A 72,089-nucleotide genomic window follows, 5' to 3' on the forward strand; every position below is an offset into this window, starting at 1 on the left:
TCCTTCCTGTCAGAGATAGAAGCATCTCTGTCAGAATACAAAACTGTTCTTCATCCCCTGCTTTCATTAAAGGTGGCATCCCTCACGCTTCAATTTTAGCCCCTCTTATTTCCTTTATACATTTTTCCTGTTTGATTCTTTCAGAAACAATGTTCACTGTTGCAGAAGATGCTTAATGTAATCTACTCAATTCACCTGAAAAGGACTTAGTACTTAACAACTTTATTAGACAACCCATAATAAAAACAAGAAAAGTGAAATATTTTGAAATCTGACAAATATAGTTTTAATGCAAATATAAGATTTTCTGTTGGAAATGCCAGTTTATAACTGTAAAATGTGCTTTATTTTGTCTGTTTTCTGTAAAACGTCATGAATAACCACAATAATTAGTTTTTGGCATTAAAATATTTGATTAAAGGGTTTGCACATGCTGGTGTATTAACCTTTACAGAAAAATAAAAATGGATTTTGGTAATATCCAGTACTGTTAATTTAGTGCAGCTGTGGCATAAACCTGAGATTAGGTGCTAGTCAGATGCAGATGTTAAGTACTGTATTTTGACAAAATGAAAACAAAACTTAACCAAATTTCTCCGCTTCCATTCTCTCATTAAGCTAAAAAACTGGTCCTCGGTCCCCTTTCTACATATCCACAAATACAGTCACTGAAAATCTTGGAGTTTGCCTAACATTCAATGAGAAAAAGCTATGTTTTTAAAGAGCAGCTTTTCACCAGCCTGTAAAAAGGAGACAAATTATAGATATTTTCATCTAATAAGTACTCAAAGACAGTTACCCATATGTTTATCACCTCTCAGCTGGACTCCCACAGTTTCCTCACTGAAAGGTTACTCGATTCTACACTTTCTACAGCCTGGTTCACAATGTAGCCATCAGATTTTTTAATCACTCCATGCTTTAGAGCCTGCTGCTCTGAGTCAAGGTGTTATTTGCTATAGAAACAGCATGTTCCCAGCAAGTTTTATAATCATGGTACATTGACTAAAGAGTCATCACATTATTATGGCTAAAACAGATGTGGCATTATTAAACATAATTTCTGCTGCATCAAATCTGGTGCAGTTTAGAACTTAGCCAACACCGAAGTGATTTAAAAAAAAAAAATTAGACCTTTTAAAAGGCCTTAAAGTGTAGAAAGAAAAGACACCACTGACTTAAAAATGCTCCCATGGCTTAGCTCCCACTAAGGTCATCCTGTTACCTGGGTTAATAAGTCTCTGTTTACTATTGTAACACTTTTTTTTTTTTTTTTAAAGGGGTGGTCTGGTCATAATCGCCTCTGAACTCTGGAGCAAATAAGCCTAATGAAACTGCTGAAATTCGTTAAAATAAACAAACAAATATAAAATTACAAAATTAAAACTTAGGAATAGATGCTTTAAAAAGAAACATAAAGCATAGGAAAAAAAATACTTACCCATTGCAGTAGAACAACAGACGACTCTTGTACATCCTCTTTACATCCCACTCAGTCTATACTCTGAATTACCTTCACCCAGGTCAGCACTAGGATTCCCCTCTGCATACAAGAAAAACAACTGACTGAAACAAACTGTACTAGCAGGTGTAAAAATTTAAATGCAGTATATCTCAAATGCCTGCTTCATTCACAGCCCAGTACACTGGAATCATTGAGGAATAACAGCTAGAGGGAATGTCAGCGTCAATCACCTTCAGCTGCCTCCTTCCTCCACCCATTAGCCTCAAGGTGAAATAGCCTTTAAGGTGAGACACCTCACCAAACTCATCTCAGTCCTCCACTCTTGCCTTCAAGCCAGAGACTCTGGAATAGTCTATCATATGAAATAAAGTACAGTCCACTAAAAATTTTTAAATGACGTTTCTTTTATTTTTTCCTCTTATCCTTGCCCTTTACCACTTCCTTTTGTTTTTGTCACTTATTTATGGACGTTTACCTCTCAGTCCTGCCAAAATCACTAGTTATTTATAAGTTAAACTATTATGTTTTATTTGGTGTGAAGACATGCATGTTTGCCAACTACGTTTATGTAGTTTTCATGTTTTGTAGGTATTAGTTTTAGTCAAAAAAGCTACTTTTGATTCATATTCTATTCCTTGAGTTTCTGCCTCCCATTGTGCTCTCTTTCTTTGGACTCTCTCTCTCTCTGCATTTTGTTGCTTCTCATTTTTACTGTGGGAGTCTTTTGTCTCTTTTACTTTGTATTTAGTTCAGCTTCCCTTGTCCTGTTATCCCCAGTTTGTTCCCACTGTGTCCCCCCACTGTTTCCCCTCATTACCTTGTGTATATATTATCTGAGTCTCCCCTTGTCCTTGGTCATGTCATCCTTCATCCCTCATAGTTGTGTATCCTTTTGCCAAATGTTTTCCAGACTTCTGCTAGTAAAATAATCAATTCTCTGCAGTGAGAAGTCCCACCATAAATACAACCTGGTGTAAACGCTAAATCCTATTAAACACTGAACGTGGTTCAAATCCAACAACGAAACAAAAATCTGCCATTACTTTTGCTTTAGTTTCTTATTTTTTCACAACTGTTGGAGAAGTGTTTAGCAGAGAGCGTCACCGGCACTCTCGCCAGCACTCTGACCTGATGTGGCGTTCTGATCCAATACTCAGTGAACTGATTACTATTTCCAACTGCACCAAGGGAAGATGCAGTAGATGACATCTGGACAAAAGAAGCACTGAGAAAGCAGTTGTGAACCCTGTGGAAGCTTGTTGCCATGGATTTGTAGCCTCACGCACCATCAGTTTACTCTGTCAGTTTTAGGATTGCAACTTCTAAAGCACCCAGTAAAACTCTGGATTTAAAGAAAGGACACACAGGTTGGAAAACTTGCAAATACACCTAATGTTAAAAAAAAGTCAAACATTGTGAAACACAAGGGGGAAGTTATCCTGTTTACTGTGTATACACAACTGTGCTTTTCACAACTCACGTTCCCACCTGCCATCTGTTTCAGACTCTGTGAAAGTGTCAAATAAACAGAGTCTCCCAGTAGATGAGTGAAGACTCTATTTTAACACTTGGGTAGTTTCCCAACCTTTCCAGGCTCATGACCTATTTTGTGTCCCCCAAATTCTCTTTGCCCCAGCATTGAGAGTTTCCAAGCTGTCATGTGAACTAAAAGTATGACCAAAATAGATCAAGAGCAGATTGCACGGATGCATTTCATCTGATTTATTCATTTTATAATAAACATAAATCAGTTATGTATGAAAATGCCTGTGATAGAACAGATTTACAGCTAAGCACAATTATAAATAGATACATGTAGGGCCCTGACTCTGAGTAAGAGTATATAAATATGTGGATCGCATATGACAAACACAAATCCCAATGCAATAAATACATTTGATGGTCCATATGTTATAAGAGCATGTGTTAAAGACAGACCAGATGCCAGTTATTGCATTTTATATATAAATAATATTTGACTCATGTGAAAAACTGGCTGTATAATATTTACAATACAACCCCAATAGGAACAAAATATCAGACATTATCCCACTTAAATCACTAATCACACTTTATTAGCAACATTAACTTGATATGGCAAAAGCAGGCAATCATTTTAAAAACATGATTCATTTTTTTTTTCCATAGCTGTTGTGGGAGGTTTCTGTTTTGGTGGACAAAAAAAAAAAACCCTTCCTCTAACACTGGTTAAATAAGGCACCACAATAGGACAGTCACCAGGCAGATGGTTATGTAATTAGCTTTACAAGTGTGTGTGTGATGTTCATTTTCTAAAAAAACGAAAGCCCCCACTGTCACATTAAAGGGGTCTTTTTAAAAGGTTCATAAAGCAAGTATTAAAAAGAAATACTGTTAGTGTTACAACAAGAAGATTAAGCTTATGTCTGAGATGCTGTCACATAGTTTGAAAAGATTAGGGTTTTTTTCCAAATTAAAATAAAGCTGAGACATATTAGATTGAACTCTGTGGGGCGGTATATGTGCTTTGTTACCCCTGTGTGATTGAGATATATGGCCTTTCTTACATAGACAGATGCAAGCTGATGGTGGAAGCTTTCAGTTATGTGAAATAATGAGAAACGGTTGCATGAACGATCCCACAAGGAGCTGCATTTGAAATTTGTCAGTCATGGTGAAGGAGAGTATAGACATACTGGAGCGTTCCCATGCTCATTTTCACATCGTGTTTTCTGACAAAGCAGCAAACACCACAGTAACTGTGTGTTTGTGCATGTGTGAGTGACTGTGCATCATCCAGCTGAGCTGGGAATGGAGGCGATTTGCCTAGCACTGTACCTGCACTGTTGGAGCTCAGCACCAATTGACTTTATTTCTAACTCTGACTGTGATCATTTTCTGTGTGTGACACTTGCAGGAGGTTGAACAACCAGGCAAAGAGATTTTGCTTCTTTTTTTCAGTTTTATCCCAATTACCTACTAATTTGTGGGATTAAAAGTTCCCTGCTGAGTTTTTTTGACCAATAGTAGCACTAATGAGCAATACTTTCCTAATTTTGTTCGAATTAAGCATGTAAACGGAAACTCCTGCTGCCATTCCACTGCATTTTACAAATTGACAGTTGTCTGATGTGACAACAGTTTTAAAGAAGAAAACTTCAGGCTAAAAGCAGAAGAAAAGAAGAACAAACTTTATAAATACTTGTGGGTAAATTATCAAGAAGAGGTAATGGGCCCTAAGTATGCTCTTCTGTTGCTATAGCACATCTGCTTCAATGTTTGATGTGTTGTGCATTCAGATATGCATTCAGATATGCATTCAGATATGTGCATTCAGATATGCTTGACCTTCCGGGGCCCGGCTCTCCGAGGCCGTGTTATCTCAGAAGGGTTCATCCAGTCTCTCCTGCCGACTGGCTTTTCATCCCCTCGGTGAGTGGAATATATGAACGTGAAGGCTCTGATCCCGAGAATTTACGCCCTTTAATTCGAGAAACTCGAGCTTTTCCAACAACAATGTCTTCACCCGCTGTCCATGGCGCTTTTAATGCCCGATCTTTGACGAATAAATCGTTTGTGCTTAACGATTTTATTGTTTCTAAAAATCTGGACTTCCTGTTCTTGACTGAGACCTGGCAACGGGGTCGGATTATTCGCTCTACTATTGAAATGTGCCCAAATGGCTTCTCTGTCATTAGCCAGCCTCGAGGATCTGGTCGTGGAGGAGGCCTCGCGGTGGCATTCGGAGCCGTTTAACTGCCATTCAGTGAAAGTTGGACACTTTCTGTCTTTTGAACTGCAGCTCATCAAAATCGGAAAGAAGGATCCTTTTACTGTGCGTTGGTTTATCGCCTCCTGGCCCAAACAGCTCGTTTTAGCCGAGTTTAGTGATTTTCTGTCCTCTACTATGAGGTTGTCTAAATTGCTTCTTGTGGGAGATTTTAATATACATGTTGATGATGAGTCCGACCTCTTTGCTAGGGTTTTACCAGCATCATGGACTCTTTTATTTTATCCAACATGTATCGGGCCCCACACATAACAAAGGCCATACACTGGACCTTGTTTTTCTTTGGGTCTGAATATTGATTATATTTGTTCTAAGGACATTTTTTATTTCTGACCATTATTGTGTCTTTTTAATATGTCTTTTTATGAGCCTATGTCTCCTGTTCATCGGACAGTTATTTCCGCACTTTAAATTCCTCCACAGCACAGAAGTTCTCTGATGCTTTTAATTTAACATTATCCCCACAAAACGATGTTGATTTTTCTATAGATCTATTCAGTTATCATTGTCTTTCGATCTTAGATGAAATCTGTCCGATTAAAATGAGACCTGTGCCTGCTTCTAAGTCTGTACCCTGGTTAAATGACAACATTCGTCTTATAAAAGCGTAATTGTCGTAAAAGCTGAGCGGTTATGGAGGAAAACCCACTTAAATGTTCATCTCCTTTATTTAAAGGATCTTTTAGCCTCTTTTAACAATGCTATTAGAGTTGCGAGGGCTGCTTACTTTTCTCAGTTGGTTGCAAAGAGCAGAGGTAATCCTAAAGTTTTATTTGATACTATTACTAATATTATTACTCCTGCTCCACCTGCTGCTATTATTTCTTCCGTCGAAGATTGTGAAACTTTTCTTGCTTTCTTTTTAGAAAAAATTAGCAACATAAGGAAAAACCTGTCTTTTTCAGCGTCTGTGCTGTCAGTTCCCACGCCAGCTCGGCCTGTTGTTTTAGAAGGTTTTTCACCTGTCTCACTACCAGAGCTGGGAAAAATAGTTAGTGCAACAAAATTATCCTCTTGCTCTCTTGATTTTTACCCGCATCATTATTCAAAAATGTCTTTTACTCTACTGGTCCCTGTATTCTTACTATAATTAATACCTCCTTGGCCTCGGGCATAGTCCCTGCCTATTTTAAAACTGCTGTTATACATCCCTTGTTAAAAAAGCCTATGCTGGACCCATCTCTCACTAGCAATTATAGACCGATCTCAAAAATTCCGTTAATTGCTAAGATTCTAGAGAAGATTGTGGCTAAGCAGCTTACAGCAGTTTTAGATAAATATAGTATTTTTGACAAATTTCAATCTGGCTTTCGTAAAGTTCATTCCACTGAAACAGCCCTTCTTAGAGTTTCTAATGACATTTTGTTACAAAGCGATGCAGGTAAATGTTCTGTTCTCTTAATGTTGGATCTTACGTCAGCCTTTGATACTGTTGACCACTATATTTTGCTTAACAGGCTGAAATACTGGGTCGGTGTCTCTGGGACTGCATTGAAATGGTTCTCCTCATATCTCTCTGAACGATATTCTACTGTGGCAGTTTCTAAGTATAGATCATCTTCTGCGTCCCTGTCTTTTGGTGTGCCACAAGGCTCTGTGCTAGGGCCATTACTGTTTCTAGTTTATTTACTTCCTCTCCAGCACATTTTGAGCCCTTTTGAGGATATCTGTTACCATTGTTATGCAGACGATATCCAACTCTATATATCTTTTAAACCGGAAGAGGCTTCTAAGCTGCAGCTTTTAAATGTGTGCTTGGAAACCATTAAAGGCTGGATGGCTGAAAACTTCCTCCAACTAAATGAAAATAAAACCGAAGTCCTCTTATGTGCCCCAGATAGACATATACCCAGTATAATAAATGCTCTTGGTCCTCTTTCAACGTTTGTAAAACCATCTGTCAGGAACTTAGGGATTATCCTTGATCCTGCTTTTACGTTAGATAGTCATGTTAAATCTCTTGTTCGGTCTTGCTTTTATCATTTAAGAAATATTTCTAAATTGAGCTCTATAATATCCTATACCGAACTGGAGATTGTTATTCATGCTTTTATCTCTTCACGACTGGACTATTGCAATTCCCTGTTTACTTGTCTAAACAAAGGTTCTTTGGAGGGCCTGCAGATCGTTCAGAATGCTGCAGCAAGACTTTTGACGAAAGCTTCAAAATATTCACATATAACACCTTTGCTTATGCAGTTACATTGGCTTCCCGTCAATTTAGAGTCCATTTTAAGATTTTGGTTTTAACTTTTAAGGCTCTTCAACAACAAGCACCACCATATATTATTGAGCTTTTACAGCCCTATGCCCTAGTAGGTCTCTGAGGTCGAGTAGTCAGGGCCTACTTGTCACTCTGTATACGAGACTGAAAACTAGGGGTGATAGAGCTTTTGCTACTGTGGCCGCCAGACTCTGGAATTCCCTTCCTCAGGACTTACGATCCGCTGATTCATTGATTACTTTTAAAAAACAGCTGAAAACACATCTTTTTAAAATTGCTTTTTGCTAACTTTGTTTGTATTTTGTCTTTTTAATCTGTTATATCTTGTAAAGCACTTTGTGATTTCTATCTAGAAATGTGCTATATAAATAAAATTTTACTTACTTACTTACTTACTTCTTCTGCACACCTTGGTTGTAATAAGGGGGTTATTTGAATAACTGTTGTCTTCCTATTGGCTAAAAGTAGTCAACAATCATCAACACAGCATTTTCACTCAGAGAACTACCACTGGCTGGATTTTCTGTAAACCCTAAAGATGGTTGTGCGGGTAAATCCGAGCAAATCAGCCATTCCTAAAATTCCCAGATGAGCGTATCTGGCACCAAAAAAGATGCCACATTCAAAGTCACTTAATTCACCTTTCTTCCCCATTCTGATGCTTGGTTTGAATTTTAGGTCAACTTGACAATGTCTACATTCCTAAATGCATTGTGTTGCTACCTTTTGACTGGTTGATTAGATACAGTAGTGAAATGAATAGGTGTACCTAATAAAATGGGTGAAAAATTTAGTTGGAGTAGTCTGAGAGTCTGTTTTAATGTCACTATTAGGCTGTAGACAAGGGTTTATTTGAGTTTACTGCTGAAGTCTGACATCAGCATAATAATCTTTACCAGGTACCAGCTATGACCAGCATATATTTAATGTGTAAGCACCCTATTTCTTAACAGTGAACTATTTGAAGTAAATGTTTATCTGCCAGTGGTGCCAGTTAAACAGGGGGAAATAACGTGTTTCAACAAAATACACAAGATCAGTTTATCACTTACATGGATTCATCAGTTTGTGATTTCCTCTCAAGTCCCACAAACCCAGTGAGAACTCTGGAAATTTGAACAGAAAAGGACAAAGGAAATGCATTCTGCATCGGTCTGAGTCTGTTCACAAAGCGCAAGGTGTGAAATCAAGCCGGAGGAAATAATGTGTAAGAAATTCTCAGGGAGGAGTATTTGGTATTGCCACAGGAAAAGAAAAGAAGAACATCTTTCAGTATATTTCTGTTTTTAACTGAAGGCATTTTGCTCCACCACCAGATAAAGGAAAGTGTTGATTCATCTCAATCCCTGTCAGTCCACCCCCGTGCATCCTTTTTACTTCTTTTTCACCATTGTACCAGGAACACCCCAGGAAATATAACAATTGTCATGCACATTACTGCAGAGGCTGCTATGGTGTGAGTCCTAAAGTACTTGATGATTCTCAAGCTTGGCTTTATTTAAATGTTTTCTTCGAGCTGTTAAATTTACTTTCTTGAGGCAGTTATAATGGCTTTGCATTTTTTTGTGTTTTTTTGTTTGTTTTACAAAGCTACTTCCAGCATGTTACCTACAGTACCATACATTACATTATTTCAGTAAGTATATTAAAGTTACAGGTGATACATTAAATGATTCCCATTACCTCAACATGGGTGCAAGTTCTCCTTTCACACATGTATGCTTCTAATCCAGAAACATTCTCTTTTGGTTTAGTTGGTGTCTCCTGGGTAGAGCATACTCTCTGACTACAGATCACCTTGTACCTCCTCTATTCTTACATGCCTGCAACTGGGCATCATACAGACTTGGTACAAGAAACTTGGGAGCAGCTGGTGGAGACCAAGGACACTGATAATAAGGTGAAAATTAGACTTACATTCACCACACCACCACTATATTGCCAAAAGTATTCAGTCCACTCCAAATCACTGCATTCAGGTGTTCCAATTACTTCCATGGCCACAGGTGTATATAATCAAGCACCCTAGGCATGAAGACTGCTTCAAACATTCGCGAAAGAATGGGTTGCTCTCAGGAGCTCTGTGAATTCCAGCGCAGTACCTGTGCAACAACTCCAGCTGTGAAATGTCCTCTCCACTAAATATCCATCCATCCATTCATTCTTTCACGGGGAAAGAAGCAAAGGAGCCCAGACCTCCCTCTCCCCAGCCAACTCCTCTACCTTTTCTGGGATACTAACAAAGGCATTATTTCACAGTTATTGGGATTATAACAAAATGGAAGTGATTGGCTCCCATTTTTGTGGAACACTGTGATGATGGCCCCTTCCAGGGCACACCAGTTCCCAAAGCAAGGTCCATAGTGTCAAGGATGAGTAAATTTGGGGTAGAAGCACTAGACTGGCTTGCACAGAGTCCTAATCTCAACCTGATAAAACACCTTTGGGATGAATTAGAGTGAAGACTGCAAGCCAGGCTTTCTTGCCCAACATCAGTCTTACCTCAGAAATGTGCTTTTGGAAGAATGATCAAAAATTCCCATAAGCACACTCCTAAACTGTGGCTAAACTAGCCTTCCCCCATATGAAACCCTGTGGATTAGGAATGGGAAGTCACTCAAGTTTAAATGTTCAAAAGTTCAAAAAGTTGTAAATGAGACATTGAGTCTCAATGGGACTACCTGTATAAATAAAGGTTAAATAAAAAGAAAATATGGGTTTGAAGACAGACCAGTGAATACTTTTGGCAATAGTGTGTCTAGAAACCAAATTACAATTAGCACTAAGGAGATAACATCATATGTCTGTAGCTATGGTAATATGCAGCCATTTTTTAATTTTCTTTGTTTCTTTATTTATTTACAAATGAATTAATTACAATTAAATATCTTGGTTGAATTCTTTATATATGAATTGATTTAACAAGGCCCCGAATTTATATGCACCGAGGCACTTAGAGGGTGTGACATGTAAAATACTGATGAAAATGTTGTGCATTCATCTTTGTCAGCAGCTATCTTATCTCTTTGGTGCATTTTTGATCAGCTCTCTGACGAGGGATGTCTATCATCTGTTCAACACAGCGTTTGCTGTTATTTTCTTTCTCTGGTTTCTTCGAGTTTTTATTAAAAATACAATCATCACAAAAGACCAGTTCAGCTTGGAAGTTGCCACGTATAGAATAATTAGAAGCATACATGCTTATATGTTCATGTAATGATGCAGGGCATTTGCTGGAAGGGAACAGGCAGAAAGTAATCTTGTTAAATACTTTACATTGCTATTTTTCTTCCGATTGGTTTATAAAAGGTTTTAGTATCGATCAGTTCAGGTCTGTTCCAATCATGATGTTTACACTGTATGGAGCATTTTTATCTTTTTGGGTTTTTTAACTGATTACACTGCGAATGCAAACATTTGTTCTGTTCACTCCTCTGTGGGAAAAAAAAACTGTTATTGATTGTGTAAGTAAAAGAAAGTAAATGCATGCTATAAAAAACATTCATTGCCAGACATTTCGGTCTATTTGACCTTGACTTGTAATAGAGAAACTCTCCGATGTACAGCAACTTAGAGAGAGAAACACAGAGAAGGAGAGAGGGAGATTATTTAGGGGAAAAATGCCTCTGTGGTTTATCCCCTGTTTTATAATTGCATATTACAGTGAAAGATAGAAATGCAGCCGAATGAAAGGGAAACTTTGCATCTGGCACAGAAACACAATTAAGTTATACTATTGTAAACATGGAGAAGAAACAATCCAGATTTATTAAATACAGCTGGTATGTAGCTACATACAGCTGGTATGGAACTACAGAAAATGGTGATCAATGAGTTCCTTGAACTGTTTGGTCTGCAGTGAGTCTGAATGTGCCATGTTCACCATCTCCATTAGGCTGCAACTGCAGTGGCAACTGCTTAGTCGCATGTTGGACAGCAGACATTCAGAGTTCTCTCAGGCTTGTTAGATTGTGGGTCTCTGACAGGTAGCTGACAGATAATGATGAACCAAGTGAAGTGGGACTTAGGCAGTTGCTGAAGCGCACACACACACACAAAAAAAGTTGAGCCTCTGAAGCAGGTGGCCTTGAAGAGATTCTTGAACGCTGTCAAATGACGAGGGAAACTTCGCTCTGCCCAGACTCTATACATTGAGGAAAATGAGAGACTTGTTGACCTCAAATGCAGAAAAAGTTGTACACCAAAAGGAATACTTTGAGGATGTCCTGAAATCCAGTGACAGTCTGTCTGTAGATGAAGCAGTGTATGGGTATGAAAGGGGCGACTCAGAGTACTTGATAAAAACTCCAGAGTTCTTTTATTTGTCATTCTGTGTTTCAGTGGGTGCTTCATTACAGTTCTTTTTCCTGCCACTAAAATATTCTGAAGTATAAGAAAGTTCCTTTTTCTTTCATCCAAAATATATCAACATCAGTTGCAGTCTTCTTGTGACATTTCTTCTTCCACTTTCATCAGTGCATTGTTCTCATTATCTGCTCCTAGATTTGTTTTCTGGCTCACTTCCTCTCGGCGTTACATTTCCAATTTTTCTCCCAACTTCAAAATATGTCCTCCGCTCCTCTCCTATTCCTCTCACAGTCCTCTTTTACACTTCAAAGTCTCCTGCGCTCGTAACTATTCTCATTTTGTAAATCAAGTGCTCTAACAATTTCCTTCGTTGTCATAGCTGCAGATTTGCTAGAAACAATGATGCCTCGACAGGGACCTGTGTCACTTCACATGAATGCACAGGCTAATCAAAGAGACATTTTCTTTGACTTGCACTCAACGTGTTTACATGCTTAAAATGCAAAATCATTTTATGCAAATTACAGCAAGACCATTCTTTTGTTAGCGGGCAATTCTAATTCTGCTGACACCAATCTCAGAAGAACTGCTGGTGTGAAACCTGTTGCAAGAAAAATGTGAAGATTTTGAAATTATACACAATATATGGTGTTTAAACACAGGCGCAGATTCGTGATTGAAATGTTTTAACAAAAACTTGTAGTTGCAAGGATATCATCAGGATATGTGATTCTATTGAACATTAAAATATTGATCAAAATGCAGAGAGAACAAAACTGCAGGGCCTTTCTTGGTTTTCTCTTAAGAGTTTTATTTTAATGCAAATTGTTTTCCTTGTTGCACTTCCTTAGATGTTTGGTGATCTTACTGCCTCTCTGTTCTTTTTCTCTAAGATTCTCTTCTAATTTATTCCACTTTCTTCCTGAGCTGAATCACCCATATAATTCAGTAGAAGCGGATACAGACACTTTTACACAAAAGCATTTTTTAAATCTTTTTATATTGTTTTAACATGTAAAAATTATGTTCATGAGTGGAAAACAATCATAATTACATTTATAGAGTGGACAGCCCTATTTTGACAACTTGTAGGCTCTTTCACCACATAGATCCAGCTTGCTAAAAGAGCAAAGTTGCATGTGGAGGATCATTGTTGGTGATGAGAGCTGCGTCTCTGGCTACAACTGAACAGTTCTCAGCAGTTTCCAGTGGAAAAGCCCATATTTTGCAAGCCTGAAGGCAGCGGATGGGGTTGTGCGCTGTGAAATGGTCCCCCAGGGTGAGACTGTCAACGTGGAGCTCTGCTGTAACATTCTGAGGTGTCTGAGGGAGAACATTGAAAGGATACAATCAGAACTGTGGCGCACAGCAGCTCAGAGAGCATTGAAAATGCAGGAGGTTTGTGGCCAGACAAACAATATTCCCTTACTTCCTCATTCACAAAATATGTCTCCCTGCAATTTCATCCACTTCCTGAAAGTTAAAGAAAAGTAGAGCGATTGCTGCTGAGAGATTGATAGCTGGAGGAGATAATGCTAAAGCACAACTGACATAAGAGGACTTTCACTGAGATCTAAACGCAGCAGCCATTCTGAACACAGTCCAGGGACCAAAGAGATGGTTAACATTTAAATCAGGTCAGTTGTTTTCAGAGCTTTTTGATCATATATATCATTCCATCCACCCATCCATATATCATCTTGATCACTTATCAAACAAGATTCTCACTGGAATGGAGGCAACTCACAGCTGACATTGGATGAGGAGAAGGATAAGCCATGCAAGAGTCTCCAATCAATTACAGTGCTAACAGAGAGAGATACACAACCATTTACATCCATAATCACACCTACACTCAATTTAGGACCTCAAATTATCACTACAACCACTAAGGCAAAGGCACTCTAGAAAAGCCAGCCAACCACATAAAGTATGCAAACAACACAGAGAGAGGTCAACACTCAAAGGCAGATTTGACCTAAAACCTTCTTATGAGGGATTTATGGTACCACATTTGTGTCTGTTTGCTCAGGTATTTGCCTACGCAGAGCAAAGGATTACGGGTATGCAACCTACACAGATGGGCTCGCACACAGTCCTTTAAAAGACCAACTGAACTGTGAACTGTCTAATGCTGACTGGTTGAAAACTGTTGACGAAAAAACATTTTAAAAAAACATCAAAGAGCAAAAAAAGTGCACAAAAAGTACAGACAGTGGCTGCAGTGCACAGCTTTAATTGGTTTAACATTCGATTTCACTTCAGCTCTTTGTAATTAATTAGAGCACTTGCTGGTTGCTTGTGACACTGCCCCCTGGTGACAGTAAACAGCTACATGTACATGTGAGTCTGCAGAGGTGTGGCAGCCTCTGTGTGGGACCAACACACAGCCATTTTTAAGCCTTTACTGTGAAGTGGCAGATCTAACAACTGCAGTACTGCCCACAGTAATGTAATGGGCACAATGCTACACATATATTGTATGCAAGTATGAATTAGTTTATGTTCATACTTTTGTTCTCTGGAAAAAAAAAGAAAAATGCTGAAGTTTCCCACAAAAATGGCTCAGTGGTTCCCATTTTTTGGGGGATTTAGCTCATATGCAGTAACTTACACTCTCAGATGAAAAAACAAGAAAATATGACTTCTGCATATGTAAAGTGAAACAGTAATTCAGTCGGCAGTCTTACAAAGCTACCAGGACCATTAGGATTCCTGCATTTCTTAAAGAGAAGAATTACTTTTGGCAACATTTTGCAATGTCAACAATTCCATCTATTTATTTAATTTATTTCCCACAATGTTTTCCAGCTCTTTGATGGAATAGTTTAATATAATTTACCTACTTATCGATTACATCAATAGATAGCTAAATAATGGGTTATCTGTGGAATATTAACCCATAACCCATCCAAATACTAAGAAGCAATATTAATCTTATTTGAAAACAAATTTTTTATTATGTTTTTTTTTTTTTTTTAACAATTGCCTGTTGCTTACAGTTCTTGTTTCCAGAGGACCTGCTGTATTATGCCAGACTGTTCTCTGTCCCCACGCCAGCAGAGTGCAGCTCACACCACACACTGATCTTTGCAGTCCTGGGTCAGGTCTTGACTGCACTGTAGCATGATACACTTCCTAAGCCCATTGCTTCAATATTCAACAGGCCTTGGTCAAGGGTTTGGGAGCATTAAAAGCACCGTGAACTGTTAGTAAAGGGTCATAATTGTGTTTGAGTTTCTCATTCATCTTGCCCCTTTTAGCAGTTTTTATCATACACACTCTTACAGCTTTCTTCTAGATCGATAAGCTCTTTCTTCACGAGATGGTTTGACTGACAAGAGATCTGCTACTGTGCTATCTGCTGTTGCCATGGTGATGCCAGCATAGTCCATCGAATCCGTGGTTTTGGTTGCTTCCTTATTTCTCAAGGCCAGCAAGTCGTATTTCACCCTCTTAAAGCATTTCATTTGTAAATCAGGAGATGTGCGCATGCACAGAGGTGATAGCACAACAGCAGCTGCAACCCCATAGCAACTGGTCAAACTCACATTTTAAACATGGTTTAGCCACGAAAACCACGCAGTGTTTCACACACAGTGCAGGTGACTGTTACTCATAAACAAAGCTAAAGATTGCCCTGACCAGAAAATCTATAAACGTGTTATTGCTCAAAGGCTTAAAATAACTTATGGTTATGTTTCCCTGACTACTGACCTTTCACTGCAAAACCTTTTAAAGAAGGGGTCTAGATGAATGAGTGTTGAGAGTGTGACCATGGCATGTGGCACTGCTTGCCTCTCTCCTCCTACACACATTTTCCCATTGGTTTCTTTTGAACATGATCACAACCTCTAAATCAGTGGTTTCAGTTTTCTAACATCCCACATTTGAACACTTATTGCAGGTCAGAACATAACTGTATTCACAATAGTGGCATAATGTCAACTTAAAAAATGATAATATGTATTAGAAAATGGATTTTCACTTGCAGCCTCCAAAGAGCAACATATAACTGGTCGTCTGCAAAACAAGCATTTAGCATAGTCAGACTGCATTTAATTAATAGTATTTTTTAATTCCAGAGATTCCAGAATAAATAATAATATAAAGAAGAAGAAGAAAATGAATAATGTTTATTTTATATAAAAATATTTTTTATACAGTCCTGTGCAAAAAAATATTTAGCCACATCTCATGTATTTATATTTTGTCTCCAAGAACTTTATTATATTTTTAAAGTGATCTTGAGCAACAGTTCTTCAGGCTTTTGAAGGTCTTTCAAAGTTTTTCTTTGGCTACTTTTTCTTTACAAAGAACCTAAATTGTACTTTTTAAGGGCTTTAATGCTAGCATCCTTGTCACAGAAACACATCATTTGTTCCAACTGATTTAGTTGAATCAATGAAAAAAAAGGCCAAAGATAACACAGGTTACAAGCTTAAAATATTATTTTTGCACTGTAAGAAGTTTCCCAAGAGCCATTAACCAAAAACCTAACATATCTCAGTATGGTGTGCACTGTTCCTTTAAAAACTTTGAGGAAACTGGAAATTGGAGGACAAAAGAAAATTTGGTAGGCCTAAAGAATTATGTATAGGACATGAACAAGGTCTGAAAGCCATGTGCTTTAGAAACAGGACCTGAAAGATGCATCTCCTCCCAAAGTTGATCAATTTAAGCATCAGAAATGGTCTCAGTGGAAGGGAAACAGGGAGAAGAGCAAGAGGTATGCCAAATTACATAAAAACTGGACTGAAAATCATTAGCCACAGGTCTCGTGGAGTGATAAATACAAATGTAAAATTTATGGTTCAGATCAACACCGACATGTACAGAGATATCAGGAGAAAGGTACTACAGTGAGTGTTTGAAACCATCTGCAAAACACGGTAAAGGCTCTGTCATGGTTTGGGGCTGCATTCCAGTGGTGTGGAGATCTTGTCAAAATTGATGGAAGTATGAATGCAGAAAATCTACAATGCAGTACCATCTGGAATGTGTCTGACAGGCTTCATTTTTCAGCATGACAATGATCCTAGACACACTGTCAATACAGTAAAAGCATACCTAAATAGAAAAACACACAATAGAACAGTATCAATCATGGACTGGCCACTCCACAGCCTGGACCGCGTTATAAAGCATTATTATTGAAGCAAGGTGGGATCATCTTGAAAGAGAAAGCAATGAAAGGCAGCCAAGATCCAAAGAAGAGCTTTGAAATTCTTCCAGGAAGCCTGGAGAACTATTCCTGAAGACTACTGAAAGAAGAAAGCTTGCACTAGAGAGTTCAGGTTGTGTTGGTCTTTCTAACAATTGACTTTCAAGCTCATTAGAATTGTACAAACCTCTTTCTTCTTTATATATTGTTCCACGTATGTTTGTAAATGTTTCAATAAATTGCTGCATTTATTTCCTATTTTGTATTAACGAAAAAAGACAAAAACATCAATAACATTCTTGTGAAAACAAATTCATTGAAAACAGTTTTTAAAACAATAAACAAGTTGCCCCTTTCACTGTCAGTACAAAGCAATTCAACTGTGAAAACAACCAAAAAACTTCTTGTTATGTTTGTAAAATACCGTAACTGGAAAATACAAAGGGATTTGTTTGGAAATAAATATGCAAATTATTCCGATGTTTCTTTTGTGCCTGCAAAAAAAAAAAAAGAAAAAGAAAAAAATCCTGAACAATTCTGTATTTACTGGTATGCAGTGCACCAATGTGCGTAGGAGGAGCCGCGTTTACTGTTAGCTGCTGTGACCAAAAAAAGAGAGGAAAAAAAAGCAGTTAATAGGTTCTAAATTCATCGTTTTATATACTTCTTTCACATGCTGGTTAAAACATACTACAGCAGATGGATGTAGTCTGTGCTGCATTCATTCTCTGAACTCACACTGATGCAAGAGCTCAGATAGATTCTCTATGTTCTTCACAAATCGCAAGCAAATACTGGATGTCTGGAAATATTCTCCAAGCAGATGATGCTTGACCAAATCTATCAGTGTCCATGCAGTGACACTGCAGTCGTATTCTAAAGTTCTCTGGTTATTCAACACTTTGCAGTCAACAGCTTTAGAGCATTCCAGCCATTCAAATCAGTTACTTTGAAACACAGTTTTGCAGAGGCGGCCTTCAAGCTGACAGCAGCAATGAAAAGTAACTGAACTGGAATATGTAAGTCTGTGACTAATATGAAAATATCTTCAAAGGCAAAGATGCAGTTTATTGTCCAGGCCCTTCTGTGGAGCACCCAGATGATCTGTGTACAATCACACAATCTGACCAATGATCTCGAGTTCACGTTGCCACTCTTTGAAGCTTTTTAGGTACGGTCTAGATCATCAGTGCAAATTAGCCTTTATTTGTTCCTTCTCTCTGATCTTGGTGGCTCGTCCTTTCCTCTCCGTGTCAGCCCTCAGAGACCTGCTCTTTTCATCACTACGACCGTTTGATCTGCGCTGCTGAGATCTGGTCTTTACAATACAGAAAGAGAGTGGAGAGGAAAAAAGGGGAGGAAGAGAAAGGGCATTGTTTTTGTTTTAATTTTTACTATGCTGCCCATTTATCTACAGATATTTGTGTTATCATGGGTGCAATTATCACACCTTTCAATTTACTTGTTGTGCTGCTTTAATCATATCAGCTCTTTGAATTGTGGCGAGAGAAAAAACGAAACATAATACTTTGTCATTCATTCCTGTTCCCTTTGTCACTACAGGCAAGAGCAGGCCTGGATAGTAAACCCAGAAATGTCCTACTACTCTGTCTTGTCTGGTGCTTATCAATGTACCAGTGACAGACCGTGTGCTTGTCAGTGTCATCCTTTCATATTTAATCTGCTCCCTTGGCACCATCAAAGACAACCAGGAGCATAAATGGCCTATAGGCCCACTGGCATAATTAATGTTGGTTTCCCTTAAATCCTTAGCTGGTTCTTTTATTGATGCTGTCAGTTAAAAAAAAAACAAACTTCATTCTTAGAAAGGTCAGCTTTTCAGGTTTTAACAAATTTTCTTGGGTTGTTCCGCTTAGTGAGGATTAACTTCTGAATTGGAGAATCTGAAGGGATTTAAAAAGATTAAAAAGGTTTCTGTAAGGGCCTAGACATTATAAAGGTGTTTTTAAGACCTTACTAATATCATTTAAATTATAAATGAACTGGAAAAGAATTATCGTTCAAAATGCCAGCTCCCCTTGATGGTACTAAAATCATCCCTACTTGTAGCCATCTTGGTAATGCCTCTGGGCACTTATTTAAGGAGTCTCTATCCTAATGAATAAGGACTCTTGTTCAATTGCAGAGGGAGACACAAATCCAGCATCAGAGGGTCACAAGCTAGTGTACTGTCAGTGCCGATCCCAAGTCCAGACAATTGTGTAAAAAACTGTCCCAAATCAAATATGCAGATCCATTTACTGGGGGAGAAAATATACGTGCACATAAATGCATCTAAATGCATCTGACAAAATAACACCCACCCTATTTAAAAGAAAACATATAGGAGATGTGAGGTTCATTAACAATCTATCATCAGTTTTCATTTTATGGCAGTCACGGGTCGCGCGGGCAGCAGCCTAAGCAGAGAAGGGACCTCCTCTCCCCAGCCAAAATAACAGCGTGTCCCACCCGGGGCCTCCTCCCGGTGGGACATAATCACCAGTGAAATACTCATGCCCGAACCACCTCAACTGGCTCCTTTGGATGTGGAAATGCAACTTGAAAACTTTTGTATTTTTACCACAAAATCCATGATGGTTCTTTCGGTCACTACCCACAGCTCGTGGCCATAGGTCACCAGTAAATAGCTTTTTACCTCTTCACCACGACAGACCGGTGCAGTGTCCGCATCACTATATCTTCTTCTTAGCATGTGATAAGGTTCATTAACAATCTATCTAATCTCAATCTAAACTGCTGACACAGTCATTTCTAGCATATCTCACTAGAGGACAGGCCTAATTTTCACTATGGACACAATAACCAGTACTCTTTTATGAAACTATTATGGTTAGCATTTGACATCCAGTTTCTATGATCTGCTTTTTCCCATTGCCTTCACTCACAAATTGCATGTGGTACATTTATTTTGAAGTACTTTTAATAAGTGCATTAATAGTTTTCCATTAATACAAAGTTTATAGTGGGATAACTTTGTGTTTAGTTTTCCAAAAAAAGTTAGAAAATAAGTTGATGGCTCAGCTGGTGTATAAAGAAAAGGAGCCTTCAACACCAGGGCTCTGCCACCAGTTGTTTTCAGTCTGAAATTGGCGGGTCATTCCCTCATCCCCAGACTCTGGTCCTCCTCACGTGTCAGTGGGAAAAGCCAAAAATGTTCAAACAGCTCATAATAATTGAGATGTTGGGGGGGTTGTTTTGTTTTTTTAAAGGTGCTGAAAATGCAGGGTAGCGCTTTTAGCACTGCTAAACTGTTTTTTCCACACATACACTTGTTTCTTTGTAGCTCAGCAGAATGATAGCAGGTAAAACAAGTAATCAGCTCTTACAGCTGTGTCAGACACTGTTGTGGGAGTCTAACAGGGATGGATAGGCATGGCTGGGAAACTGTTAAGCCTTGTTTTATGCTTAACTTTAATGCTCCTACCTCTACCTATTGCATTGTCTTTTATTGCATGTGAACAGCTGCCAGGTAAGTTACAAGCCTGAGTGGATCCACATAAATAAATGACCCAATATGATGCTAACCAGCTTATCTGCCAGACTGTCAGGAGCCTGTCATCAGCTGAAATGAATTCAGCTTCAGCCTGGCAACAATGAATGCCTTGATCCCATGTAACGATTTTTCTCCCAACACCAGCTTTAATTTATCTGTGTAATGCAGATGAGGCTGCACTCAAGAGGGGACGAGTGCCTCTGCTAAATTTGCAGCTGGGGCTGTGAACATATTGGACAGAACATGGCGTAAAGGACTCTGGGGCTAGACCTGCGTGTGGGGTGGGGTCAGAGCATCTCTCTCAGTGCTGTGATTGCCCCTGTGCTTGTTGTGGCCTCCTGGTGGTCAGGTAAAGCAAAATCACAAGTAAGCAGATGGTGATATGCAATTTTAAGTCTTGCTGCAGATGTTTCATCTGATGGGTTGTAAGTAGACCTTAGGTTTAAGTAGACGATATGTCTCAAAAAAAAGATAGACATAAAGTCAAATAAACTTCAGTGTCCGCAAGGTTTAATTTGGTCTACAAGCAGTGATCCATACATTAAGAAGACAGACAGGTAACAGTACAGCAGATGTGGCAACCCTTAGAGTTCATAGATCGTCGTATTGAAGTTATCCTCTCAGTTTGTCAGTCTATAGAAATTAGTGTCAAAGTGGTACAACTTATGGCCATGGAGACATTTATTCCACCTCATAGGTTCACTAATAACAGTAACTGAGCATGACATGCAGAAAAAATGGGTTTCTCTCCCTAGCAGCTTTCATTTGTGGACACCTACAGGGCACAGCCCTTTTTCAGCAAATGAAGGGATAAATGGAAACTCATAAAGCCTGTAGACTTACGGGGCAGAAGAGTAAACTGCCCTGCCTCGATGCCTGTTGCCTAGCTACTGCCTATCCATCCTGTATAATTTTTTTTTCTAGTTTGTTTCTTTTTCTCATTTTTCATTCCACGTGCAGAGCCCTGGCTTGAATAAGGCTGATTGCACTGCAAGCAAGTGTACACGTACGCCTCAGGTACTGCACATCTCCTTATGTTATTTTCCCTCCCTCCTCCTAATTCTTTTGTTCCCCTCTTAATGCTCCCATTTACCACAGATCTATAAGAAAGTTTTTAGATCACGGCCTCAAGACAAGATAACATGAGGCATCAGAGACAGGCTAAGTTTTAAAGTACTGCTGATGCAGAGCACATAAAGGCAAATGTTGACCTTTATGTGAAGAGACAGTTTTTATTTTTCACGCTGTAAAACAAGGCGAGCACACCGCAGCCTGATACAACAGATTTCATAGGCATTAAAATGACACCTCACTGCTAGATGAGTGTTACTTTCACATATTTCTTGGATGTAAAGCAGTGTCAACCCCCCATACAGCTGTCAGTTTTATTATTATTCTATAATCTGCTCTGTCAAACTGTGCTTCTGTTCTCTCTTCTTTATTCCTGTCAGTGGTTTTCAACAGTTATCTCTCTGTTAGTTTTACTTATCCCTCTGCGGCATTCAGTTGATTTGTCCTTCAAACTGTGAGCACTGCAAAGAGCAGAGGAGAAGAATGACAAGAACAGAGCCACAAAGAGCAGTGTGCAGCAGCAGCAGCAGCACTGTTAGTCGTGTTTACTATGTAAAGACTGAGGGCGAAACTCGTCCGGTGCCACAATTGTATATGGATTGTAAAATAAAAGTCTCTTTAAACATTCAGCATGCTGTGCAATAAATATATTTAGCAAGTCCAATAATGTTTGTGTGTTTTTCAGAAGGAATACAGGGACAGTGTGTGCTCACGGCAAAGGCTCAGCGGATGAAATGTGGCTTTTGGGTTCAAGGGACATGGACAGCTGGAGTTTCACAGGAGGTTTGTGCCATAATCTGGCTTCTTTCTTTACAGTATTGCAGTGCCTACTGAGTCTTTGCAGAGCATTATTGTTACCAGATGCCAGTAAGCACTCGTATGGTGCTGTTTTCAAGGACAATTTTTAAACTTTTGATTAATTCTGTTACAGCATATGGAGCCTTTCATTTACTGAGGAGATAAGACTTGAAGAACTTAATGTTACTTAAAGGTTAACTGCCAATTTAAAATGCTTGCCGTTTTGCTTATTTTAATCAGGCTAAAGTTTAGGTTAATGAGGATGCCGTATGGTTGAAAGCTCTTCATACTTCTTCTTGGATTGCATTAACAAATAAACTCATTTGCAGAAGGCATCAAAAACGTCCTCTGCTCTGCTCAGTTTTCTTTATAACAGAGCTGTCATTTCACTTTGTATTCATCCACCTGGTTTTAAATAAGAAACAAAATCAGACACATGCAGAGAAACACAGTCTGAAGATGATGAGAGAAACCACAGTGAAGTGATCCTTTTTTTTTTTTACTAAAGCAGAGAGCTGTAAAAAGAAGTTGGGAGTACTGTCGTTGAACTAGCACATATTTGAAGCTGACATTTACTTAATGAAGAGAGATAGTAATCTGGGAGAGACTAGGAGAGCAGATTCAGGACCCGCTCTAGTTTCCTCAAATACACAGTTAACCTTTGCTGTTTGAATAGAGGTTTTTTTGAATATGTTGATGAAATTAGCCCTCCTGAATGCGTTTGACCGGTGTTTGTGCAGCGGTTTGTGAGTCAGAGCCAGCTCTGGGCAGATGGTGGTCGGAGTGGTGCATAAGGTTTGCTTGATATTCATCAGCAGAGCTGACCTCCGCCATGATGTATTCAAGCATCCGACAAACCTCACTCAGTGTTCATCCCTGCATAATTAATGAACACAGAAATTCAAAAACAAGAAGAAAGTTGTTTTTTTTTTCTATCCAAGCTCCTCACCTCACCCTCCTCACCTCTCTCATGGTTGACTGGAGAAAGATGGGCATGTTCTGACAAAATGCAGTTTAATATTTATGTGGTTCTGGAAAATGAGAACACTGGTGCTGGCGATTGTTTGAACAATGAGGGGCAGGGTCGGTGTGCAAAGTTCAGAATGTATTATTAAAAGATAATTTATGCACCGACACTCAACCATCACATTCTTTGTGAACTAAAAACCTTACAAAGTTAGACTATAGCACAGAATTGCAGTAATAATTAAAAATTAATAATTGAATTGTTAAATTGCAGTTGATTTTATTCTGAGATTATTGAAATGGGGGTGTCACAATGATAATGTGGTTAGAATTGTCACCTTACACCAAGAAGGTCTTGGGTTCAAATCCACTGGCTGGATGGGACTCCCTATGTGGAGTCTTCATGCGCTCCATGGGTTATTTCCATAGTCCAGAGACATGGATGTTTGGTTAAGTGGCAATTCTAAATTAGTCATAGTGAATGTCTTTCTGTGTTGACGAGAAAGGCTTGCAACCTGTCCCAGTTGGGGCCCTGGCATCGGCGTAACTTTGTGCTGAACATTGGGGGGGTCAAGATCTCTGTCTAAATAAATAAATAAATCTGGGTAAATTCCCAGCTGATTAAACATGCAACTATTTTGCTGGTAATACCTGAAACGAGTAAAGAAAATCAACAGCCTATTTATGCAAGATAATTCATAATTTTATTGGGGGTCTTATATTGGTTGGGTCTGATTATTGGGGGGGTCATAACCCCTCTAACCCCCCTGGAAATTACGCCCCTGGGCCCTGGCCTGATTAGGTTCAATTCAATTCAGTTTTATTCATAGTCAAATGACGACAGCACGTCTCAAGGCACTTTGTTATAGTGCCTTGAGTAGTGCTGTCAGCGTTAATGAGCTAACCGCGCTAACGTGTTGACGCCCTGCAGCCCCACGCACGGGAGGATCCGCGCTAACTCGCAAACAGAGATTTGCCACCTTAATGCAGCTACGGCGTTAACGTCAATTTAATGAGATTAACGCTGACAGCACTAATTTTAAGGTTTTATTTAAAATTATAATTTAACAACCTATCATGATACAGAGAAAACTCAAACAATCAAACGAACCTCTTTGAGCAAGCACTTGGTGACAGTGGGAAGGAAAAACTCCCTGTTAACAGGAAAAAACCTCCATCAGAATCAGGCTCAAGGAGGGGGCAGCCATCCACCACAGTTGGGGGTGAGGGAAGGAAGAAAGTGGAAGTGTAGGAAAATGGATGGAGTATTGAAATATTATACATTTTTAAAACCAAATATAGTTTTTATATTAGTGTTGCTGAGTGACTCTCTCAGCAATGTCCTCCGTATTCACTTTTCAGAGAAAGGACATTATAAATAGTACTGTATGTACTGTACTTCGTTTTCTATTCTTCTGCACATGATGTATTTGTGGTCACCAGGAGTACTTGCCTCGTAGCATATTATTCTCATGTCTTGCTAGCATCATTCAGTGTAATTTACTACACGGAGATGCACAGACTCAAACACAAAAAGCTGCTAATGAGCAGGCAATTAAGTTTTATACAAAATGCGATGCTGTACTTTGTTTATGTGGTGAGAAGGGTCGTGTCATTTTGCCGAAGCTTGCACATGCACACCCGCACACGCACAAAGGCAAGTTTATTACATGTCAGAATAAACCACCCGAAATGTGCCAGCTCATTTGCAGCCCGCTCTGTTGTTCCCGTGCACACGGACACTGGCGAACACACCTGGTACACGGCATGTATATGGATGTGATACCTGTGAGAATGTGTCACCTTGCACTGTTCCCACTGCATCCACGGGTGGATCAATGGTCTTTGCTGTGTGTGTGTGTGTGTGTGTGTGTGTGTGTGTGTGTGTGTGTGTGTGTGTGTGTGTGTGTGTGTGTGTGTGGTGGTTTGTGTGTGTGAATGTAGTTTGTATTTAAATTTGTTATCGCTTACATTTTTTACCATCTGTTAAGAGGTTAGGGTAATAGTCTGCCTGTGAACATTTAAAAATTATATTTTCTGTGGTGTGTGTGTGTGTGTGTATGTGTGTGTGTGAAGGGAAGGAGGAGGGGGATCTAGAACAGGTGCTTTAAGAGTACCCATTTGACTCAGGGTCTTTTCACTAATTAAGTTTAGGTTCTTTATGTGCATATGTATGTGTGCTTGCGTGTGTCTGTGGGTGTGTGTATGTGTGGGAAAGCTTTCCTTTTTTCGCTCCCTCATCCTTTGATTTTTTTTGTACTTGTCTAAAACCACATTCAGACTGCCCAGGTTTGATCAAAGCCCTTTGAAGCTGGCATTTACCTTTATTTTAAAACATGCAAATCCATTCAATTATGGCATTTACGATATTTCCAATATGCCGAGAGTTTGGGTATATCTGTAATTTTCAACAATGCATTCTTTTATGTGCGTATCAAATGTCAATTGCCATTTACAGTCACAATGTACCATATGCATATCAAAGGCAAACACCTTGCTACACCATGTCTGATCAATAACTTAAATCTAGAAGTCAAAGGTATTATTTTAAACATACAAACTTTCACTGTCTCATCTTATGATTGTATGACTGCATTTACTATCTACCCACACGGATACTGAGCAGGTTAGGCACAACCCACAAGTCAAACATAACATAAAATAACTTCTATTTCTACGTTGCCATTCATTATTATTGAACATCATTTACTATTTAGCAGTTACTAAGACTTATTGGACTGACTTTTATCAGGGCAGTCTGAATTGTTGGAGACTTGTTTTTCATACTAACACGGAGATTGCTTTAAAACAGAGGTGGTTGAGTCTCTCTGTGTGAAAATAGGCCTGCTTTCACCAGCTGGGAAGATGGTCTTCTGCCTGAGTGGGAGTTGTTGGCAGGAATGAAAGACTATGAAAAGTATTTTGAGAATGATATTGTTGCTGGTGAAACTTTTTTTTTCTGTTGTCACACACCATTACATTCAGTTGTCTTAGTAATTTTGTGGACTTGTTTTCTGTTTCAAATCTGAAACTTGTGGAATGAGATTTGTCAAAGTCCATTTTCATTTGCATAGCTATTTGTCACAAAGACTTTCATTTTTCCAGTGCTCAGTCTTGTTGCGTTTTGCTTAATCAGTCCATGAAAGATTGCATATTGAAGGGAAGGTGGATAAAGTAACTTCATGCTATCAGAGTTTGGGCTTAGACTATGATTTTATTGCCTTTGAGATAATTACTTTTAAGACCTATTTAGTACTTTTACGAGAAAATGGAGCAAAGCAAAGTCACCAAACCATCAAAAGGCAGAAACAATTTTCATTCCTTTTTTCTCTATTGTAATGACACTGTGAATAAACAAGCTCACAACTTTAGGTTTAAAATCCACGTCAAGCCAAGACATTGTCCGATGTGCTCAGTGCATCCAGTCCAAATTTACACTGTGCTTAGGCAAGCTGAATCGTGCCTGCCACCCACAAGCTATTTTCCACCTGCTGCCCACCTATATCAACAATAGTGAAGCAGAGCTGAGGATAAACACAAGTACAGACACAACAAAGTGCACATGGTGGCCACACTCTTCAGATTAACTTCTGTCCATCCTGTTGAGTCCTATTGTCTTTACCTGGAGCACTCTGCATCCAACACAATATAGACATCATCCTGACACAATAGCTGCCCTTTCTTTCACTAATGCTGAGATGATGGTACATGAGAGTTTTTGTTTCTGAGAGATCAGCAGTAAATAGAGTGGAAGCAGCATTGCTGACCTCCGTGATAACCTGGGTGAAGCTTAAAAAAAATCAATTTACAGCTGAAAGATGCTGCAGCACAGTTCATAGTTCTAGGTTGTATTTCTTGGTGCTCCATGTGAATCTTTTCTATCTGTTATTTTTTTTCGTTGTTTTTTTATTTTATTTTAATGAGCATTTTATGTTTTCACTTTATTTTCTCATTGCTTCCTCACAATCCTGTAATCAGGAAGAGACACAGGGAGAGAGAAAGCGAGGAAGAGGAGAGGAGAGGATCGGGTTTCTCAGCCGCTCTGTACCCTAATCCTGGATTTGAAAACAGGATGAGAAGAACACAGGTAAGTACAAACACAAGCAATTACAGCACTGACATGGAATTGGAAGGTGGGGGTGAGGAGCTTGATGGGAAATAGGGAATCTCATAGGTTGAGAGTGGGCGGTTAGTTGTAGGTTGGATATAAATACCTGCAGTAGACAAGGACAGAAAAATGCCGAGGGTATGACAGACGCCGGCTTACCTGCAACTATAACAGTGAGAAAAGACAAGGAGAAGCCTTAATGAGGGAAATCTGTGTAGCTGAGAAACACATTTCAGAAAATGTACCAGTGATTTATCTTGAGCTTGAAGCTCCTGAATATTCATCTTCAAGAGTTTTGGCTGAGGGTAGAGTTGTGACTAAAACTGTGAAGTGTTCTGGATGAAGTGCTGACATCCACTTCTCTAAGAAAAAAAAAAGGAAACCTATCACAGTTTTCTACCTGAATATTCCCAAGGGACTCAGGGGAGAAGTATGCTTGAATGAGCCCGAGTGAAAGAGGATAAGACAAGGAGGCGATACATGAGGTGAAAGAAGACTAGAACGCAGCTAGAAAAAGACAAAGCAGAACTATAGAAGGCCAAAGAAGACAAGACGAAAGGCAGAAGGCAAGACAAAGTATCCATAACAAGTCGCGCGAGAGGAAGGTAAGGAAACAAATAGAGAAGGCAAAGGGCAAGCAAAGCAACAATGGGAAATAAGGCAAAATAAAGAAAGAGACAGAGAAGCGAAGACAAGAAACCAATCGAGGAGCTGTGTTGAACTTCAGCGGATCGCCATTAAAGAGAGGGCAGGAAAAAATGGCCTGTCAGGCATTTGGTAGTGACTCCTTTGCCTCACTGACGGGAGATTCACCCCTGCCTATCATTATGCACCATGGCTCTACCACTGACTGCCTGCCAACCACGTCCCATGCTCAAAGCATGGTCGCTGCAGGTAAAGCAAACATATTCTGTTATCTTGTAAAACTTGTTAAAATTGTTTTCTTTGTTTGTTTTGCAAAGTGGAATTTTTTTTTGTGTGTGTGCGTCTCATTGATTTAAACTATCATCATCATGTCATAAAACTTAATCTGTGCTTTAGGAAGATGGGCCACCAGAGAGGCCTGTTACAGTCTTTTAGGAGAAGATTCAGTAATATGGCATTCTCCACTGCAATTAAACTGTACATGAACGCATCCTGGAAGGGTTCATTTGTGACAGATTATACATGCATAGAAATGTAGGGATGACCTAACTGTGTGCAGTGGTAGCATAGATCACCCTTATCAAGGCGCAGAATACAACTGTGCCCCAATAAGGCTGCATCTAGGCGACAGGGAAAATGGATTGAATTAAAAAATACATTTATTCAAATCTAATCCAAATTATGTAAATGTATCTAATCAGCTACATAGTTTGGCCCAGCTGTCTCTACTCAGTGGATAATTGCTTTGAGGATATGTTATCAGTATGATAAACTCCCCAAGGTCTTCTTTTTTTTTCCACAATGAAGTGTTGTGGAGAAAACTTCCAGGGATCTTAAAGCCTCCTGATTGTTATAGCTAAGAATAGACAGGATTAGATCATGCAAAACATGATTCAACCATTTATATAACAGCAGAGTAAACATATTGTGAAAAAAATATATATATAATTTTTTCTACCAAGTACTTGTGAGATTTTGAGGCTGAAACACACTGACCTGCCTTGTCTTCTGGTGTCTCTATGAATGGCTTGAAATATGGTCATAGAATGCTAATAAAACCAAGTCATAACAGGAGGAGGAAAACTCATAAACAAGGCTTTGATTCTTCTCAGCTGTACAGTGTTATCATTTATGTTCGAGACCGAATTCAAGAGCGCATCCTAATAATACCGCTAAGCATTCATTAAAGCTTGGAGTGAACTCCAAACTGCATAAGAAGCAGAATACATGAATAATTATTTAATTAGAAGGCAATACTATTTTTGATTCTTTTAAATACACTTCATTTAATTCGGTTTTATTTATGGAGTGCCAGTTCACAATAAAAGTCATTTCAGGGTGCTCCATATTCTTAGGTAATCACTTTACAACAATACAGAGAGAAACCCAACAAATCCCTTTGAGTGAGTACTTGGCTACAGTGGGAAGGAAAAAGAAAAGGAAAAAGTCCCCAACAGGAACAACAAGAACCCCCGGGCAGCACCAGACTCGAGGAGGGGAGCCATCTGCTACAACCAGTGGCAAGGACAGACAAGAAAAGCAGCGAGAGAAGACAAAGCCTCCTCACACTTAGATTCACAGTGACACGTAAAGCAGTAGTTTTAAAGAAAGGTTATCACTGATGTGTGCTCTTTGTTCTGCCACTCTTCCTAACAGACTAATTTAAGTTTGTGCTTTAGAAAGTTATGCAAGGTTATTTTATCAGCATCTAATAGTAAGTGATTTCCTTTTAGTGTCTAATTAAAGTAAAGAAAGAAAAGAACTCACTGAAAACTAGCCAAAGTTACTGACTCCATATGTGATGTGATGAGAAAAGGGTTGTCAGTGCACATCTACATCCAGCAGTGGGCAAGTCATTAAAATGTTTCCACTTGATATGAAATCAAACTTAAAGATGTTAAAGAAAGACGCTTTACTTGTCTGGGCATGCTTTAAAATTGAACTGCACACGGATCAGATCCTGACTTTAAAAATGTCTTTGTTTGTCTCTGTCAGTGTCATCTGGGCTGTCCCTGGGTCAGCCCTCCAAGCGTTCCCACATGCACCTCCCGACTTCCTCCCTGGGCAATGCTCTCAGCAACACCCCCGCAAGCTTACATTATCCAGTCACCCCCTGTCACTACACAAACCAGCAGGCCACCTATGGCATGATGGCAGGTAAGCAGAGATGGTGCTGGGGAAGAAGAATTTGTGAAAACTATAAAGGCAAACCACGAGTTGAGTTGGTCAATAAAATCTATCAATGTGTTTTGTATGTATTAAGCACCAGCTTGATCAAATAGTGGATGGCCTGTGTTTAATATATGATATTTAATATAACCTTGATTTTTACTCTTCATCTCTCCATTTTATACTGTGTGGGTTTGTGGTTGAAGATATATTGTAGCATTGTCTTTAATGATATCTCATCATTTTTACAGCACTAGATTCACATTTTTTTCTGATGGCAATGTTATTTTGCAGCATTTCCAAAGCCAACACTGAAAAAAAAAAAAAACTGAAGCTGATGAAGACTCATGGGGGAGGGAGCAGTATTGATCTGTACTGTTGGTTATGATGATGAGGACAATGACAATCGATTCTAACTATGCCAGGTTTTGGAAGCACTGAAATCGAGCCTCAAATTTGCAAAATTATTCCGTTTCAGTCATGTGTGGGCATTATGTAGTCACGATCTGTGTACTGAAAGTGCTGCCATGCATTTAGCATTTAGAAACGACAGGTGTGGCTAACGGAAGACAAGCTCACAAAGTGTCAGGTGCGGATAAATCAGCAGAGTCGAGACTTTTAGGCACGTTTCTGAAGGAAAAAGTCAGCTGTCGTATTGAAGGGTGACACTGAAAAGCAGGACTCATGCTGATTATAGCAAGGCTGAAATTACAATGTCACACTAACAGCGATGGCTATCATAGAGGTATAGATGATGACGAGTATAGTGCAGGCAGTGACAATTACACTATACAGTAATGGCGATGGTGGTGTCGATAATAAAGGCCTCTGTCTCTCTCTCTCTCTCTGCAGCACAGGAGATGCTCTCTGCCAGTATTTCTCAGACTCGTATCTTGCAGACCTGTGGTGTCCCTCACCCTAACATGGTGAGCGGTGCAAACGCATTGCAAGGTAAAGATCAGACACACACACGCACGCACGCCCTTGCTCCTTCCCTCTCCTTGCCTGTAGTTAAACACAGTAAATTGAGCAGAAAATGTGTTTATGTTCCATTTAATTTTAAATCTGCTGCCAGTTAAACTCAATTTCAACCTTGATTACCTCGCATGGACTCTTTAGCGCACTTACTTGAGCTTTTTAGAGCACTTGTTAAGCGCATCTGTCAAAGATGACTCGCCAATTCCCTGTCCTGCTGTCAAGAGTGGGAGTTACACACTGTCACGATTGTTGCTACAATTGTGGTGGATAGGATTCTAATTAGTCGTGATTAAACCTCAGAAAAACTGCCATTTTTCATGAGTGTAATTAATAACTGTAGTTAATAGCAGTTATCTTTAACAAAAAAAACACAATTTCCCTTAATGCATACTGTTCTTATAGCCTTTATTAGCTTGTAGCATTTTATCATATAAAACATGCCAAACTGATATTGTAAACCAACTAAATTTTAAAGAGTCCTGCCGTTTCTGTATTCCAGACATGAGCACAGACCTCAAGAAACATGACACCTTATCGAAGTTTCACTCTTTCAGACTTTAGGTCCTGCATGCTGATTCTTTTGAATAATATGAAATAATGAAAAAGGACACAGAAACAATAAGAACATAAACAACCCTTCAAAGTCTTAAGCTGATAAAAAGAGAAAAGCATATCACATTTGATGTATTTTTTTAGTTAGACTAAGTATAAGTGAATTATTTTACATCATATAACCATGTGAGAGTACAAAAAAAAGAACTCGACCCTAAATAAACCCAGAAGTTTTGCAGAAGAAATAAAGAAGTTTCTTTTTACAGACTTATCTGCTTGGATTTTAACCACCTGGGCAGAGACCCAGTGGCATCGGCCCACTTCTGCAAACGGCCTCACAAAAATTATATGAACTATGGTGTCAAAGGCTGCACTGATGTACATTAGGATTAATTAAACAGCAGGTGCCCACACTTATTACCACCAGGAGGTAATTTGTCACCTTAATGATGTCCGTTCCTCGACTGCTAAATGATCAAATGTCTGACTGACAGCTTAAAAAATACAGCTGTAAGCTTGTCTGAGACTGGTGTCAAGCTTCTGACAGCAATGTTTGACAAGACTGACATGAGGTGACATAAATTATGTGGGATGATAAAAAAGGGAGGCTGTATCGCTTGAAAAGAGGAATGCAATGCCAGGCAGAAACGAGGAAAAAAAATCTCATGTGTGCGGTGAAATTGATGGAAAAAATCCGGCTGAATCATAAAATGAGACTAGCTGAAAGCGTTCGACAGCAGAAGGACATATTTAAGTTAAGAAGAGAGAGATAAAAGTTAATGTCATTAAACAGGAGTCCTGAATTATGATAGCTGAGGTCAGAGGAAAGAAAAAAAAGCCTCTTTCATTTTTTAAAGCTGCATTAATCCATTTTTATATTAACAGTGGATCAAATAAGTGTGATGTGAAAGGTGCTGCCCTACAAACCCACAGTGATTTATCAACTCTGCAGTTCCCCCAGTTGGTCTCTTTCACCTCATCAACCTCGTGTTCAGCTGCAAATGGTGACATTTTTCAGCAACAGCACTCTGGTACACCCACAGTACACCCCCTGCCCAGCAGCAAATAGCACATTTAAAAACTAAAGTCCCAGAATTCCCTCACTGCGGCTGGTTTTAAATCAAAAGAGAGATGAAATAAAAGCGAATAGAGCACTAAAACAGAGCTTCAGAAGGTAAGGTTGGTCGCTATACGCTAGATACTTAAACAGTTAACTGTTTTCCAAGACAGAACTTTATTAAATTGCATTTGACTAAAAGGCAACTCTGGGATTCCAGCTTGTTCAGAGTACAAAACATTGCTGAAGCAGCTTTTAATACAGCATCAAATCAGTGTTTGTTTGCTTTCTGTCCACATTTAGCTTAAATCTGTTGAAGCTTTTTGGATGGTGCACATGTATAGCTGCTGGAAGGTCCAAGGCCATGTACACAAAGGCTTGTGAGGTGCTTTCACAAAGTCAGTAAGCCCACATGTGCTATGACCAGGGCTTGCTGCCCAGTCTGCCTCCCTGCCACACAAATAACGGCTGTGTTCACTGCAGCATAGCTGCATGTAAGCTCCCCAGAGAACATCAGTGCATACATCAGGGCGATACAACGAAGATTCCTCTCCCTTTTGCCAGCTCAGTGGGGAAAACAGGATGCCTCCAGCTGAATAATCCAAAAACTGTTTTTGTTCTCAGGGATATAGTATTAGCCCCAAACGCCCTCTTACCAATGCTAAACAACTGCACGGTGCATACTGTGCACAGAGCACTCACTTTTGGGATGCTGATTTTAAGAGGCATCTGCAGTTAGGTGGAAAAAGCTCTGAAATCTAAAGGCTACAGCTACAAATGTAGACACGTACTGTACATGCAGCCTAAAGAAGTAATTTCAACAGAGAGAGGAACTCCAACCTCTGCCTGACACCTTCGGTACAAGAGAAGATCACTGATGCATACAGTTTTGGGGAAGAATCTGCCATACTGCTCTCCAGCTGATATATAGATCCAGCTGAACAATGCAATGGGTCGATGGTGCTGTTATTTTCGCCACCACTTCATGCACAGGGCTCGTGACAGCTGTAACTGTTGCCAGTATTTCGGTTAGTGAATTCTATCTAGTCCAAAATGGCTCAACCACTGCTGTTGTCAGGCAACATTTTAGCTGAGCTAAAATCTGAGCTTCTGTACAAGCTTTTGTTTCAGTGTGTCATGTCAGGTTGAAAAGAAAAGATGTTGCTATGTGCTACTTAGGAAAGTAGCGGCAGCTCATCCTTACTGGATGAGCAGAAAAAGAGAAGAAGTGTTGCTCAAAGTTGACGAATAGTTTAGCCAAAGGATCACAAATATGTTTATTGACTGAGATTCAATTTCACATTAATAAATCATTTTAGCCTACCTTGGGTAATATTAATGGGGTAGGTAAAAATACTGAAAGCACCTTGCTTACTTAGCTTTCACAACAAAATATATTTGGCATGCAATAACACCAAAAAGATCCGAAATTTAAATCAGCACCTCTGAAACAGTTTAAATCAAAGCGAAACGGTACTCTTCACAAAGCCGAGGATTTGTTGCAAGGATGTATTAGACTCACAATAAGTGTACCCAATAAATCGTCAGCCGAGTGAATGTTCACTGTCAAGAAATATTTTACCATTTAGTTTACATGAAAAGAAAAAGGATACTAAGGGTACCAATATTATAAACTAACTGAGACTTACCAACTGAACTTTATTATATTAGATCCTATTATTGTCTAAAAATAGTTATATATAGTTTGCACTACAACTGCAGTAACACAAGAGGGGAGTGTTGCATTGCTCAGTTACATTACCAGCAATATGGATAGCATCTATGGAAAACAGTGTCCCTCATGAGCAAAGACTGTCCTGTTTTGCACATGCCTAACTCGCTTAACGTCTCCTCTTGTAAGATAAATGCGACACGCAGACTGACATATTTTTAGTGCTGTTAATTAGTGGTTGTTTTCTTTTCTCTGCAGCTGTGCAGATTTGTGACGCAAAGGACAGAATCACATTAGAAATTACAATTAGTCATCCACCCATGTGGTACCGTGGCAGTCATCTGTCATTAATCTGTCATTAGTGATTAGCAGCAAGAGCTCCACTCCAGCTTACCACTTAACACTAACAGTCACCTGTAGCAATAATGAATCATCTTGAAAATTGTAACACAAGTAAATACAAACCTGTTTTCTGATGGTTGTGAGATGTTTGCTCACAACTGAGCAGTGAGCCTTTAAAATAGGAAAGCCAGCTTTGTGCTGCAACACCAAAGCCAAGGGCGAAGGGACTGCGGAAAGACGAGTTCGTTAAATTATGGCTACACTGCAATATATTGTTTTAAGTGACAGTTAAAAGAATATCTATTCACCAAGCCCCTGAAAACACATTCACTTATTTAAGCACTCATGTCACATAGGAGGGTTTTTTCATTTTTAAAAAGAAATCTTACAGCTTTTATCAGTAAATGGAACTGGCTCAGGTGTCATCATGCCAACCAAGTGTGGGACTTCAAAAAGAAACCTTTACTTTTATTCCATACACCACAAATATGCACTGACATAAAACTGTTTGTGCCTGCCAGTCTGCAGATGTACTAATAAGGGCAACTTCAATGATGTTTCACTGGAGAGGTTAAGAGAAGTTATACATGATCTACACGGTGCTTCACACTATGAAGACTTTTTATTTAAAGAAGGAAAATGTTCTGATTACATTTAAACCTCCATTTTTTCAAAGTGTTACTGTTATCCAATATTGTCTATCATAGCAAAAAGATTGAAAAAAACTCACATTAAAATATTAATTTCCAGGTCCCAGCTGTTCCGTTGTTCCCAACCAACAAATTTCCCCTCTCTTTCTGCTCTCTGCCACTCTCTGTTTTGCTAGGATCTCTTACTTCTTGCTTGTACAAGTTTCCGGATCATGGCCTAAGTAGCGGCTCTTGTGCATTAAGCCACAGTTTCTCTTCACTGCCCTCGGCCCTTCTTTCAACTGATGAGGCCCCAGGGGGCCCAAGCGGAGAGATAAAAAGTGACGGCCAAAGGAAGAGTATGCGGGACCCAGAGGACACGCCTGCCATGGATTCACCGCAGATACGAGAGTTGGAGATGTTTGCAAATGACTTCAAAATACGGAGGATCAAACTCGGTATGATTAATACAAATTTATCTCACTGTTCAGCTGCAGCAATGAGATGCTTCACCACAGATGGTTTTGTCTTTTTTCCCTCTGTGCTGCGTGTATTTTATAAAGTATTTCTGTTTCATTTTGACCCGCAGGGTACACTCAGACTAATGTAGGGGAGGCGCTCGCTGCCGTGCATGGTTCAGAGTTCAGCCAGACCACGATCTGCCGCTTTGAAAATTTGCAGCTGAGCTTTAAGAACGCTTGCAAACTCAAGGCCATTCTGGCTAAATGGCTTGATGAAGCTGAGCTGGCGGGTGGTGAGTCACACGTATCCACTCAACTCACAACCCTTTGAGAGTATTTATTTGAGGGTAATATTTATCTATTCAGCAAGGTAAAATTTATCCTTTTGATTCAGTCTCTTTTAAAAGAAATATTTGAAAGTAATGCATTCTTGGATGATTACTAAGATCTAATTAGCTGTGACTCATCTTGGACAGTGTTTGCCAACACTTTAGTCTTACATCCTTTTCAAATTAACCGCTTTTGATGCTCATCACATGATACTTAGATTGACTTTCTAGTCTCAGATTTCTTCTGATTACTTAGGTGTAAAGAGCTACAACTTTCGAGACTACAACAAAGAAAAAGCAATTCAAATAAACAGATGCACCCTGTGTGTCAAAGAAGTGTTTTTCTGTCATATTAGTGGCCTCCTCAACACCAGATTTATTTTATGATCACCCAAACCCCAGGCTGGGGGTGAGAACGGTCTGAGAAATTGTTGATTATTCTTAAAAATGCTATTCCCAAGGTCATATAATGATATTTGATGTGGTGACACACTGAATCAGTCTAGGGAAAGCTATAGGTTACACTAGCAATCAGCCAGAAAGATGTATCCTGATGTCCTTACAGAACCTACTGTTGTTTCTTGCAGCTTTGTACAATGACAAAATAGGAATGAATGAACGGAAGAGAAAAAGGAGAACAACTATCAGGTGTGTACTGTAAAGATCAAACGTACAAAATATGCCATTTACCAAGTGAACTCATAATCTTTTTTTGTAATCCCCCTCTCTCCCTTGTTTCACTCTGTAGCCTTGGAGCTAAGGAGGCCCTTGAGCGCAGCTTTGTGGAGAAAAGTAAGCCATCCTCTCAGGAAATAGCCCGGATAGCCAAAGGCCTCCATCTGGAGAAGGAAGTGGTCAGAGTTTGGTTCTGCAACCGACGCCAAAGGGAAAAACGCGTTAAAACCAGCCTTAACCTCAGCTCGTGTTTGACCAAAATCAGTCCGAACTGCATAGCACAGATGGGTAAAATGCAAAGACCAATGACATAATTCGAGGTTCGATGAGCGTGTCTGTGAGGGAGGCTCGTTTGTGACCGTGGTTAAAAATGTGCTCTTTTCAAAACTGAAATGTCCAATAGCAATTATTCCAAATGCCACGGGAGAATTTTACCCGCTGAAAACAGATAAAGCTTCTTTTACCCAGCGTTAAGCAGCTGCTTCACTGACTTAATACTGACAAGAGAATTTATATAAGACCATAGTTTGCCATGAAAATTTTTATCTTTGCCTGTTGTCTTTGCACAGATATGTCTCTCTGTTAGATTTTCCAAATGTAATATATATATATATGTGTGTGTGTTTTTATTTAAAATTGCAATTTTAAACAAGAGACATAAATGTCAAAGAGCAGCCCGGCCATTATTTCCTTGTTGTTTGAAGTTGAAACTGTGAAGATAAAAGGTTTTCAATAACTGCATATGAACTGCTGGCTTGATGCTGCACCTGCCAGTCTTGACATTTAAATGTACTGAATATTGGCTGTGCCTTGTTTGCTATACAACTGCTGAAAGTATATTAACCACAAATCTCATTTAATGCATCAGCATCAGAGTACAGACAAGTGCTCATAAAGATCAGCTCTTTCTGAAAAAAAGCAATACCATTATTGATTTTGTCCTTTTTTTCCTACAAAAAGAAGTTTTATTGTTGATGAAATGAAGTGTTCTACATTTACATCTATATTTAACCTCAGAACTCCCTGTTGTAGTTGTGTTTTGTTTTTGTAAAAGCTGGTGCCTTTATGTCTCTGTTTTTAATTAGCTGTCAGTCTTAAGAAAAATGCTTTAACCAAATGAATGTAGCTGCAGTCAAAACAATAATATATTTAAAAACTTTACAACAACCTATTTATTTGAGAGCTAATTTATTATGTCAGGCTACTTTACTGTGCACAACCTCTGTGATTTATGGGATGAAGCCAGGGACATGGGAAACTTTCTGACAGCAAATGGATATGCGGTCTTCTATTTCCCTGATGTAAGATAGATGTTGATGTTTTTGCTTCATACAAAGAACACCAGCCAGTCACAACTCTGACCTGGTTGAGGTGACTGATGGGAAAGAGATGGAAACGCCACGCCTTTCTCAAGAAGAAGAAGAAAGCACCTAAAAGTATCAGGATGTTTTTATTCTTTTAAATTTACATCAGAAGCCAGTAATTATTGTCCAAAAAAACTAGAAAATGTGATATAGACTTGGCAACAAACTGATTTAAAGGGTGTTTATTATACTGAAAATATAAAATAGCAAATATCTGCACTTTTCTTTATCAAATTGCCCCTTTCAGTTCCCAGGCACTCAAAGCTCAGTCAGTTCACCGCATATGTAGCAAGAAGTAACCCGCATTTCATAACTACAGTACGAGTGACATCTCTCATTTTTACTGTAGTACTACATATATTATGTTGTGAATGTCTCACTGGAGATTCATAAATAAACATACAAGACACTTAAATTCAGAAATGAGTGGTTTTCACTGTGACTAATGTAAGGCTGTATAACGGGAGCGCTGCCAGGGGAAATAAATGCTGCTGGGTCACACCGACTGCTGTCACTCCTCTGAGTGTGTACACAGCTAAGTTACAAGCACAGCATGCTTACTATAAAACTACTATGAAGCTTCTAAAGGCAGTCGCCCAGATGACTTTAGCCTTAAAGTTTTTCCTCATATCTACTTCTTTTCCCCACAGTTCATGTATTCAGAGAGCTAAATGGGTACCACATATTTTTATATAAGTAAATCCATAAACATGGCTAAAATATATGCATGTGTTATGTGTCGGTGTGTTTGTTCTTCTGTTTGATATTCTATTCAACTCTTCATCAGATGCATCATCATGCATCATTTAACAGACTCAAAATTTATTTGGCTCCAAAATAATAAGTTACTTTTCATTGCCTGGTAATACAATTATATTGCATTACCAGGCACTTTTTTCTTTTTACTGGGGGGGATTAAAAAAAAGGAATTTCAGCAAACTTTTGTCTGAGTCTGTCATTTATATGGAAATGAATGGAAACTGATGTCTGTCTTTAAAGACAGTAAAAAAGATATATACCTCTTTGTGTTGCTCGGTTTGAAGCGAAGCCTTAAAAAACCTTGAATACAACTTTAATGAAAAAGAAGGGGGGGGGATAAAGTGGAGACTGAAAATGAAAAAAGACCCAATCATACCTGAGGAAACTTTATTCCTTATAAAAGCCATACACCCTTTACACTTTACAATAAGAAGGAAACAAAAATGAGTATACATACACCTTTGAAAATGCATGGTAATATCCTAATGTGGAACTGCACTCAAAATATGTCTGTTAACTGATTCTGTCCTCACTCACAACAGATTGGTGTAAGGTTGAGGAATGAATTTTTTGCAAAAATTCAAAGAATTATGACTTGTACATTTCAGACATACGCACGGATGAATCTTATTCTGTTTATTTTGGCAAAGGGAGTATAAACGAGGGGGCACAAACAAAGAAAACATTGAGCAGATATGGCTGTCACTATCATGAAGCCTGGAACGCTGACGCTGACAAATTACTGTAAAGAAAAACCTGCTTCAGCTGGAGAAGAGAAGAAATCTCCTCAATCACAGTGTTATATTAGCAAATGCTTCCATCATTTTGTTCCTTTAGTGTCTGTGTGTTTCTGTGAGTGAGGCAGCTTAAAAAAAAAAAAAAAAAAAAAAATGACAGCAACTGCACAGCAGCTGAAAGAGTAGAGGGACTGCAGGATCAGTACCACCTTACGATCTCTGTAAATCAAACATCAACCCAGAAGCCCTCTGGCTTTAATTATGGATTTAAAACTCTTTGACATGCCAGTATTTCATTAGCCCTAAATTTTGTTTTTAATCTCAACTTTATTTAATTTTATAATCTGTACAGTATCATAAAAATGATAGCCAGTTTGCTCTCAGATCAATTTGTCTTTCATTTCATGCACGTAAATTGAAAGCCTGACCCCAGCCCAAAGATATTAGTTTCATGTTTCACATGCATATGTCTGTCTGCAGTACCTATGTTGGAAAACCTAAAAAATCTTGGTAATGATTTAGCTAGTTAGCATGATTAAGTGTCTGTCTTATCTCTAATATCTCAGGATGAGAAAGAAATCAAACAGAGGCATTTTATCCATAAAACATTGCAAATTTGACAAAAGAATGACTTAAAATGGAAAGTTTGCCTCAGAGAAGGTGGATTAAATTGGTTTTAATTTTACCAATGGCAACAAAGATAGCACATAAATAGTCTGAGTTGGAAAAATACAAGTTCCATCTGCTTATTGACATCCCCAAAGCTGCTTTTTAATGACCATGTTTTATTCATTAAAACTTCCTGAAGAAAGACCATCCTTCTTCGATCGTATAAAAGCAGACAGAGATTATAGGACTAATTCACGATTGACCAAAATGCCAGAAGGGAAAAGCCAATTCCAAGATCTCATACACTTGTAGCCCTTATAAAGACAGATGGGTGGTAAACAAATGTGTGAATAGTTTTTTAGGTGAAACATCAACTGCTGGTCCACCTTTGAGATGTGGCCTCCCCGATGTTGTAATAAATATTATTTTCACATAAATAGATCACATGTTTTGCCATAATGATCTCTAAGGCGAATGTGACAATATGCATGTGTTAATAAACGTGTGTGTGTGTGTGTGTGTGTGTGTGTGTGTGTGTGTGTGTGTGTGTGTGTGTGTGTGTGTGTGTGTGTGTGTGTGTGTGTGTGTGTGTGTAAGTGTGCGTGCTCGAACCATGACAAAACCAGTGTTTCTAACAATTTGAACATTAATACGAAGACGAAACCTAGTCGACTCCCAGAGCTCGGAGCTGTCTTTCGATCTCATCGTCAGAGATGGTGGCTTTGGAGGCGGCAGCAGCACCGGGGACGGTTTTTCCTGCAGCTGGAGCTTTCCCCATCTGGAATCACACATGGGTAGAAAACCCCATTAGCAGCCACATCAACTTCAAAATACACACACACGCTCAATCGCAGAGCTGCTACTTGTTTCGAGACCGGCTACGATGTACAGCTGCTTGCTGACACTCAAAAACAAAACAAAACAAAAAAAAACCAAACTGTTCAAACTGAGTCACAATTTTGTCAATTAACTGTAAAGTTTACTTTACTTAAAAAGTGCAGTTGTTTGGGTTTGTTAATGATCAATTACTGCATCCTATAAAAGGTGCTGAAACAATCTGGTACTCGACACCAAAAGGCATGATTCATTTTATGCCGGTTACTTTTTATTTGCAGAAAAAAACTGAAACTATTTACAGCATTTGTTAGCTTCCCAACTGACTACTTACTGTCAGTAGACACAGAATTATCCCAGTAACAATAGAAGTAACATATGGATGTTTATTTTATTATGGTAGAATTTCCAAACTATAGTTTGTGAATCTTGTTATTTTATGAAGCCTTTGGATTACTTTTACTTTTTAAAGAGCATCCTATGTGTCTCTTCCCCTCCAAAAAAAACCCCACAAAAACAAAACAAAACAAAACAAAAACCCCACCCAAAAAGCCCTGAGACAGTCTGATGAGCTTTTTTTAAAAACTGCCTCTCCTGCTGGGGGCTTTTTATTGGGAAATTTGTTGGTTTGTGCATTGTTTTGTGAGAGGTAATAACTCATGCAGCACCCCAGGGGGAGCCAGACACACGGCAGACGGACAGCCTGGTAGTTACAAAGAAGGAAAAAAAAAAAAAAAAGGAACACAGCTAGAAGAGCTGAGGGCTAGCCCCACCATGTGGCAGCTGGAATACATTTTAAGAGCCGAGTAAAAGCCATGTGGAGCATTTATTGTTCATCTTGCTAGGGGCTGTGTGCTCCATTAAGAGCATCTACATCTGTAAAATGTGGAGTTAAACTAGAGACTAAAAGGTAAAATGGTAAGATTGTTAGGCATTATGCACTATTGTGATGTCTATAAAGTTGAGGTATGTATGAGAGATGTGGTTTGTCTTGTTCTCTTTTTGAATTTCTTACCTTCCCTGAGATCTCAATGCCAATCTCATCCAGGACCTGGTTGACAATGTCCTGAGATTCCTCTTCATCTCCAGATTCTTCAAAGATCTCATCCAAAGTGTCGTTGACTGAACAGATAGTGAGACAGGAAGGAAGAAGATAAGGACAGAAAAGTCAATCAAATTGATTTCCAGTCACAAGTTTGGACTTTAGAGCAAGAGGGCTGCTGCATACAAAAAAAAACAAACTTCAGTGTTTCTTTTGAAAAACAACCCACAAACATATTTTGCCTTTGCTGCATATATTGCAGCACACATCACTTCTCACACTATTCCCATATATCTTCCCAAACTTGTTTTGCCAAGTGCATTGTGTTCTTACTCATATCCTCGGTCATCCCCATCTTCATGTTCTCCTTCTGGAAGTCCTGCATGGTTTTCAGTGTCTTCTGTGGATCCATCTTTTTATTCACTGCTTGCATTGTCTGCAAACATTTAAGGAACATATGAGAATCTATCTTTTTAGTTGCTACTGCCGAGAAATAACACTCTTCACGATGTAGAAACCTCTAATTATGCTCAACATGTTAGGATGAACTTTAGTTGCACAAACTATTCGAGATAATTTACCTTTTAAACTTTAGACATTTCACAAAATATTCGATCCTCAACCTCAAGTAAATTTGCTCTGAATTCATTTATCATCGCAGAATTATGCAAGTCCTAAAGACAGACCAACTTCCTGTGAAAGATGAGCACAAACATGGCCTACTTTCAGACCTGAGTCTGACACAATACCTGATACATCAACGTCTCGACTGACAGGCTTCCCAAAATCATGCAAATCTAAAGCTCAGGAGAAAGGTGATGGAGAATGCTTCACTTTCTACTGAAGAAACTACATCAAAGCTGCAACTTTCCTGTGTGCGTCTGTGTCTAAACAACCTTTGTGTATCTGACATAATATAATTAACACATTCTTTCTGACATAGCCACAGCCTCACGTATACTTGAACACACGCCATTAATTTAAAGCCTAATTATATTTGACCTGTCTATGTTTGCTCAGTGTGACTCTGTACAGTACATCGCTCCTGGCCAATTAGTACCTCTCATACTTCATTAACAACAGTGCTACAAGGCTCGGGTTTTAAACATGAACAGACCCCACATTAATACTCTAATTACCACACTAGAATATTAATGTGTGTACACACTGAACCTAGCTCGTGTGGAAAACAAATCTAACTTTTCCATTAGATAGCAACACCTTGCTGATACAGACTGTCTAACAGCAATGACACGTGAAGTATCTTTAAGTAGGGACTTGTTCACTTTGTATATGCTGCACTGTATCCATATTTCTAATTTAAAATGAGCTGTACTGATTGACAGGGTCTAGCATTTTACCTTGGCTGAGGTAGACATGGCACCGGCCATCTTCATTTGGGAGTTCATGAGCTTTGTCTGCGTAGACATGGAGGTGACCTTGGAGCTGACAGCGTACGTCCGAGTCTTCTGCTTCCTCAGCTGAACTAATTGCTTGGCGAGAATCTTACAAGCCTCCCTGTTACCGCTCTTTGCCATTTTCTTGATCTCTGCTTCCTGGAGAAGGAAAGAAGAATACGATATGACTCCTCACATCTGTCTTTTTTTTTTGGCATTATGAGTTAATTTTGTGTGTGTGTGTGTGTGTGTGTGTGTGTGTGTGTGTGTGTGTGTGTGTGTATGCATGGACAATGTGCAAATTTACCAAGCATGAGTATAGACATAACATAACAGAAAATTCTAAGAACTGGCAGAAAACAGGGAATCAAAAATTCTCATTAAGATATACTGTCCACATCTGGAACCAATTGATTGAGGCTGCTGAAATGTACCATTGTCTCCTGGTTATCTGCCTAATATTGTAAATAAGCATTATATTTAGAGTTGATGTGCTTGTGTTTTCCCATATAAATTGAGTAAAATTGAGCATTCAGGGATGGCCTTTCTAAAACAACATGCTGCAGATTAGCTGAAGCCAGGAAACTACTTTGTTTTGAGAAATGTCAATTAATGCCACTGATTTCCCAACACCACAGCCAGCCCGAGGTTCAGGAAAATGAAAATACGGGAAAGATGGAGATTTTGGGCACCTGTAATTTCTCACAGAAGCTTTTATTTTTAATATAGAGCATATTGATAATACACTAAATAAAACATTTTATTGGACTTTAGGGATACTCTTTCTATTAAAAATATATATGTATGCATAAAACAAATACATCCACCGAGTCCCAGAGAAACCATTGTGTTTGTAAACACAAATTTGTAAACACAATCATCCAGATCAGTTGTTACTCATATACACTTTTCGCTTCAGTACACAGCCAAAAATACTCCGAGCCCCACAGGGATTCTGTGTGTGGGCACGATTCCCGAGAGACAACAGAGAAGCTCCAGGTTACGATGAGCTAGCCAATATGTCTTTTATTTATCGTACATGTGCTGAAAGCATGCTCTTCAGGAAATTACAATCAATTATTAATGTTTGATAAAGCTAAAGGCTTTCCTCGCTCAGCTCTATGCATCTTTGCCTTTCTCTAATGCAGACACACATTCAGCAGGTCATTTGATTTCAACTTGTATCTCCCTGCTTCTAAACAATTCAAATAATGCCATGGGGGGAAAAAGAGCAGACCTTCTAGTTTAAAAAAAGGCAATAATATTGTCAGCTGCAGTGTTATCTGAAAGAAAAAAGAAAGACTAAGAATGCATTAACGGGGGAAAGAGAGACGAGTACGACGAACTGATGCTGACGGGAAGCTTATAATGTCTTATTTACTGGCCTGTCAGGGTAGGGTGGAGGAGGTGGGGCTGTGATGGATAGATAGTGCAGGAACAACTGTGAGGCTGTTGGGCTTTGCATGCTAGCAAATGGGAACCTTAATGCATTAACAAGGCCCACTGCTGAAGATTTTTCTGAACAACAGATGCACAGTGTGCCGCTAAAGGAGCCTCAATCCAGCTGTTAGTAACATTTCAGGCAGCCAAATGCTGTGCAGCACAAATATTTTAAAAATAAAAAAAGATTCTATATTGTTTAGACTTTTGAACTCTTTTAGAAATCCCAAATAATTTATTGAGAAAATGAAAAGCTTAACTTTTAAAAGTATTTTGATCTTTGGGGGATAATCTCTGCCCTGTGCCATTTGCATCCAGTGAGCACAGACATGGATGTGTGTGCATACACTGGTACGGAGAGCTGGCACACTGGGAGGCAGCCATGATCGTGCTAAAAAAAGAAAAATGCAGATATAGGTCATTTCCATTTTTTTGTCTTAATCTTTTATTCAGAATCTGCAACAAAGCTTTTAAAACGAGACTAATTAACGGAAGACATTAATGTAGAATAAGAATGTTCGTTCCCCAGGGAGGTAATTATGTCCTGTATGATATTTACTTAACACAACAGAGGAGAGGACACAGTCAGCTTCTTTCATCTTCTAGATTATGTGCGACGATGAATGTAGCCTAATTGTTTAACTCTGTGAGAGTGTATGAGAGATAGGCTCACTTGCCTGAGGCAGAGCCACCTCACCAAATCGCTTGTCTATTCATTTAGCCCCATTAGCCAATCAGGCACAGTCCTAGAATGTAGAAAGAAAATCTAATATGCATCTGGGGCTGGGATTGTGTCTGTTGGGGAATCAGAGGGTCCTAAAAGGGCTTTGATGCAATATGTAGAAATCGACAAAAAAAAAAAATGCCATGAATGCACATACTTTTGTTCCTCATAGTTTTTATATTTAATTGTCTGCATGCTTCCTACCAGTTGTTTCTCTTGTTTCTCCAGCGCTGTTCTGTCTCTGGTGATCTGCCTCTGTGTGCCGCGCAGCTCCTTATTCTGCTCCTTGATTATATCTTCAGAAAAGAATGAGATAGAAAGGTTTGAGAGAGCGAGAATGTTGGTGCAGGTACAACACCCCACAAGCCTTTGACTTACCAAAGTGGAATAAAAAAATGTCTGATAAATTGGATGAAACATATACAGTACAGTATATACAGTATACATTGTTTTCCTACACTCATTTTAAGCTTTTTCTATGTAATTAGGTGATTTTTACTCATGACTCACACACTTTTGATGCTCTCATAGCAATTTGGGGTTCAGTATCTTCCCTAAGAATGCAAGATATGCAAACTACAGCAGCTGTGGCTCAAACCACTGAACTTCCAATGTAAACATACCCTCTCTGACTGACTATCAATGTGTCTGATTTTACAACGATCTTTGTTCAACAGAAAAATTAAGATAAACATATTTTCTTTCTAAAAAATCAATTTTTATTCACCTATGCCCTCAGCATGTGTCATGTGTGGTATCTTTTTTGTTTTTCAGTTCAACATCAATTCTGTTGGAGCATTAGAAAGGATAGTTCCCGAGCAGCTGCCAAATATTGGAAGAAATCTCAAGCATCCAGCCACTGCCTCAATAGTGATCATGTTTGACTCTGCGCCCAGATGCACGTGAAATATCTCAGAGCAGTCAGTAACACACTGTGAGAGCATGCTGACACTGCCAACTGTGGAAATGCTTGGACAGCTCATGCCAATACAGTGTCAGCTCTAAACCACCCACACAAACACAAAGTGGCATCATGTGACATAATTTATGACTATGAAGTCAGGCAGTAATCTGTGTGACTGAGGCATGACCCAATTAATCAGTGTAACAATAACCTTACTTCAAGACTTAAACATAGTTTTGAGATTTATCCCAAAATCAGACATTTTTCTGTTATTTAAACGCAGGAACTTTTTAGCAATTCTAAAAATAAATAAATATTTAAGAACAAAAAAGTGAGAATCAAGAATAAACAGAGGACTGAATAAATGAATCAAAGAATTCTCATTCAGTCTTATTCATATAGCTCAAAGTTACAAACTTGCCTCAAAGGGCTTTGAACTGTTTTCTACTTTTAGAGTTCAAGCCTCGGTTCAATGAGGAAAAAGTAAAAGAAAAACAAAAAAAACCTCTGAAAAACAGCAAAGGGTGGATCCCTCATCCAGGAAAGACAGGTGTGCACTGGATTCATTTATTCATTAAATAAATGAATGAATGAATAAAAAAAAAAAAAAAACACAAAAAAAAAACTAAGAACTCAACAAAAAAAAAAGAAGAAAACTTCTAAAAAGCTAACCCTGGTCTATATTCATGAGCTACTATATAATAGCAAATGCCCTACTTTGGAAAAAAAAAAAAATTGACCACTTTCAGAAAAAAAAAAAACAAAACCTTATTCTTGCTGAAAAGTTCAACACCCACGAACTTGATCGAGATACGTCAATATGCTGGACCACTTAAGAGAATGATGCTTGTATACGTATAAGGTGACGTGCCGCCAACGTCTCAAAGAGGGAGGGATATCGTCCTACAAATATGGGTGATCAACCCACCCCCCCTTTACTAAATTGGCCAAATAACCAGAAACTACGACCCACGCCCAAACCCAGGGCATCAACGAGAAACCTGTGTCCAGAGCGCAAGAGATGTCAAATAAAAAGAAAAGAAAGAAATGTACTGGATGGGGGACGGCTGAGAAGACCTGACAGCGCCTTGAAATGGAGTGGAGGCAGGAGAACACTGTGAGTACAGTATGCAGATGATTGGTATAGGTGAAACTAGAATGACAACAATGGGAGGAGTAAACAGGGTGTGCTCTGAAAAGATTTGCCTTAACCAGTAGAGTCTATTTTTAAACCCAAAGATACAAAGTTGATATTTTTTTTCTTTGTAATTCTCCACAAGAATAAGTTTCAGGTCCAAAAGGTTGAGGCACGGTCCGCCTTTCCTCTTGAAATCCAGCCCTAGGAGTTAATACAATTAGTATCTGAGAGTGAATAATTGATTCATTAATTTTGAAGTAAGTTTGACTGATTTTCCATTCTGACCTTCTGAGGTGGTTACCTAGCCTGGGGGGAAAATACTCACTTTTTTAGACTGAAAGGCTATTCAGAATTTTGACATTTTTTTAACTGAATATAGCCCACTTTAAATGACTTAACTTCATACGATAACAGCCTCACTTTCCATTGCACAATTTTATTGCACTCTTTGTCAAAAAACTGACGTCATTTTAGTCACAGCACAATGAGGCATTAGTTTCAGTCTGTGTGTAGGATACAAAGTGACAGTAAGTTAACCAAATTAAAGTTTATAGGTGTAAATACGACACACGCAAAAATAATCATACAGGGAAAAATATCATGTACACTTAATGATAACTATGTTTGGCGTTTCTAAGTCATTGGAAACCATGGTGTAACAGAGTGAACACAGACCTTTCCACAGTCTGTAACTCTAACGATTACAGGTGAAGTTCAAAGGAAAGAAACCAAGAGGATACTTGTAACAATTAACACTGCATTTTTTTTTCCTTAAAGGTTACATTGTAAAACAGCTACATATATACATTAAGTTTAGCAGCGCGTCGAGGGCAACAGTGTGACTCAGCTCGACTCAGAACAGGTAAATCAAGTTAAATTGGGACGTCTCATCTAACACGGGAACAACAGAACAAGCTGTACGGCCAACCGGGCTAAAAACAAGTTAGCTAGCTTTTTACCCTGAGCAAACTTACCGTCTACAGTCTTCTTCTTGAACAGGGAAGCCATGTTGCTGCTGTGTATCAAACCTAATTACAAAATATAAATCCTGTACTAATGTGTTTTGTGATGCCTGTTGTTAACGCCGCCGTTTACCCGTCAGACCGAGACGGTGGATCAGTTTGGCAGCCTCTGTTTCCTGGTTGATTTTCTGTTGTCGAAGTTCCTCCCTCAGCTGACATGACTCAAAGGCTCCACGTGACGTCACGGCGGGACTCTCGCGTTGCATTCAATTGTGATCCGTAAAATAGTCTTTCGTAATCTTGAATAAAAACTAGTAATTAAAATTGAGTCTGGACCTCAAATATTAGAAATATGGGAGCCTCGGTGTAGTAGGAATAGTATCGCGGATGTGCACAGCAGGTCCGTTACTGTCGGACTCTCACTGCCTCTGCATTGTCAGCTTAAAAAAGTTCCGCACTGTTTTTGTTGCGTAAACGTTTCTGGTTGTAGGATTTTATCCTAGCCTTCAATCTGTCCTATTAAAACTAAAAAATGGTGCTAACTTAAACAGTTTTGTCTTTGCTGGCTTTGTTCCCTGTCTGATTTTTATTTTTATTTTGTTTTTGTGCATATCTGTCACACTTAAATGTTCCAGCTCATCAAACACATTTTAATATTAGACAAAAATAACCCATATGTGTTTCAGATCATTGTCCTAATGTATAACCTAAGTACCTTTGAGCTTCAGGGCACAAACTGATGGCTGGACATTATTCTTCAGGATTTTGAGGTAGAGAGCAAAATCCATGATTCCATTTATTATGTAAGTTGTCCAGGACCTGAAGCAGCAAAGCAACCACAGAACATCACACTACCACCACCTTGTATGTATAATGTTCTCTTTATGAAATGCTGTGTTAGCTTTACAGCAGATGTAACAGGACTCCAACCTTTGAAAAAAAAAATGTTACATCAATCCACAGAATATTTTCCCGAAAGTCTTGAGGATAAATTTTCACAGAACTGTATCTCGTTTTCACTAAACACATTCAAATTTATTCCTACATATTTTTTAGGTGAGTAAAGTGTAAATAAAATTATATATTTATTTTTGTGCAATGATAAGCCCAAGCTAGCAAATCAGGGGACTGCATCCTCGAATGCAGGGGTTTTACTTTTTATCTGATTTTATTTTTTTGCACTTACTTTCACGCTTTTCAGTTATACATATACACTACATATAAACTACTCAAAAACAAACAAAACACACAAATGTGCAAACTACTACAGGGAAACAATCCACAGAGTTGATTTCTGTCTATAAAATCAACCCCACTGCTTCAAAACACTGCATCATAAATTCTGTTCTCAATTTCATTCCTCTCCTCTTTATCCCCAGAAGACTGGGGACTGCTGTTTGTATTCATATATTCGTATTGTCTTATATCATATTAATGTTGAGACCAACTTTATGTAGGGTGGCGGGACTCTTGAACCATAACCAACTCAATTCTGTTCATAGTGTCTGTAAATAGGAGGGCAGCAATACAGAGTGGAGGAGAAGACAAGGTGGGAGGGGGTCTCATCCCAGAAATAGCAAGGGATGCCAAATGATGGCTGGAGCAGAGGAGAGACCGGTGACTTTGAGGAAAAGAAGAGGAGGATGGGTAACCCTTAGCTCTTTTTTTTTTAATCTCAGTGGAGGTGTGGATGTGTATCTGTGCATGTGCACAGTTGCCTGTGTGCATCGGCATGTGGTCCTGAGGCGTTGTTCTTGTTAAGGTTATTAGGGAAGATGTTTGCCGCTAATCAGCAGAGGACTACAGGGACCCCACTAAACGGCCTCATCATCAGAGGGCCCCAGTGGTGATAAATCTAGCTCCAAGCACCCAGAGGGCCGACTTTTACTAAGTCTGCATCTGTCTCCAGCTTTGTGGCTACAAACGAGTTGAATGCACCATAACTCAATATTTAGGGATCAAATTTGCAATTTTCTTCTACTTCTGATAGCTGTTTTGGCATTTAATTTCAAGTTAATTATATCTAATTACCATCACTGTAATTAGTTACAATAAACTTGAAATCGAGCTTATTGTGATGAGACTGGATTCCACAAAAATATGGATTAATATAGCTGCAAAGTAAAGATTTTCAGTACTAATAATTAAAAATTACAAAAAATTTTTGTCCACAAGTAATTCATGCTGGGCAACTTATTCTACAGACATAAGTGCATTTAATTATGATTTTAAAATAGAATTAAGCACAAGAAAAGTATGGGGAAAGGGCCTCTTTCTTCTTTTTCATTTTCAGTGGTTTCCTGCACCACTTTCTCCCCTACATTTTCATTTATCTGTCTATCCCATTCCCTTCCTTCGCTGTGTGATGTAGCCCAGGGCGAGCAGAAGTGTAATGTTAAGGCACTAACTACGGAGTGTATGGAGACACACACAGCAGAGAGAGACGTTCATGTGTGAAATGAGATCTCAGCACAATCAGTGGGAGTCGCAGCCATAAAGCACATCAAGCCTTACAGCTTTAAGGTAGCAACACGAAAAAAATCGCACAAATCCCTTCATGGGGTGATTGTGGAGCTGTTGCAGTCTAGTAACAACTGTGTGTGGTTTTTTTATGTCTTCTCTTCACAGATAAACCCAAGATGTCATGAAGCTGAGCGTGCCTCAACAAACCCCAAATGTTGCCACGATTCAATCAACCTTTTGAGTCTTGCAGCCTGTGATTTAGCCACACGTTACAAAATCTTTAAACAGCTTTTAATTTCAACTTTATTTTAGCTTAGAAAAATTACACAGTGACTTATTAGTAATCATAGTCACCAGCCTTATATCTTGCACAACAAGGCAGATAGTTCTGGCTTAGTAATATCTCATTTTTACAATAGAGCACTATAATCTATCAAATACACCAGCAGAACAATGATTTTTTTTAATGCTTTGTCATTTGCAATAGATTTTCAGCAAATGTCCCACAGGCCTCCAGAATCTATGCATCTCATTCTCCTATTTGCCAAGCATAAATCTTGAATCATTGTAGGATATAAGACATGATTATACTCTGTATTCTTCTATAAACCCCTGACGTCTAACTACAAGCTGAAATATGTTTGTATGCAAACAAAGAAAGTCAAGGGGCTATGATGGGCGAGGTGGGATTTCCACAGCTCTTCTTCACTCTGATGGATGGATGGATCAGCGATACCCAGATGGATGGAGAGAGCGACTGGGCACAGACACAGGAGGAGAATGTGTGGCAAAATCAAGGGATTAGCACAGCAGGAGATCAGTGATGATGTTTGAACTGCCATTCCGAAACATTTTATCCTTAACCCCTAAAACAAAAGTGTACAAATCTGGGTGAAATCTCAATACATACAACAAATACATACATATGTATAAATATGTATCTTTAAGACACACGAACAATTTCTCTCTAAAACAATAAATAAATAACGACATAATTCATACAACCCAAGCTTTGGATACACTAGCTATGCACAGAGGATTTTATTTTTTAAAGAAACTTCTTAGGGAGATAGGAATGCAACTGAAGCTGTATCCTTTGGTCATAGAAACACTGATGATATCACCACTGGTACAAAAAATTTCAGATTTTATGAATCAGCAACTTGAAAAATGAAGCCAACAATGAAAAAAAACCAAATCTGTTCCTCTAATGGCCACTTGAGGCTCTGGTCCCATTTTAAAATACCAGACTTTATGAATAAAATGTTTATCCTGTGATACTAAACGGTTTTTGCTGTCTTTTTCTCACAACTTTACAGGCAGAGATTTTTCAATAACTCACCCTGTTATAATCAGGGTTAAAGTTGTGCATTATTAGAGGCAAGGTGACTTTCTGTGATGTGTGTATCAAAAAGTCCACAAGTTGATGACATACCCTAACCTAATTTCATTCACTGAACTAGATATTGTATATTGTTGGTTCCTTGTGGAGCATTTTTATCAATTATCTTACAAAAAAATATGGCTTACTTTGTAAATTGTACCAGAAGGCTGCCTGGATGTGGGGAGTGAGTTTCTGTATGCATTTGCATCAGAATGCACATTGCTAGTTACGCTTAGTAAAACTGCCTTATAACTTTTTAATTGAAATATTATAGTTGTAGCTCAATTTTTTTTTAAGGTACCAACGTTAATGCTTATTTCAGGGTTTTAAAATGGGAGTTAACAAATGAATGGAGGATATCATAAATGTGTAGACCTTTGGCAGAGTTTGGATATGAGTGTGCAGACAAAAGATAATACGTAAAAGTGTTGTTTCTACCCATTAAAATTAAAAGAAAATTTATAAACCTATTAGTAAGTTTAAAGGTGCTTGTATAGGCATATTTCCTCACCGTGAGATCTCACTAGATGTCTAGAAGTTTCATGTTTCCAGTCTTTATGCTGTACTCAGCAAGATTGCAGGTTGGAGTTGAGCACATGTAAGAGACGCATTGATTTTCTTATCTAACTCTGCAAGAACACAAATGTCAACTGTCAAACTCTTCAAAGTAAGAGTTCCAGATGACACACTTTAAACACAAACTTTTAAAATAAGTATTTAATAAGATATTTCCATCCAATTCCCAAAAAAGTGCAGAGGCGGGAAGGGACTAAGAGCATATGGAAGACAGCAGGTGACTGAGAGAGTGCGAGACAGAGTGATGATAGGAAGGAGTGGAACAGGGTGGTAACAGCAGGGGAGGCAGAGGGCAGGGGAGTTTGGAATGGTCTAATAAATCGAGTGAGTGACTCCACTCGTTTTTGCCTGTGGGACAAATCACGCTCACCAGCGCATCGTAGCATCAGGGAATTCTGGGTAATGAGAGATTATTTTCCCCTGTAGTGTGTGCTCATCATCATTGCCTGCCCCGACCTCCCCAGCCTCCCAGGAAGCACGCCTACACATACGCACACATACACCACATCATACAAGCTGGAAGAAACAACACTAAGATGCAGGTGTGGAGCTCCATGTACATGATTTATGATGTATAAAAATCAATGAAAGGGATACATGCATATACACACAGACACACACACACACACATAAGAAGACATCTCACAGGCTGCTGGTTTTGTGAGTAAGGTCAAACAGTGAGGTGTTATTGTTTAAATCTGCTGCTGGCACCAATTTTAGATGTCACACTTAGTGAGACACACACATACACACAATTCAGTGAAACCCTCTTTTATCCACAGGTCCTTTTTGCCTGGGGATGCCAATCTGTCTGAGGGTACGCTCTACATGCATCAAACCAGAACCATCTTTTGCCCTTCCTCTCTTTTTCTCTCTGTCTCTCTCGTCTATCTCTCCAGTCCACGGGCCTTCTTGCCTTGGGGCCAAGCTGTGACCACAAGAAGTGGGCTGGTGGTCCCAGCAGGAGCTGAGGCTCAGACACACCATTAGCATGAGGGAATTAGAGTCATTACAGCTGGAAGGGCAATGGAGGACAAGTCCTTCGCTCTACAAAAAGAGGGAGGAAATTTGTAAAGTTATGCAAAGGAGGTATCAGACAAAATGAGAGAGTTTATGGAACAGATAGCTGAGAAAGGTGTTGTATATATTGATGCAGTTTACATGTATTTGCATCTTGGGGATGGGTTTGATTTTTGTCCCTGTATCCTGCAACCCTTTTGTGTGTTTCATTAAAGATTAAAAAGGAGACATACTTTGCTGATATGCGCAAAACAGGCAACGAACCGGGCATATTCTTCTGTTTTTTTCAGGGTGCCAGCACAGTAAAAGAGGTTTCTCTTCCCTTGTGTTTTTTTATTTTTATGGAGAGCATTTTGTTACTGTCAAATATAATATGAATGTATTCTGTGTAATTCCCCATGTAATTTGTTAAACTAGGAAACAAAATTTAGCTTTGAAAGGTAATAGTGCAAAAATAGTGTTATTTAAACACATTTCTTAACCTTAAATGCTTAATTTCACACATATCTACTGTATGGTCCAAATATTATACATAAACAATGTTATATTACTACCCTGCTTTCCAATTTGGTGTGGATTCTCTCATTCAACTTTGAAATCCTTGTCCATTTAGCTTGAAAGGAAAATATTTCCCAGCGTGATCCTCTAAAGGAGAGCCACATCTCTCTTGTGTATTGCCCTCCATCCACCTGACCCTGCTTTTGAGTCTCTGTCATCTCATTAACTTCTGCAGGGATGCCTGGGCAGTTCCCATTATCTTCATACATGCAGAATATGAGCTAAAACTTGAGGATTGGGCAATTATCTGCTTTTTAAGCAAGGTCAGCATGCTTACTGCGACCCCAAAATCCGCCGGTCACTTTATAACAGACAAACTATTTGTGGGCACATAGTGACTCTATCACACACTGTGGAGGAAGTGCTTTTCTTTGTCTAGACTTTGCAATTAAAAATCTCATTTCCATTTATAAAATGTGCAAAAATGGCAAGAACAATGAAAATAGATAATGAAGAAACACAAGTGTGGGCTTTTAGAAGAAAAAACAGTTCTAACAGTTTCCTTTTCTTTGGATTAACATGTAAATTACATTTCCATTAACTCACAAATGAATGGCTGCTCCTCATTAGCAGGGCGCTACAGTGCAAATGATTCCACTGTGTTGCTTTGTGTCTCACTTAAACTGAATTATGCATCTATATTCATAATCTCACGTTAAATGAGAGAAAAATATGTGTCCAAGTACAGTAAATAGTTACTTTTTAAGTCTGAAAATGGCTAATAATGAACAGGAATCCACTCAGATACATGTGCTTGGAAAAGCACTAATGGATCTTTAATTAGACTTAGTCTCCACTCCTCCCCCACCTCTTACTCTATGAAGAGTGCTTTACAGCATTTTACAGCATTACTACAGCAACATAGAGTGCAATATCCACCTTGAGTATACAGGCACATACACATACCATATAGCATGTTTTTAACTAAAGAATTCCAGCATCTACCCCCAAACTAAATATCCTGTTAAAATCGCATCAAATGTGTAAAAGAAGAAGTGTGTGACGGGAGAAATTTAACAGATGCAATTTAGGTTTCTTGGCCTTAAATGGACAATTGAGCTTTTCTTGATGCTTTTTGTGGAAAAGGAAAGAGAGGTGCAATAAAGCCTATTCCACATCTGAAGTGAGCAGTTATTAGCTATTATAAGAACACAACACGGCTGAATATGAACTGTGTGGTTGGCATACCTGCTCTATTTCATTTATTCATTTATTTTAACTGTCTGTCCAACTAAGATCACAACTCGGATGGAGCCAGCCCATTTGAATGACAGGCATGTTACACCTTCGCCCAGTCACCAGTTAGAGATGGAGCAGGAGTTTATCCATCTCCATCATAATAGTCAGCGGGTAATGCTTGCAATTGTACAAGTAGTTCTTTTAGTAATTAAATTAGATGTATGACAATGAGAAGCTAAATGGTGATATGATCAATTTAATTTTGTCATATTTACACAGGTTTACCACTAAGAGTAAAAAATTAATTTATAATATTAACAAACTTTTACACTGTAAAAAATATGAACCTCAGGTCAAGTGCGTCTTGAGGATATTTGTTCTAAAAGAGAATTTACAATCTAAAAAACCAGCATTTATTTGCAGGCTGCAGGTTATTTGCATTTATTATAGTCACTGTTATCGCCTCGTCAGCTTCATCATCATCATCATCATCATCACTCTATAGGGTCATCTATACGCCCAGCTCAGGCAGGTGTGTGTTTCCATAGAATCTCTGGGGGGAAAGAATGATGGCAACCACACTTCCAAACTCATGATGTTGCAGTCTGCTTAATGTGACATATCATCAGCAGCACTCAGCATTATGTCACACCTGCTTCATAAGGCTCGCGGGGTAAAGCTAACAAAAAAGCCAAACCATTTGGTAAAATCCTGCAAAGGTAGACTGGTGCAAAGTTTTGTTCTGAAATTGGTTCTAAAAATGCTTTTCAGTTTATGGGGGCCTTAATAACTATGTCTCAGACTCTAATGTAGGACATTACACTTGTGACTTCTTTTTTCTTTTGGTTTCTTGGGATGTACCCCCTCAAACCCTGTTCATGTTTCTCTGAAGGTGAAGTTTTAATAGGGATGTGGAATGTCTTTAGATCTAAAGCACTGGAGGTTCCGCTCATTTTTTTTTTTTTTTTTTTTTTTGAGGAAAAAGCAAACAGTTATCCAATTTCACTTTAATTTCTATCCCTTCCCCTCTCCTCCCTCCATTTCCCCCTCTACAACAGCCACTAATAATCATCTCTGTGCCTCATTAAGGAGCAGAGCAGCGGAGGCACGGGCTTCTCCAGATGTTTGGCGGAAAGCCCCTGAGGTCCACTGTCTGTGTCAGAGAGCTTGTGTGTATGTGTCTGTTGTAATATGCTCTGAACTGTGCAGCATGTGTGCATGAACACGTATGGAATACCATCATAAAGTTTGAATACTTGCACTGTCTCCCGGCATCCGCGTGTTCCACTGCCCCACTTCCAAAGCTAGTCTGTGAGTTTTCCTATACAACACTAGCTGGAGATATGGATAAACTCTGCCATCTCTGCACAATTGTATAATCAGTCTTTGGCTGCTAGTGTTGTCACACTGAGTAATGTGTCAAACTGTCCCAGTTACCGATCACTATCTTTGTTGTATTGAATAAGATTGAGCGATATTGTTTTATCCACTGTATAACTGATTAGATAATTGTCGTTTCAGTGGTTCTAATTAAATGTTATTAATTCAGGGGACGGAAATGAGTATATACACATTTGGCAATTAAGTTATTAGAACTTAATTAAAATATTCATTTTAAAAAAAGCTCAAAATATACTCCCCATGATAATTTAGCTTTCCACCCTTTGGCAATGTTAATGAAAAGTGGAGTTGTTCTGAAATAATCTAAACTCCTGAAAATGTTCCTGTATATTGTATTGTTTGTCTCAACAGCTCTGCCCCAGTTTAGCACCTTCTGCTTATGAGGGAATAAGTCACACTCTCACTGTGACATCAAAGTGAATGAAAAATGAGTGAAAATAATGACATTTACTCTCTTGCCACAGTCCCTGAAGTGCCATCATATCTGGTAACAACATGCAGTGAGGCAGGATGAGAAAAATTAATAATAAATCTTCCTGTTGTGTTTCTCAGACATTCGTTTTTCATGCGCTCATGTTTGTGGGTGGGAGAGTTGCACATTGATTAAAGGTGTGCATAAAGTGAGAAAGATGAATGGTACATGCATTTGTTATATTCACTTTCAAAGGGATATTTGGATTAAACACGTGCTTTCTTATATATTCGGTGTAAAAGTATGAAGTGTTAAGTATGAAGAAGCCTATAATATCCTTGAGTTAGCCAAAATGGATCAGGCAATTGATTATATATTGTTGTGAAAAAGTATTTGCACCCTTCCTGATTTATTAGCTTGTTGCATATTTGTCAGATTTGCATGTTTTAGATAATCAAAAAATTTTAATATTAAATAACAAAGCTGAGATCAGTTTGACAAGCCACACCCAGCTCTGATGACTACCAGACCTGATGAATCAAGACGTAACTTAAATGAAAACTTTCTGACAAAGTAGGCTAAAAGATCTCAAGAAGCAACACATCATGCCACAATTTAATGAAACAAAAGAGAGAAAAACAAAATCATTGACATCTGCCAGTCTGGGAAGGGTTGCAAAGTCATTTCTAAGGTTTTGAACCACAGTAAGAGCCATTATCCACGAACTGAGAAAACTTGAAATTGCAATGAATTATCTCAGAAGTGGCTGAAGTACTTACGACAAGAGGGGATCAGCAGTTCATCCAGAAGGTCACAAAAGAACCCAGTTAAGGTCAGCGTTCAAGATTCAAAAATAAGAAATAAACTGGGCTTAAATTACATCTATGACAGAGTTCCAAGAAGAAAATCCCCACTGACCAAAAAGAACACAAAGGCTCATCTCACATTTGCCAAAAACATTTTGATGATTTTGGGGAAAATATTCTGTAAACTGATCAGACAATAGTTGAACCTTTAGGAAAAGCTAAATTCCATTCATGCTTCAAAATCCTCAAGTGTGTAAATTAAAACAATTCTGCAAAGAAGAGTGGGCCAAAATTCCTCCACAGTGAAATAAAAAACACGTTGCCAGTTATTGCAAAAGCTTCATTGCAGTCCTTCCTGACAAGCATGGCACAACCAGTTATTAGGTTTAGGGACAACTGCTTTTTCACACAGGGCCAGGTAGAGTTGTCCAGATTTTTTCCCTAAATAAATGAAATCATAATTTAAAAACTGCCATTTATATTTTCTTGTCCTGTCTTGGTCTAACACTAAAATTTGTTTGATGATGTAAAACATTTAAGTCCAACAAATATGCAAAAATAAAAAAACAATCAAGAAGGGGGGAAATGCTTTTTCAAAGCACTGTAAGTGATATACTCACTGGCCACTTCATTAATTACACCTTGTCAGTACTAAGCTGGAACCCCCCTGTGAGCTCGTTGTTATGTTCAAGAAACCAATCTGAGATGATTTGAGCTGACGTGATGTTATCATGTGTTATCCTGCTGGAAGCAGTAATAAGAACATGCATACACTGCTGGCATAAAGGGATGGACATGCTCAGCAGCAATGCATTTAAATGATGTTCAGTTGGTATTAAAAGGCACAAAGTGTGCCCAGAAAATATATCCCAAACCATTACACCACCATCAGCCTGAACCTTTGATATAAAGGAGGATGGATCCATACTTTCATGTTGTTTGCACCAATTTCTTGCTCTACCACCTGCAATAAAATCAAGACTCATAAGACCAGAAAGTAATTTTACATTTGAGCAGGTGTACCTAATGAAATGGCCTGTGATAGTACCCCTTTTCACATTTTGACGCGTGCAGTGGGGAAGTAGGAAAAGTTCTTTGTGAATAACATTTGCTGGAATCCATTTTGCAGTTTCAACACCCTGGTGTTCTGCCTGTTGGCTTGTTTTACTGGGAAAATGAACAGGACACCTTCTTTAAATCCATTCTATACATGCATACATACACTGTGGGTGCATATATGCATGTGCCAAGCTTTCAAACAACATCCACAGTGCTCCAAAGCTGTTCAGCATTCAGCTCAGCAGTACTGGATTCATGTATGTTATAAATATTATTTTTATTAGACATGTCAAAGAAATATCCTGGCAGTAACAAAGCTCTCAGACCTCATCATCATATTTTAAATTTACTGAACCACAGGGAAGAACAGGCATGCTGCATATAAGCCAGATACATGTAGAGGAGGAGCTAGGTGTCATTAGCCCAAATACAGCCTGTTTTTTAAGCAGCAGCATTTTTGCAGAAAAAAACTGCAGAATAAGGAAGTGCTTTAGTTACATTTTAGTGTTAATTCAGCAGGAATTAGAAAAGGCTAATTAGTGTAATAAGATATAGGCTCTCAGGTTTTTAGACCAATTGTTTTAGTGTCATGGCCACCCTTTCTACTTTTTAAAATTACATGTAACCATTATTTCTGACACAGTGTAACTGTTTTTCTTTTTTTTAATAGAAACTTAGATTTTGAGGGACTGTCTGTTTTTTTTTTCTCATCTTCTTTGCTGTGGACTGTGGGCCAGTTGCTTTCTTTAAAATCACAACACCTGGCTTATCACCTGGTTACCACTCTATGCATTCAATGAGCAATTTTATAAGTGTTCATTTGGAACTGGGACAAAACACACTCTTTTGTTTCAGTTCACAATGGATGTACTTACACATTCTTGTGTTTCCTGTTGTTGTTGTTGTTAATGCACTGCATTAAATATATGTAAACATTTTCACATTTCAAAGTTTGCTTTTGGACTGACTCAATCAGACAAAACAGATTTGGAATACTTATGATACCATGTGAAAAGATGCAAGAGTGACACAGCGTCAGTGTAAATAAAAATCAACGTAACCATGGGTTATGAGCAGTCACGTGTTCACTTAGCTTTTGCTTCCAATGCGTGCATGAAAAAAAGTGATGGGAATTTTTTTATTTATTTATTTTAATGTTTTGAACAACTATTGAAGCAAGTTTCGTCGTGTATATATGGGATTTCTGGAGCTTTTTTTGCCTCAATAAAATTTCTATATAATCACATGTTTGTCTTCATAACCATGATGGCAAAATGTCTTTAGCTGGCTGCTTCACTATGGGGCAAACTGATAACCATGTGATGTTATTATCCTAGTCAATAGATGGCAGCAAACAGCTCAGATCTCCCAATCAAAGCACTGTTTGTAAAGAAGAGTGTCCTACTGAGTTTTCGTTGTCACGATTTTTTTTTTAAAAAAATATTTTGCTGCTGTTTTGAGATTCTGAGGTCTTCATCTCGATTTTTTTTTAAAAGTTCATTACTTATCCTTCACATTATTTTACTCATTGTAACGCACCAGCCGTTGAGAGGCACCTGTTGCTCACAGACGACCTACAGACGAGGCTGTTTGACCACAAAAAAGGGTCTTGTACATTTTTTTTTATTAAAGTCCCTCCTCTCATAGCAAATTTCAAAGCAGCCTTTCCTATAATGACTAACCTGACAGTGTTAATTTTATATCAGGAGTTTTAAATGATCCTGCTGCAGTATTTTTTTTAAACTAATCTGACTGTGATTCAATTACTAAAATTATTAATGGTTAACAATGTTTGACATTGTGGAGAATATTTTGATAGACCCGTTCTGAGAAAATAAAGACATTTGCAATCAGACCAATGAAAACGACTGAAAATAAGAAATGACACGTATTAAATTAAACTTCTTTGTCGATAATGGTGATTTAAATTCAGGATGTGTAGTCTCTCTCTGATCTAATCTTTGCTCAGATATTAAGAGTGGCATGCCACACAAGCGCTCAGTGTTAAACTGTACTGTAGGCAAAACCTCGAGAAACCCTCAGACTTTCGGCAATAATACTGCATTACTAAACTCTGCGCCATAGAGGCCCTTCCCCGGTGGGCGTGCGTAACGGCCCCAGCCCTCTCTAAATATATAACTCCCCTCCAAAACAGAAAGAGAGGAAAAACAAGAGAAGATGATGCTTGTCCAATCAAGAACTATCTGAAAACTTGTCCGGGGATAGGTTTTTTTTTTCCGGATACTGTGTGCGTCTCATACCGTTTTGAACTATTTTGTGGCCCCGGGTGGTGCTGGTGGAGCGCGCAACGGGAGGCGCATTGTTTCTATGCAAACTGGGCGACATGGCTATTGTATGTGTTTGGGCATATATGGAGACACTGATGGCTCAGAAGACACAGCCCGTCTGAAGTTTCAAGGAGAGTACCCCTCGGCTGTGTTTCGCCAGTTTCTCTCCTTCGGCTTCCCTCTTCTCCTTATCCGTTTCGCTCCGTCGCAATGAGTTGCCTGGATGTGATGTACCACCAAAGCTATGGAGCGCACTACCTCCCAGCAGCGGCGTACAAGGCAACTTACTATAACCACCATCACCAACAACAACAGGTGAGGCATTCATCGCAAAACTTTTGAAGGCACTAAGAGGCGCAGACACCGAGATCTCAGCTCGATGCTTTCCTTTTTGCTTGAAAATAAGCTTCTTTTTTCCCATTTGAGGGCTCGTGTGCCCTACAGGGGGACGCGTGACTTTTCTATTTTCACAAGATAATCGAAATTAGCGTTCAATTTACAAGCATAGTACAAGCAAAAGATTTTTAAAACTAAATGTATATAATTAAGTACATGGCAGAAGACAAAAAAAATAACTAAAACTGAGTTTGGAATTAAAATATTATAGCAGAAAAAAGTTGTTAAATATCATCAACGGAGGAAAGTTTTAAGATGATTTATAAAATGTCCTTCGTGAACAATCGATTTCAATTAGTTTCTGTTCCAAAGTCTTTATCCTTCAATAGCTTTAATAACATTTACCTTAAATTTCCTTTTTGTGTGATTAAATTCCAGTCTGGGGATTGGTATTCAACACAGGTCAGGCGTAATGACACGGAACTATTAATCCTGCGGTCAAACGGTGATGTAATGACAGTCAGTCAGTCACTGAGGAATGTGGATCAGGCACACTGAGCTTTACAAATAGTTTGAATGCAAAATGGAGGCGAAAAGAATCTTAGTTTCACACGACTCCCAATCAGCTTCCACATCAAATAATTAGTGGTACAGTGAGACTCCATGTCATTTATTTATGACATTTAGAACTCTATGCAACTGTTAGCACCACCAACATGTGAGAAATTATTGTCTTCTGTATTATATCTAACCAACACAAAGATGGTCATTGTTTTAAAATTTAAATTCTAATAAACTTGAGCTACTGTTTTTTTAAACTTTCATTTAATCTCTATTTGTATCTCATTCCAGAGGAAGCTGAGTGTTTACAGTAAGATGCAGGAGTGTATGGACCAGCAACAAGGAGGAGGAAGAGGGATACTGCCCAGAGAAGAGGTCCTCCAGCAGGGTCCTTCAGCACCAGGTGCTGAATCAGGCAGCAGATCTTCATCTGATTCTGAGTTAAAGGATGGTACTCAGCCAGCAGAGACGGAGTACTTGAGTTCCCGGTGTGTATTGTTTACCTACTTCCAAGGAAACATCGGTGATGTGGTAGATGAGCACTTCTCTCGTGCTCTCAGTCAGTCCAGCACCTTCAGTGGCGATACCAAGCACATTAGAGTGACTCAGCCTTTGGCTTCAACAACCGCTGGCATTTGGAAAGGTGAGTAGGCAACACTTGCTTATGTAGTTGATGCACTGACTTGGTTTAACTATCTAAATACTTACAAAACCCCTAAAAATTAAATCTAAAAATCGTGAAAAATAGCTTGTGTCAGTCTTTTAAGTCTTTGTGATGTGATTGTTTCAGATGGTGGCTCTCTCACTGAAGGTCAGGGAAGCTCAGCTTGGAACAACACTTATCCATCCCAGAGCAGCTCCTGTATCCCCGCTGTTTCTGTTTCAGTCCATCCAGGCTTTTCCTCCAGCCCTGTTTCATTCAACCACCAGGATGGAGCTCTGTGGGCTGGCCACATGCTTTCCCAGGCCAGCCTCTCACCTGCAGCTACCCTTCCTGATAGCTGGACCTACAGCCTGAACCCCCAGAGCACAAGTGGTTACCCAAATGTTCATGACGTCTACCATTCCCACCCCCACATCCACACTCGGCACCACCACCCCATGCTTCATACATACCCAGCTCACAGCCCAGCATTGGATCCCAGATTCAATTCACTCCTGCTGCCTGGTGTTAGGAGCCAAAGTCAGACATCCACCAACACAGGGGGTTCCCCACACAGTGAGGGGGTGAAGGCAGAGATCGAGCCCAGCAGCAACAACAATGTCACGGCTACCTCTGTCACTTGGACTCCTTCTGGTCTCCAAGGATCTTTAGAGGCATATGACACAGGTAGATATAACGGCTCAGTAACTCTGACAAGCCTTGGTCAGAGTTCACATGTATTTTCACTGCGCCATTAAATCTTAAACTCACAATAACATTTGAACCCTGTTTGTTTTGTCTTTGCAGCTCTTGATCAAACCAAAGCAAAGACATCAGTTTGGTTCTAACTGATGGACTGGCAAAAAGCTCAACTCATGCCAAAAAGGACTTACTATGTGGCTTATCAATGTATGGCTGCAACACCAGCACTGTAATTCAAAATGTAGCTATAGAATGCTAACTGTAGCTTAATCTACGAGTCCTGCACTGTCCACACAATTACTGATATGAACTCAGGCTTGGACTTAAATGACAGTGATCAGTATGCTTTGGCTGCACGTCAAGGCCCTCGAAGAACAATAAAAAAAAAAGACTACTAGCTTTAAGAATGGAAGGTCTCTTCTCTGTCAGCACAAAACACCAATTTACTTTCCATGTGATGCGTGACTAAGTGGTTCTGTTTCAAGAGCTTGATTTTGACCCCCATTTTGTTTTGTACAGTAAAATGTTTGATGATGACTATAAATTGCTTATGTGTCTGTGTTCATTTAAGCCATGCTATATTGTCATTTGCTGGATGACCTCTGCTAAAACTGTTGTTTGGAAGCTGCCTTTCAATTTTGCCTTTTGGGGAATGTGTAGTGTAAATATTGATACTGTATGTTTAAGGAATAAATTCAACAACTGAAAAGCAAAACCTTTGCAGGTGCTTTGTTTTCTCTGACAGAAACTTGCAGATATGTAGAAATCAAGACCATGATGCACTAATCCAAAGCAAAGTTTAGAAAAGGATCATTTTATTTAAGGCAGCACTTTGAAAGAAATTGCTGTTGCCACAATGTGTTCCATGAAATTCCATCCTCTTCTATTCTGCAAACTTAGGAAATGTCTTTGAGATTAACGAAAAGCATCCATGTTGATTTGATTTGGCATTCTCCCTATTTTTAAAAGGACTGGTACATATATAGCATCTTTCAAATCAAAGCATAGTCCACTACAAGTCTCATTCACTCAATCACACACACATTCATACAGCTTTTATAGATGCCTGACTGCTTTCTAACATTTACAAACACATACAGATAGATGCATCAAGGTCAACCCTTGCCCACTACTTCAGTATGCAGACTGGAGGAGCCTAGCATCAATTCCCCAACCTTCCAATTGGTAGACAACCCACTCTACCACCTGAGCCACAGGAGCCTTGTATTTTAACAGTACATCTCATGTACAAGACCATCTTTCACATGTCATAAACATAGAATAACTTCTGAAATCTACACATTTTAAAAGAGAAATGACTTCAATAACTATTGAATTAATAAAACAGAAGTTTATCATGTTAATATACTGACTCAGAATCTTTAAAGATAAGACTTACTCAAGTAGAAGGTCCACATATATACTACAAAATTCAAACACAACCACATAAGAAAGGAAAAAACTTCAGCGCTTCAGCTGTGAACATATATGTTATTTTATTCAGCCAACAGGATCTGTGCTGCAGTGCCAAGGGAAGAGGTTTACATTCCACAGACCGTTATTGTTTGATACCATGAAATGTCTGTTGTCTGTTTCCACACAAACGCACATTTAAAAACACACACCGCCAGACTGACAAATACACACGGAGGAATGCATTTCCGTCTGGACAGGAAGTTTGTCGGACGGGGGCAGGCGCACACACAGAAATTCTGACCTTACGTACCACAGTTAAGTTTGATATGGTGTTTATATCAGATTCATCAATCACTTGAATGAAAGTCTTGGTTGATTTAAGCTTGTAGAATGAACTGACTGACCAAATGCAGACATGTTTATAATATGACCAAATTCTAATTTTTACAGTCAAGAACTGATTACACAAACAGTGTGTGTGTGTTTATGTGTGTGAGTGTACTTGTATTACACATGATGTGGGAGAATAAATATATTCACGTGTCACATTGTAGGGTCATATCCTATATTCCCCAATGCATATGCTTCATTTATAAAGTAAAGGCTTGGTTTAAATGTGGATCTCATAGGAAATAATCGCAAGTCAATGTAATGTCCTCAGAACTAATAGAAACACACTTGTGTGTGTGTGTGTGTGTGTGTGTGTGTGTGTGTGTGTGTGTGGTGAGTGGTCTGACCAGGTGGTATGATCAGCAGTACCAGCCCACTAACATTCCTGCTCCGCTCCCACGTATCTCATTCTCCATCTCGACTAAACAGCAGGACTTTAAATCTGGAGCACAGCAGCTGCGTTTCCATCCAAACTATCAACAAATCATGACGCATAGAAAAGAAAAGCCCAACGGAGAAACACTTATTTAATCAGGACTGAATGTTTGTTCCACTATCATTTCATTGACTTGTCTGTTTACGTTAGCTGGTCTATGGTTTATTGAAAGATGTAACACATGGGTTCCTGCAACCTGAAAAAAATGTAAATGAGGCAAAATAAATTGTTACTTTGTATTATTTTTGCCTTTGTTTTATTTTGTGTTGTTTTTCTTTTTGTTTGTTTTTTACAGATAGGCCTTTAGAAAGCTAACATTTTTACTTTATATCCTTTTTTTTTTTTAGGTAGTTTATATTTTATTTATATAGCACCAGTTCTAAACAATAGTTGTCTCAAGGCACTACGCGGTAGGTAAAGATCTTGCAGTATTAGAGAGAAAATCCCAACGAACACATCAAGCACTTGGCAAGAGCAGGGAACAAGAACTCCCTTTTTTAAGAGGAAGAGATGAAAGAGAAGGGAGGAGCAGCTATCTGCCATGGTTTGGGGATGAGAGGAAAGAGAAGTACAAAAAAAAAGGAAAGCCCAAGAAGACAAAACACAACGTATCAAAAAGAGAAGACAAAATTTCATAGTGTGCAGTAGTAAAGCAGATGATGAGTGAAAAGAGCGGAGAAGAAACACTCAGAGCATCATGGAAAATTCCCAGCAGCCTAATCCTATGGTAGCAAAATTAAAGAGTGGTTCAGGGTCACGTGACTCAATCCTAATTATAAAAAGAACAATTTAAGCTTAATCTTAAAACTAGAGAGGGTTATTGAGCTTATTCCCATTCAACTTTTAAAAACTCTAGGAACCACAAGGAGCCTGCAGTCTAAGCAACATTAAGCCAATAGCCACCAATGTGGATCAACTGACAAGTCTTGAGGGAGCTTTCAGAACAGTCTGATCATCAACAATTGCAATAGTCCAGCCTAGTAGTAACAAATAATTGTAAGAAAATGACTTTAAAAGATCTGTTACAATGCAAAATGTAAAAAAAATGTAATTATATATTACTTTTTATCCAAGAAATTACACTTAAATAACATGATCACATTTATCTATGTTTTTAGCTCTTCTTTTGTTTTGCACAACACAGCTTTGTCACCAAGCACTGCATCACTTTGGGGCAATCATCGACTGGAGTTCTGGTTGTGTCTCCTATGCTTGCTGAAGATATTGATGTTTAGGTTCATTTTAAGGGGGAAAATGAAAGGCCACAATTTGCAAGTAAGCTCTTCATTTGCATTAGCATACAGCCTCCACATCAGCATGTAGTGTAGTTACATGCAAACAGGCATCCCGCTGGCAGCCTTGGAGAATCACTGCAGGCACTTCCACTGCAGGAAGGAGAAAAAATACAGATACACAGAAATGGAAGTAAAATGAAAGTGAATTAATTTGTCTGTTATAAAATTACCATGGGGTTAAACAGTTTCAGGAAATGTAGCATTAGGTTTTTATTAAAAGTTTAAAGCTTATGCTTTGTGCTGATGTTACAATAAATATATCCCAAACAGTAAAGGATTACATTACCACTTTTTTTTGCTGCTTAACATTGCTGATTAGATAAAATACGTAAGTTAATAAAGTAATTTTTATTTCATGTGGATTTCCTGTTCTAAATTTTTTCTTTCCAAACTGAATCAATTTTATCCTTGAATCTTATTTGCACTCAAGTTCAAAGTTGCACTTACATTCATCAAAAGAACTTATTGCAAGCCCAGCTACACACACACACACACACACACACACACAAATACACACACATATGCATGCACACACAGAACTGTGCTTCACTGGACAAAAGATACCAAATGAGAAAAGGATAAGTGCTGAGCCAATCTAGGGCTATAGCTCTTCATCTCCTCATTGCCATGATTGCCTCTTCCATGACCAATCTCCTCATCCTTTCTGTGGCAGACAAATGCATTTATTTTAAGAAAAGAAAGTAAATAGTTTTATTTTCTCTTTTATTTTCTCTGCATTCACATTTTCCTCCAACCTGGGGTGCACCTATGGATCTTCTGCGATATCAACTCATAATGAACTCATACTCATAATTCTATCATTGCTATCCTCTAAACCTCAGCCTGCTAGTTATCCATTTAATTTGTTAAGCTGTATGTTGCTCAGACATCACTATGTCATCATCCCATACTGTGTGCACTTTTATTATCGCTGGTAATGCAAAAATGTTGTACTCTGAAAAGTAATTTTGGGGATTTTTTTAATGTTCATATCTCTAAAGGTTCCAAAATTTTGCATAGTGCATTTTTGAGGTTTATTTTTTTCATTTCCAAGAAAGTAATTAATACCCTATCAAAACGCTAGTATTGATCCAATACTAATACCAGCATTGGTATTGATAGTATTGATGTTTGGATCAATACTTCCATCTCTAGCAGGTTGTCTTCTTTTGAAACACAGCTAAGTCTCAACCATAATCTGCCTTTAAGCTTGAAACCTCTTAAAAAAAAGCAAATTAATCTTATTGCCGCACATGATATATTAACAACATTAAAAGATAGATGATTGTGGACTTAATCTAATTTGGCATTTTCTTTATTTGCTTTGCTTTCTGTTCAGATTGTGGCGTAAAAGTGAATTTGGACTGAACTGAATCAATTCAGCCCAAGTGAAGAAGAGAAAGGGGAGATAGAAAACACATGTTTAGACTAGCAGACTGGAGAGAGTCCACAGAAAAGAGATGAAAAAAAAAAAGAGTAAGAGAGGGAAAGTTGATCGGTCATAACACAGCCCAGCTACACATTCCAGAGTAATTGAGCGGATGATTAGTTTTACAATCAGCAACACAACACCAGCTGTCTGGACACAAAACTATATAAATACAGAGATGAGGATGGTTAGGAGAAGAGAGAAGATCTAGCTAGAAAAAGAAATGGAAAGTAAAGCAGGCATATGGTAGTCATAATCCCTCATCACATCCTTCTCACTGTTTTTTGCTTCCCTTTTCCATTCAAACATTTTTTCCTCACTTCCACAAGTCAGCTCAGTGTCTACAAATCACTGGGGTAATTAGAGCTAATTTGCCCTCCTTGAACAAGTATTACGGGTGTTAGGGGTATTAGTGAAAGGCTCAGCTTTCACCGCTCTGTTTGTGTCAACAGGGCAGCCTAATGAAGCGTGCTGGGACTGTCGCAGAACACTTGTCCTGCTGATTACACTTGATTTATCAAGTCCTCTGTGTTTCAAGTGATACCTGATTCCTGTTTAACAAATGACAAGGAACACCCAAGGAGCCAGGAACCTCAGATTTTCCTCGTGTTCTGCTTCTCAAGCCTTAGTATATTTATTAACATTGGGTTCAGATCAATATTTGCAGTAAAACTTTCTGCAGTCTTTCCTTCTTAACTGCCAATTATTTCCTTAATGCAGCAGGTCAAATGAACAACCACATAATGGAGGTTCGAGCACGACTAACATTAAAATTCTATAAGCTTTCTCATCAAATTTAGATTGGATTAGATCATTACAGTTTAATTTAATTTTGTTTAGATTAGATTAAACTCTAATGACACCATGGAGAAGAGTAAGTGCAGTATAGAGAAGGTAACTATGTAACTGCTGAAGGACAACAGCGCAGCGAATGCCCAAACATGTAATGTTTTCTATTCACTTTTTTAGAAAAGGTTGCAATGAGGCGTTTTCACATTATTACTCAAGAACCTTTGGTTTAATTGGCTGTGTCTTTGAAAAAGAAAACATTTTAAAGCTGTACTAATTAATTGTTTGTCCACATGCGGGAAGGATAATGGTGAAGCTGCTAATTGAAAAAAAAATGGATTTGCCTGCTATGAGTACTGGTCTGTTTCATAACATCATTGATCATCATTTGAACACATACCTAATAATTAATGAATTTCCATATGAAATGTAATTAATGTTGTGAGCACTGGTGTTTTTTACAGAAAGCGGGAAGTGTTACCATGCCAACCAGGAAGTCAAAGTTTGAAAAGTTGGGTAAGTCCTGTATTTTTTCCTAAACCATGATTCTAATCCTACCACGGGAGTTTGTTAAAGATTGAATCTAACCAACCTATTTGAAAATTATAGCAATGATGTGTGAAAAATTGTGACGCCTACAACTTGAATTTGGGTCTTTTGCGTGCATTTCAGGGTGTCTTATTCGTCCACAGGCCAACCTCAAACCTCCAAATGCACACAAACGGATACTTTAATTAATAATGTTGAAAAATTTGTGTTGAGGAACATGGAAAAAAAAGAAAATCCAACAAGAATCAGCAGATTAAAGGTTGTGACCCTATGATGGACTGTTGTGAGAGTGGGTTTGTGTACATTGTTGGCTTTGCTCATCCAAGATGATTTGCTCCAGTTCTTGTAAGCAAAATTAAAATGTTTATTAGTCTGTTCATTAGTCTGATATGCATCTCTTTGTGTTGCACGCATATGTATTAGGAATGCAGCTTGCTAACCAGGCTTCATAGTGTTAGTTGATAAGTTAGCATCCTGCCCTCTCATCCAAATATTATTGGCTGCGGAAAAACAACATGGCAGCAGTCAAAATACCAACACTGAGCCAAAACCACCATGGACAGACAGACCAGAAAGAGGTCCAGGAACTAAGGGCAGTGCTGAAGCTATCAGATCCATTTTTGTTGGCTCGTGTTAGGGATTCACTGTTTTTTTTCTAAAATCTGCATCTAAACAAGCTAGTACAACTAGAAGTGGACAAGGGGGGCACCCCAGTGTGCTTTGTTTTATGGTTTGTGTTTTAGGATTATTTTAAAATGTACAAAGAACCAAGGTTCTAATTTTGGTTTGGTAACTTTTAAACTTTTTCTGAGCAGGTAGCAATTTATTTGAGGTTTTTTTGTTGTTGTTTGTTTGTTTAGCTTTTAAACAGCTGGTGCTAGAAAACAGTGGTGATTAAAAAAGCTGCAGGGCATGTATTTTTAACTATGAGCAAGCTTTTTCCATTACACAGTTGTTTCATTAGGTGATTAAAAAATGTTTATTATGGCTTACTACGGTTAATTAAAATGCATTTTGGTTCCCTGCCTTCCTTTATTCTTGACTTTCTTTTGTTATTGATTTTGGAGCAATAAAGGTAGATGATTTTGAAAACCATTGGATTTGTATACATATTGGTTTTAATGACCTTTTGGCCACTTTAAAGGCATAAGAGCTACCAATGTCATGTGATTTTACAGAAAATAGAAAAAAGTCAGCAATTCTTTAACTATTGCTGAACGTGTATCACTTTAGATTATAAAAAGGATCCATTGCGAAAAAAGAAAAGAAAAAAAGACAAGAAAAGAGGCATTTGTAACAGTTTGAGCAGAGCTAGTGGGATGATATGTGGTGCAACTACATGGCATCAGGGAGGGAACATTTGTCCATGTCTGTGCAGCATGGCATCAGCCAAGGGAAGGCCATTAAATGAAAATCAATAAATACATCACAGAGCAAGATCAACATTTATGGCTGTTTATAGTGTACAACAAGAACATCCACCCATAACACTGGCCAGCAGCATTCCTGTGTTTGCCCACACACAGGGAAGCCAATATACATGACTTTCTTCCTCGGAAATCTGATAATAGTTCTCTCAAATTTCTTT

General features: G+C 38.7%; 3 protein-coding genes and 1 long non-coding RNA gene across 5 annotated transcripts; 3 read left to right on the top strand and 1 right to left on the bottom strand.

The window, feature by feature from the left end:
• Positions 1 to 21,981: 21,981 nt before the first annotated feature.
• Positions 21,982 to 39,020, top strand: pou1f1 (POU class 1 homeobox 1). Its single transcript, XM_039599713.1, has 9 exons — positions 21,982 to 22,052; positions 22,204 to 22,301; positions 27,261 to 28,284; positions 30,031 to 30,192; positions 31,057 to 31,155; positions 35,632 to 35,892; positions 36,024 to 36,188; positions 36,812 to 36,872; positions 36,973 to 39,020. Exons 3-9 carry the CDS (start codon positions 28,149 to 28,151, stop codon positions 37,211 to 37,213), a joined length of 1,125 nt encoding a protein of 374 aa, XP_039455647.1. The 5' UTR covers positions 21,982 to 22,052; positions 22,204 to 22,301; positions 27,261 to 28,148; the 3' UTR covers positions 37,214 to 39,020.
• Positions 39,021 to 39,392: 372 nt separating this feature from the next.
• On the bottom strand, positions 39,393 to 49,043 carry chmp2ba (charged multivesicular body protein 2Ba). Of its 2 annotated transcripts, none has more exons than XM_039600308.1 (7): positions 48,822 to 49,043; positions 46,010 to 46,101; positions 43,606 to 43,800; positions 42,578 to 42,680; positions 42,218 to 42,324; positions 40,963 to 41,146; positions 39,393 to 40,902 (listed from the first exon to the last, which is right to left on the bottom strand). In XM_039600308.1, exons 1-6 carry the CDS (start codon positions 48,853 to 48,855, stop codon positions 41,033 to 41,035), a joined length of 645 nt encoding a protein of 214 aa, XP_039456242.1. In that variant the 5' UTR covers positions 48,856 to 49,043; the 3' UTR covers positions 39,393 to 40,902; positions 40,963 to 41,032. The 2 variants fall into 2 exon arrangements, with proteins under 2 accessions (XP_039456242.1, XP_031585091.2); XM_031729231.2 differs by having other exon boundaries at positions 39,393 to 40,870; positions 40,931 to 41,146.
• Positions 47,388 to 52,557, top strand: LOC120433653. Its single transcript, XR_005608690.1, has 2 exons — positions 47,388 to 47,826; positions 51,438 to 52,557. It is a non-coding gene; the product is annotated as an uncharacterized LOC120433653 (long non-coding RNA).
• A 9,276-nt stretch (positions 52,558 to 61,833) lies between these two features.
• Positions 61,834 to 64,905, top strand: vgll3 (vestigial-like family member 3). Its single transcript, XM_031729434.2, has 4 exons — positions 61,834 to 62,270; positions 63,144 to 63,495; positions 63,643 to 64,182; positions 64,303 to 64,905. Exons 1-4 carry the CDS (start codon positions 62,166 to 62,168, stop codon positions 64,341 to 64,343), a joined length of 1,038 nt encoding a protein of 345 aa, XP_031585294.2. The 5' UTR covers positions 61,834 to 62,165; the 3' UTR covers positions 64,344 to 64,905.
• Positions 64,906 to 72,089: the final 7,184 nt, after the last annotated feature.

Source organism: Oreochromis aureus, linkage group 16, assembly GCF_013358895.1.
Source record: "Oreochromis aureus strain Israel breed Guangdong linkage group 16, ZZ_aureus, whole genome shotgun sequence".
In the NCBI taxonomy this organism is placed as follows: Eukaryota; Metazoa; Chordata; class Actinopteri; order Cichliformes; family Cichlidae; genus Oreochromis; species Oreochromis aureus.

What these genes read in the sequence shown, in the direction of transcription:
- pou1f1 (XM_039599713.1), top strand. Translation starts at nt 28,149, where the DNA reads ATGGCCTGTCAGGCATTTGGTAGTGACTCCTTTGCCTCACTGACGGGA. An exon ending in CGGTGCAAACGCATTGCAAG is followed by an intron (nt 31,156 to 35,631) that starts GTAAAGATCAGA and finishes CTGTTTTGCTAG; the next exon opens with GATCTCTTACTTCTTGCTTG. An exon ending in AATACGGAGGATCAAACTCG is followed by an intron (nt 35,893 to 36,023) that starts GTATGATTAATA and finishes TTTGACCCGCAG; the next exon opens with GGTACACTCAGACTAATGTA.
- chmp2ba (XM_039600308.1), bottom strand. Translation starts at nt 48,855, where the DNA reads ATGGCTTCCCTGTTCAAGAAGAAGACTGTAGACG. An exon ending in CAAGAAGAAGACTGTAGACG is followed by an intron (nt 46,102 to 48,821) that starts GTAAGTTTGCTC and finishes TCTTTTCTGAAG; the next exon opens with ATATAATCAAGGAGCAGAAT. An exon ending in GCATTGAGATCTCAGGGAAG is followed by an intron (nt 41,147 to 42,217) that starts GTAAGAAATTCA and finishes GTGTGATTCCAG; the next exon opens with ATGGGGAAAGCTCCAGCTGC.
- vgll3 (XM_031729434.2), top strand. Translation starts at nt 62,166, where the DNA reads ATGAGTTGCCTGGATGTGATGTACCACCAAAGCTATGGAGCGCACTAC. An exon ending in ACCATCACCAACAACAACAG is followed by an intron (nt 62,271 to 63,143) that starts GTGAGGCATTCA and finishes ATCTCATTCCAG; the next exon opens with AGGAAGCTGAGTGTTTACAG. An exon ending in AACCGCTGGCATTTGGAAAG is followed by an intron (nt 63,496 to 63,642) that starts GTGAGTAGGCAA and finishes TGATTGTTTCAG; the next exon opens with ATGGTGGCTCTCTCACTGAA.